The sequence below is a fragment of the Pseudophryne corroboree genome, chromosome 2, assembly GCF_028390025.1.
Source record: "Pseudophryne corroboree isolate aPseCor3 chromosome 2, aPseCor3.hap2, whole genome shotgun sequence".
NCBI lineage: Eukaryota > Metazoa > Chordata > Amphibia > Anura > Myobatrachidae > Pseudophryne > Pseudophryne corroboree.
The window spans coordinates 469,588,077-469,660,165 of NC_086445.1; positions in this window are offsets into that span (position 1 = coordinate 469,588,077).

Consider the following 72,089-nt stretch of genomic DNA (forward strand, 5'->3'; position numbering starts at 1 on the left):
TAGCTTTCTTTAATCTATTTCACATTAAAAAAATGCATATAACAGCCATTTAAGCCATTTTATTACACCAAATAGTGTTATTATGGCCACTGATAGACTTCTATAATATTTTCCTATATTAGTTTGGCTTCTTGGAGGGGTACAGGTAGATTTCCCCATTTCTCCTATACTTATCTCTGATTTTGCTGGCTAGAATTAGGCGGATCCTGTTATCACCATTTTGGAATAGGATAAGTGCTATAAACGGGAGCACACAGGCTGCAATAAGCTGATAGGTGATAGGTGCGATAACTTTAGCCGCTAATGCTATATAACCTCTAGCTCATCTTCCTACTCAGTGGTAATGAGTGGTAACCCCAGAGGTTAGTGCGGTGCACAGGGCAGTGGTGAGGAGATGGCACGCAGGTGAACGTATATGTTTGACATGTGAACAGAATGCCGACATTGTCATAATATCAACACTGAAAATGTAGACAGAATGTTAATAACCGATTTTAGGGTTAAATTTAGGCTGTAGTCAGGGTTATGGTTATTTCGATAACTCTATTGAAAATCATATTGTCAACATGCTAACTCACAATGTCGACATACTGGCTCTAACAACATTATGTCAGTGTCAACATTTGACTTGTCAACATCCCATCAATGTTGACAGTCTGACCATGTCAATTTTAAGGTTATAGAAGTGTCCTACAGTATAAAGTATACTTATTGTGTGTTAGTGTAAGACACCACCGCTGTTAGAAGGTGTCTCTGGAAGATGCCTGTCTCTTTAGTACTGAGCTAATAAGCAGGGAACAGTATTATTACCTATTCTGGAACCGCCTGCCTTGGATGGTACCTTTCTCTCCTCCGATGTCATCACCCTTCTTTTCTTATCACCTGATAAGTACAATGTAAATGTTATTCCATATTTGCTCCTACACACATAGGCGCTGATACAGAGCTGAAGTCTGTGCGCGGAGCATATGTTACATGTTATCACACTGTGCATGTTCCATGACAAAGTGTACACAGCTATGGACATTACAGAGCCATACCATCTCAGACACATCGCCACTTGTGTAGAGTTGGCGGCATTAGGCATTCTCCTATAGGCTCATAGAGGGCGTTACAATGCATTGCCGGCTATACAGAGCTGTGCACACACCTAAGTACACCTGTTGTCTGATGGATCTTTTGTACCAGGTATAGGACTGACTCATATGCAGACTGATAATGGAGCTGGCCATAGTACCACACGTATGGATAGGGGCAGGGCGGTCACAAAGATGTGTATAACTCTGCATATGGGATATTATTGGTATCAGTGGCCCAGTCTATGGTCAGTATACTGCTGTGATGCAGGTAGGCAACTATGAGCCAAAGGAAACTGTTGGCATACACCTTGCCACCGGCAGAGCCACCCAAAATATCCTAAGGATCCAGGTGACAGTGCATACGTGACCTGAGCTCACACATGCTACAACCACAGGACAGTCAGTGCTGAGGCATCAGAGGAATCAGACTGAATACCTATCTGCAATCTGCCACTCACATACTGTAGGAGGGAGCTGAGCTCTGAGGACCAACACCATCCCCATCAGGCCCATTATAATGAATGGGCCTATTACAAAAGACGTACAGAAACTGGAGTTTCCGCACATGTAACAGACCCATTACTGATAATAAATAGACAAAGATTCCAATCATCACAAAGATGTATCTGTAGCAGCTTATTGCAGAAAGTGTTTTCTTTTTCTGAAATCAAGCATTTTATACCATCCTCTAAGGCTCCAGATGTGCCCCTGACTGGTCTAACTCAGAGCTGGCCCTAACCAATATGATGCCCTAGGCAAGATTTTGGGTGGTGCCCCCTAGCACCACCGCTTGTTCTGCCTCTGACCCTGCACCCCTTTCCCAGCACCATCACCCCTCACCCATAGCAGCCCTCATTTTGGTGTTGCAAGCCCCTATATTTTAAATATGAACATTGTGCATTTAGCGCACAGTCCAAAAAGGGGTGCATTCTTTCTGGGAAGGGGCATGGCCACACAATAGCACCCCCAATTCAAATTATACCACACAGTAGTGCAACTATATTTACACACATAATGCCCCTTACACATATGCAGAACACTATTGCACAACCAACCCACTTGCACACATTACTCACATGGACGCTAAAACTGTGACCTGTGCCTCTGCTTGGATACAGATGTGTCCTCATACATCTTGCCTCAAGATGCTATGCAGCAGGAGATGCCTGACGTGAGTCAGCTGGCAGCTCTGCCAACGTTGGGTGCCTTTTTATGAAAATGTGTCTTATTTGCATTACTATGTGGCTAGAATGCACAAGCAGCTTCTGCTGATTAAAATGATATGTGGCATGTCTATATTCTGTGTGTGACTGTGACTGTATCTGCACACAAAATGCTACGTTACAGTGATTTCCAGGAATACACTGTAACGTAGCATTTCGTATGCAGATACATCCGCAGTCAGACCCAGAAAATAGGCATGCCACATATCATTTTAATCAGCAGAAGCTGCTTGTGCCCCTCGGCATACCAAATGCCTTAGGCATTTGCCTTGTTTGCCTATGCCTATGACCGGCTCTGGTCTAACTACATCTCTTACCTCACTTGTTACTCAATGATTTATGTCACATGTAGTAATCCCACTTTCTGACCCATTATAGTTCTGATCTGTCAAGCAAAACCTTATTTGTAAAAACATGAAAATAATACTTACAGGGACAGCCTGTCTTATCCCTGGAAATGCGTGGTCCAGCGTCCAGTTTTCTCTTCACTCCTGTCATTGCAGAATGGACATTGCATGTATTAAGTTAGAGATATTTCATTTTAGTACAGAAATGTAATCATATAATAGTGTAGTAATTTTTGTATGTACATGTAAATATTTATAAGGAGTCTATGCCCAGCATACCGGCGCTGGAATTCCGACCGCTGGAATGCCATCAGTGGGGTGAGTGCAAAAGAGCCCCTTGCGAGCTCACTGCGCTCGCCACACTGCAGACATGGTGGTGTTTTATATGCATGCCACGCTATTTATTCCTGCTCCAGGGGTGTTGTGGACCCCCCCGAGAGGGAGAATAGTTGTCAATATGCCAGTTGTTGGGATCCCGACAGCTGGAATATTAAATGCTTCCCATTTATATGTTTTCACTATCGGTTCATTGTTGTAGACTATGGGGGTACCCAATTAGCCACGATAATGAGGTTTTGCGATATTTTATTGCTTTTGCAATAACTTGGTATCCAGTTTGCTGCAAACAGTCATAGGCTAAAAGTCTCTAGGATTTATCACAAATTTCTATTCACCATCTCTGAGCAGGGGATACTTAGTGCAAAATCCCAATTTTTTAAGGTAAAATATCAGGATTTAGTTTAGAACTCCTGGGACACCCCCATGAATGACTAATTAGGCACTTAGATATTTTCAATTATTTTTAAATGGCCAATAATGACATTTTTTGTGTCAAAATTTTAAAGTTATGGAAATTGGGGTACAAGGTATGGGACAGGTATATTGGGGTGTTTTTAGACTTGCAGGTGGGAGTAATCGGTCTGTTTCAAAAATATTTTAAAGTCCTCTAAAATGACCCAAAATCATAATTATACCCATTTTTATGTACCCCAGTTTTAATGAGAACACTTATTTTGCTGAACAATAAAAAAATAGCTTTCTATAATTCTTACACATAAAAAATGCATATAACAGCCATTTGACCCATATGAAATAGTGTTATTATTAGAGATGAGCGCCGGAAATTTTTCGGGTTTTGTGTTTTGGTTTTGGGTTCGGTTCCGCGGCCGTGTTTTGGGTTCGACCGCGTTTTGGCAAAACCTCACCGAATTTTTTTTGTCGGATTCGGGTGTGTTTTGGATTCGGGTGTTTTTTTCCAAAAAACCTAAAAAACAGCTTAAATCATAGAATTTGGCGGTCATTTTGATCCCAAAGTATTATTAACCTCAAAAACCATAATTTCCACTCATTTTCAGTCTATTCTGAATACCTCACACCTCACAATATTATTTTTAGTCCTAAAATTTGCACCGAGGTCGCTGTGTGAGTAAGATAAGCGACCCTAGTGGCCGACACAAACACCGGGCCCATCTAGGAGTGGCACTGCAGTGTCACGCAGGATGGCCCTTCCAAAAAACCCTCCCCAAACAGCACATGACGCAAAGAAAAAAAGAGGCGCAATGAGGTAGCTGTGTGAGTAAGATTAGCGACCCTAGTGGCCGACACAAACACCGGGCCCATCTAGGAGTGGCACTGCAGTGTCACGCAGGATGTCCCTTCCAAAAAACCCTCCCCAAACAGCACATGACGCAAAGAAAAAAAGAGGCGCAATGAGGTAGCTGTGTGAGTAAGATAAGCGACCCTAGTGGCCGACACAAACACCGGGCCCATCTAGGAGTGTCACTGCAGTGTCACGCAGGATGTCCCTTCCAAAAAACCCTCCCCAAACAGCACATGACGCAAAGAAAAAAAGAGGCGCAATGAGGTAGCTGTGTGAGTAAGATAAGCGACCCTAGTGGCCGACACAAACACCGGGCCCATCTAGGAGTGGCACTGCAGTGTCACGCAGGATGTCCCTTCCAAAAAACCCTCCCCAAACAGCACATGACGCAAAGAAAAAAAGAGGCGCAATGAGGTAGCTGTGTGAGTAAGATAAGCGACCCTAGTGGCCGACACAAACACCGGGCCCATCTAGGAGTGGCACTGCAGTGTCACGCAGGATGTCCCTTCCAAAAAACCCTCCCCAAACAGCACATGACGCAAAGAAAAAGAAAAGAAAAAAGAGGTGCAAGATGGAATTGTCCTTGGGCCCTCCCACCCACCCTTATGTTGTATAAACAGGACATGCACACTTTAACCAACCCATCATTTCAGTGACAGGGTCTGCCACACGACTGTGACTGATATGACGGGTTGGTTTGGACCCCCACCAAAAAAGAAGCAATTAATCTCTCCTTGCACAAACTGGCTCTACAGAGGCAAGATGTCCACCTCATCATCATCCTCCGATATATCACCGTGTACATCCCCCTCCTCACAGATTATCAATTCGTCCCCACTGGAATCCACCATCTCAGCTCCCTGTGTACTTTGTGGAGGCAATTGCTGCTGGTCAATGTCTCCACGGAGGAATTGATTATAATTCATTTTAATGAACATCATCTTCTCCACATTTTCTGGATGTAACCTCGTACGCCGATTGCTGACAAGGTGAGCGGCGGCACTAAACACTCTTTCGGAGTACACACTTGTGGGAGGGCAACTTAGGTAGAATAAAGCCAGTTTGTGCAAGGGCCTCCAAATTGCCTCTTTTTCCTGCCAGTATAAGTACGGACTGTGTGACGTGCCTACTTGGATGCGGTCACTCATATAATCCTCCACCATTCTTTCAATGGGGAGAGAATCATATGCAGTGACAGTAGACGACATGTCCGTAATCGTTGTCAGGTCCTTCAGTCCGGACCAGATGTCAGCATCAGCAGTCGCTCCAGACTGCCCTGCATCACCGCCAGCGGGTGGGCTCGGAATTCTGAGCCTTTTCCTCGCACCCCCAGTTGCGGGAGAATGTGAAGGAGGAGATGTTGTTGACAGGTCGCGTTCCGCTTGACTTGACAATTTACTCACCAGCAGGTGTTTGAACCCCAGCAGACTTGTGTCTGCCGGAAAGAGAGATCCAAGGTAGGCTTTAAATCTAGGATCGAGCACGGTGGCCAAAATGTAGTGCTCTGATTTCAACAGATTGACCACCCGTGAATCCTTGCTAAGCGAATTAAGGGCTCCATCCACAAGTCCCACATGCCTAGCGGAATCGCTCCGTGTTAGCTCCTCCTTCAATGTCTCCAGCTTCTTCTGCAAAAGCCTGATGAGGGGAATGACCTGACTCAGGCTGGCAGTGTCTGAACTGACTTCACGTGTGGCAAGTTCAAAGGGCATCAGAACCTTGCACAACGTTGAAATCATTCTCCACTGCGCTTGAGACAGGTGCATCCCACCTCCTATATCGTGCTCAATTGTATAGGCTTGAATGGCCTTTTGCTGCTCCTCCAACCTCTGAAGCATATACAGGGTTGAATTCCACCTCGTTACCACTTCTTGCTTCAGATGATGGCAGGGCAGGTTCAGTAGTTTTTGGTGGTGCTCCAGTTTTCTGTACGTGGTGCCTGTACGCCGAAAGTGTCCCGCAATTCTTCTGGCCACCGACAGCATCTCTTGCACGCCCCTGTCGTTTTTTAAAAAATTCTGCACCACCAAATTCAAGGTATGTGCAAAACATGGGACGTGCTGGAATTGGCCCAGATTTAATGCACACACAATATTGCTGGCGTTGTCTGATGCCACAAATCCACAGGAGAGTCCAATTGGGGTAAGCCATTCCGCGATGATCTTCCTCAGTTGCCGTAAGAGGTTTTCAGCTGTGTGCGTATTCTGGAAACCGGTGATACAAAGCGTAGCCTGCCTAGGAAAGAGTTGGCGTTTGCGAGATGCTGCTACTGGTGCCGCCGCTGCTGTTCTTGCGGCGGGAGTCCATACATCTACCCAGTGGGCTGTCACAGTCATATAGTCCTGACCCTGCCCTGCTCCACTTGTCCACATGTCCGTGGTTAAGTGGACATTGGGTACAGCTGCATTTTTTAGGACACTGGTGACTCTTTTTCTGAGGTCTGTGTACATTTTCGGTATCGCCTGCCTAGAGAAATGGAACCTAGATGGTATTTGGTACCGGGGACACAGTACCTCCAACAAGTCTCTAGTTGGCTCTGCAGTAATGATGGATACCGGAACCACGTTTCTCACCACCCAGGATGTCAAGGCCTCAGTTATCCGCTTTGCAGTAGGATGACTGCTGTGATATTTCATCTTCCTCGCAAAGGACTGTTGGACAGTCAATTGCTTGGTGGAAGTAGTAAAAGTGGTCTTACGACTTCCCCTCTGGGATGACCATCGACTCCCAGCAGCAACAACAGCAGCGCCAGCAGCAGTAGGCGTTACACGCAAGGATGCATCGGAGGAATCCCAGGCAGGAGAGGAATCGTCAGAATTGCCAGTGACATGGCCTGCAGGACTATTGGCATTCCTGGGGAAGGAGGAAATTGACACTGAGGGAGTTGGTGGGGTGGTTTGCGTGAGCTTGGTTACAAGAGGAAGGGATTTACTGGTCAGTGGACTGCTTCCGCTGTCGGCCCAAGTTTTTGAACTTGTCACTGACTTATTATGAATGCGCTGCAGGTGACGTATAAGGGAGGATGTTCCGAGGTGGTTAACGTCCTTACCCCTACTTATTACAGCTTGACAAAGGGAACACACGGCTTGACACCTGTTGTCCGCATTTCTGGTGAAATACTTCCACACCGAAGAGCTGATTTTTTTGGTATTTTCACCAGGCATGTCAACGGCCATATTCCTACCACGGACAACAGGTGTCTCCCCGGGTGCCTGACTTAAACAAACCACCTCACCATCAGAATCCTCCTGGTCAATTTCCTCCCCAGCGCCAGCAACACCCATATCCTCCTCATCCTGGTGTACTTCAACACTGACATCTTCAATCTGACTATCAGGAACTGGACTGCGGGTGCTCCTTCCATCACTTGCAGGGGGCGTGCAAATGGTGGAAGGCGCATGCTCTTCACGTCCAGTGTTGGGAAGGTCAGGCATCGCAACCGACACAATTGGAGTCGGACTCTCCTTGTGGATTTGGGATTTCGAAGAACGCACAGTTCTTTGCGGTGCTACTGCTTTTGCCAGCTTTAGTCTTTTCATTTTTCTAGCGAGAGGCTGAGTGCTTCCATCCTCATGTGAAGCTGAACCACTAGCCATGAACATAGGCCAGGGCCTCAGCCGTTCCTTGCCACTCCGTGTGGTAAATGGCATATGTCACGATCCGGGTATCTGGACGCCATTACTTACCCTTCAGATGCCTCCTAAGGCTGGCTCAGCGTTCCAGGACCGGATTCCGCTGTTCCTGAGTTTCCACATGCAGAATGTCAGAGTGGTGATTTCATCAGCCGCAGCCTCCGCTGTGCCCGCGTGGTTAAATGTGCGCTTGTCAGTCTGGCGTCTCCTGTGGCCGGCGTCGCCATTACTGTTTCAATTCTCACATGGATTACAAACCAAACTTCCCTCCAAGTGTCTGCATGGGCGCAGCCATCTTGGATTTTGTCATCTGATTATTTCCACCAATCTGCTGTCTGTATTGTTGATTTGCATAATTGCCTAGCCAACCCCTTCCTTGCTGCAGGTATAAGTATGCTGTGCCTGAGCAAGGAAGGCGTCAGTGCTTTGGTTGTCTAACCTAGTTCCAGTTTGTCTCTCTCCTGTGGTTGTCTTCCAGGTTCCAGCTCCTGTCTCCAGACTTCTGCTATAGAGACCCGCACCAGCATTCCATCTGCGGTGTAGCCTGACTCTCCGATCCATTCTGGACTCACCTGTTTCCAGTTACAACAATCACCTGCTTCCAGCCCAGCTTCCAGCAGTGTACAGCTTCTCTTAAAGGGCCGGTGTCCTTTCTGCAGTTTACCACTCTCCACCGGTATTATTATTTCACCGCTCTCAAACAATCACCTGCTTCCAGCCCAGCTTCCAGCAGTGTATAGCTTCTCTTAAAGGGCCGGTGTCCTTTTCTACAGTTTACCACTCTCCACCGGTATTATTATTTCACCGCTCTCAAACTCCAAACTTCATTATTATTTCATCGCTCTCAAGTTCGTTTATTATTTAACTGGTTCCAGCCAGTATCCACTCCGTACCAACAACAGTCTGGTTCCAGCCAGTATCCACAGCAGCCGTTTTACCTTCAGCAGCCCAGCCTTTCCTGGAACATCAGCTGGTACGATCCTGGGTTCTCTCCATTGCTACAGTCAGGCCTGGTAAGGACTTTCCAACTAGAAGATTATAAGAACTGTCTCACACTACCAGTGCCTGTGGCCCTTGCCACCCTGTAGTACCCAGGAATAGTATTTGTCCTCTGTTGACTTTTATGTTTCCTTTTACTGCTGCTGTGTTACGGAGTTTGTCATAATAAACATCATTGACTTTTATCCTGGTTGTCGTGGTCACGCCTTCGGGCAGTTATTCTACATGTTACTTACATGTCTAGGGGTCTGATACAACCTCCCAGGTTCCGTTACATCTCAGCCCCTACAACTGAGGCTGCCTCCCGTCAGCTCAGGCCCTCAGTTGTGACAGTAAGCACTGACCTAATGAATCCAGCCGGAGACCAGGATCAAGCGGCCAGGCCGATGCAAGAACTGGCAGCCCGACTTGAACATCAGGAGGCTGCACAGGGCCACATCATCCGCTGTCTCCAGGATCTCTCTACACGGCTGGATGGGATTCAAACGACCCTCCGTGGACCTGGCACGTCCGGTGCGTCCACTATAGTGACACCAGCTGTAACCCCACCCACCTTACCCATTTCCAGTCCACATCTTCATCTTCCAACGCCAGCAAAATTTGATGGATCTCCAAGGTTCTGCAGGGGATTTCTCAACCAATGTGAAATCCACTTTGAGCTTCTACCTGGCAATTTCTTCAGTGACCGTACCAAAATTGCCTATATCATCTCCCTTCTCAGTGGCTCAGCCCTTGACTGGGCATCACCTTTATGGGAGAAGTCTGATCCCCTGCTATCCTCCTATACTGACTTTGTAGCTACATTCAGGCGCATCTTCGACGAGCCAGGCCGGATAACATCTGCTTCATCTGAGATTCTCCGTTTACGCCAGGGAACACGTACTGTGGGACAGTATCTTATACAGTTTAAAATCCTGGCATCCGAACTGGCATGGAACGACGAGGCCCTGTATGCTGCATTCTGGCATGGCTTATCAGAACGCATCAAGGATGAGTTAGCTACCAGAGACTTGCCCTCTAAGTTGGATGAGCTAATTTCTCTTTGCACGAAGGTTGATCTACGTTTCAGAGAGAGAGCAACCGAGCGAGGAAGATCATCTACTCCTAAATCTTCTGCTCCTCCTCCTCGTCAACCATCTCCATCCAAGGATGAGCCTATGCAAATTAGTCGTTCCCGTCTATCTCCCGCTGAGCGCCGAAGACGTCTCTCTGAGTCTCTCTGTCTCTACTGTGCAGCTCCGTCGCACACTATCAATGCCTGTCCCAAACGTCCGGGAAACTCCAGATCCTAGCTCGCCAAGGAGAGGGCCGGCTAGGAGTAATGATCTCCTCTCCATCTCCTCATGACTGTAACCTCCCAGTGTCGCTCCAAATTGCTCAACGTTACAGGAACGTCATTGCCCTCCTTGATTCCGGAGCAGCTGGGAATTTCATAACCGAAGCTTATGTTAAACGGTGGTCCCTACCCACCGAGAGACTGTCCTCGTCCATCTCTTTGACTGCCGTGGATGGCAGCAAGATTTTTGACGCAGTCATTTCCTTAAGGACTCTTCCAGTTCGTTTGAGAGTGGGAGTTCTTCATTCTGAGTATATTTCTTTTTTAGTGATTCCAAGAGCCACACATCCAGTGGTTTTAGGCCTTCCATGGCTCCGTCTCCACAACCCATCAATTGACTGGACGACTACGCAAATACTGGCATGGGGTCCCTCCTGTGCTGAGACTTGTTTAGCCAAAGTTCTTCCTGTTTGTTCTTCCTTCCCCAGGTCATCTGATGTTCCGCCTCCTCCATATCAAGACTTCACGGACGTGTTCAGTAAAGCCTCTGCTGATATCTTTCCTCCTCATAGAGAATGGGACTGCCCAATCGACCTCATTCCAGGGAAGGTTCCACCACGAGGTCGAACTTATCCATTGTCTCTGCCTGAGACACACTCCATGGAAGAGTACATCAAAGAGAACCTGGCGAAGGGTTTCATCCGACCATCTTCTTCTCCAGCCGGCGCAGGCTTCTTCTTCGTTAAGAAGAAAGACGGTGGTCTGCGTCCGTGCATCGATTACAGAGGTCTGAACGACATTACCGTCAAGAACCGATACCCTTTGCCCCTGATTACCGAGCTCTTTGATAGAGTTAGTGGTGCAACTATTTTCACAAAGCTGGACTTGAGGGGTGCCTACAATCTCATCCGAATCCGTGAGGGTGACGAGTGGAAGACCGCCTTTAACAGCCGTGACGGACATTATGAGTACCTCGTCATGCCCTTCGGATTGAGCAACGCTCCAGCAGTCTTCCAGCACTTCGTGAATGAGATTTTCAGGGACATCTTGTACCGCCATGTCGTGGTTTATCTAGACGACATCCTCATCTTTGCTAATAATCTCGAAGATCATCGTTTCTGGGTAAAAGAGGTTCTTTCCCGTCTCCGTGTCAATCACCTCTATTGTAAATTGGAGAAGTGTGTGTTTGAAGTTAAAACCATTCCGTTTCTAGGTTACATTGTGTCCGGTTCCGGACTAGAGATGGATCCTGAGAAACTCCATGCAATCCAGAATTGGCCTATACCCTTAAGCCTCAAAGGGGTCCAGAGGTTCTTAGGGTTCGCCAATTATTATAGAAAATTTATACGAGACTTTTCCACCATCGTGGCGCCTATCACTGCATTAACCAAGAAAGGTGCTAATCCGTCCAAGTGGTCCGAGGAAGCTACACAGGCCTTTCACCTTCTGAAGCAACGGTTCATCTCTGCACCAGTTCTGAAACAGCCCGACACCGACTCTCCTTTTATCTTAGAGGTAGATGCCTCCTCCGTTGGAGTAGGAGCGGTGTTATCCCAGAGGGCCAAAGATGGACATCTACATCCTTGCAGTTTCTTCTCCCGGAAGTTCTCCCCAGCTGAGCGCAACTATGCCATTGGCGATCAGGAGTTGCTAGCCATCAAGCTCGCTCTGGAGGAGTGGAGATACCTGTTGGAGGGAGCTTCCCACTCAATCACCATACTTACCGACCACAAAAATCTTTTATATCTCAAAGGCGCACAATGTCTGAATCCTCGTCAGGCCAGATGGGCACTTTTCTTTTCTAGGTTTGACTTTAAACTCCAGTTCTGTCCGGGTTCTCAGAATCGTAAGGCCGATGCCCTTTCCCGCTCATGGGAGCAAGAAAATGAGTCCGAGTCTGCAGACAAGCATCCTATTATTAATCCGTTGGCATTCTCCACGGTAGGGATGGACTCTACGCCTCCACCAGGGAAAAGTTTTGTTAAGCCAGTTCTAAGGAAGAAGCTCATGCATTGGGCCCATGCTTCCCGTTTTGCTGGACATACAGGCATTCAGAAAACCCTTGAATTTATTTCTAGGTCCTACTGGTGGCCAACTCTGAAGAAGGACGTTATGGAATTTATTGCCTCCTGCCCAAAGTGTGCCCAACACAAAGTCTCCCGCCAGTCGCCTGCGGGGCAACTGGTTCCATTATCTGTTCCCCGTCGACCTTGGACCCATTTGTCGATGGACTTTGTTTCCGATCTACCTATCTGCAACAAGTTTAATACCATCTGGGTGGTAGTTGACCGGTTCACCAAGATGGCACATTTCATCCCTCTCACCGGTCTTCCGTCAGCTTCCAAGTTGGCTCAAGTGTTTATACAAGAGATCTTCCGACTTCACGGTCTTCCTGAAGAGATCATCTCGGATCGTGGAGTACAATTTGTAGCCAAATTTTGGCGAAGTTTGTGTCAAGCCCTCCAAGTCAAGTTAAAGTTTTCCACGGCTTACCATCCTCAGACCAATGGTCAAACCGAGAGGGTGAATCAGGACTTGGAGGCCTTCCTCCGTATATATGTGTCTTCCTCTCAAGATGACTGGGTTCAACTCCTTCCTTGGGCCGAGTTCAGCCACAACAATCAATACCATTCCTCATCTTCTTCTACACCATTCTTCATTAATTATGGATTCCACCCTAAAGTCCCAGAATTCCAACCGCTTCCCGCAACTTCTGTTCCAGCAGTGGATGTCACCTTGCGTCAGTTTTCAAATAACTGGAGGAACGTCCGCGCAGCCCTGCTTAAAGCCTCATTCAGGTATAAGAAGTTTGCCGATAGGAAGCGTAGAGCGGTTCCTGCTCTCAAGGTGGGTGATCGTGTGTGGCTGTCCACGAAGAATTTGAGGTTGAGAGTTCCCAGCATGAAATTTGCACCTCGCTACATCGGACCCTTCAAGATTGAACAAGTCATCAATCCTGTTGCCTACAGGTTACAGTTACCATCCTTCTTGAAAATACCCAGGAGATTTCATGTTTCTTTGTTGAAACCGCTGATCCTGAATCGGTTTCATTCCGCACTTCCTCCAGCTCCCAAAGTTCAGACTCAACGGGGAGTCGAGTACGAGGTGGCCAAGATTTTAAACTCACGTTTCCGTTACGGTCAGTTACAATACCTCATTGACTGGAAGGGCTATGGTCCTGAAGAACGCTCTTGGACCAATGCCTCAGACGTCCATGCTCCTGCCTTGGTCCGAAATTTCCACGCAAAGTTTCCTTTAAAGCCTAAGAAGTGTCCTGGGGCCACTCCTAAAGGGGGGGGGTGCTGTCACGATCCGGGTATCTGGACGCCATTACTTACCCTTCAGATGCCTCCTAAGGCTGGCTCAGCGTTCCAGGACCGGATTCCGCTGTTCCTGAGTTTCCACATGCAGAATGTCAGAGTGGTGATTTCATCAGCCGCAGCCTCCGCTGTGCCCGCGTGGTTAAATGTGCGCTTGTCAGTCTGGCGTCTCCTGTGGCCGGCGTCGCCATTACTGTTTCAATTCTCACATGGATTACAAACCAAACTTCCCTCCAAGTGTCTGCATGGGCGCAGCCATCTTGGATTTTGTCATCTGATTATTTCCACCAATCTGCTGTCTGTATTGTTGATTTGCATAATTGCCTAGCCAACCCCTTCCTTGCTGCAGGTATAAGTATGCTGTGCCTGAGCAAGGAAGGCGTCAGTGCTTTGGTTGTCTAACCTAGTTCCAGTTTGTCTCTCTCCTGTGGTTGTCTTCCAGGTTCCAGCTCCTGTCTCCAGACTTCTGCTATAGAGACCCGCACCAGCATTCCATCTGCGGTGTAGCCTGACTCTCCGATCCATTCTGGACTCACCTGTTTCCAGTTACAACAATCACCTGCTTCCAGCCCAGCTTCCAGCAGTGTACAGCTTCTCTTAAAGGGCCGGTGTCCTTTCTGCAGTTTACCACTCTCCACCGGTATTATTATTTCACCGCTCTCAAACAATCACCTGCTTCCAGCCCAGCTTCCAGCAGTGTATAGCTTCTCTTAAAGGGCCGGTGTCCTTTTCTGCAGTTTACCACTCTCCACCGGTATTATTATTTCACCGCTCTCAAACTCCAAACTTCATTATTATTTCATCGCTCTCAAGTTCGTTTATTATTTAACTGGTTCCAGCCAGTATCCACTCCGTACCAACAACAGTCTGGTTCCAGCCAGTATCCACAGCAGCCGTTTTACCTTCAGCAGCCCAGCCTTTCCTGGAACATCAGCTGGTACGATCCTGGGTTCTCTCCATTGCTACAGTCAGGCCTGGTAAGGACTTTCCAACTAGAAGATTATAAGAACTGTCTCACACTACCAGTGCCTGTGGCCCTTGCCACCCTGTAGTACCCAGGAATAGTATTTGTCCTCTGTTGACTTTTATGTTTCCTTTTACTGCTGCTGTGTTACGGAGTTTGTCATAATAAACATCATTGACTTTTATCCTGGTTGTCGTGGTCACGCCTTCGGGCAGTTATTCTACATGTTACTTACATGTCTAGGGGTCTGATACAACCTCCCAGGTTCCGTTACATCTCAGCCCCTACAACTGAGGCTGCCTCCCGTCAGCTCAGGCCCTCAGTTGTGACAGCATATTGGCAAGTTTACGCTTCTCCTCCGACAATTTTATTTTAGGTTTTGGAGTCCTTTTTTTACTGATATTTGGTGTTTTGGATTTGACATGCTCTGTACTATGACATTGGGCATCGGCCTTGGCAGACGACGTTGCTGGCATTTCATCGTCTCGGCCATGACTAGTGGCAGCAGCTTCAGCACGAGGTGGAAGTGGATCTTGATCTTTCCCTAATTTTGGAACCTCAACATTTTTGTTCTCCATATTTTAATAGGCACAACTAAAAGGCACCTCAGGTAAACAATGGAGATGGATGGATTGGATACTAGTATACAATTATGGACGGGCTGCCGAGTGCCGACACAGAGGTAGCCACAGCCATGAACTACCGCACTGTACTGTGTCTGCTGCTAATATATAGACTGGTTGATAAAGAGATAGTATACTCGTAACTAGTATGTATGTATAAAGAAAGAAAAAAAAACCACGGTTAGGTGGTATATACAATTATGGACGGGCTGCCGAGTGCCGACACAGAGGTAGCCACAGCCGTGAACTACCGCACTGTACTGTGTCTGCTGCTAATATATAGACTGGTTGATAAAGAGATAGTATACTCGTAACTAGTATGTATGTATAAAGAAAGAAAAAAAACCACGGTTAGGTGGTATATACAATTATGGACGGGCTGCCGAGTGCCGACACAGAGGTAGCCACAGCCGTGAACTACCGCACTGTACTGTGTCTGCTGCTAATATAGACTGGTTGATAAAGAGATAGTATACTCGTAACTAGTATGTATGTATAAAGAAAGAAAAAAAAACCACGGTTAGGTGGTATATACAATTATGGACGGGCTGCCGAGTGCCGACACAGAGGTAGCCACAGCCGTGAACTACCGCACTGTACTGTGTCTGCTGCTAATATAGACTGGTTGATAAAGAGATAGTATACTCGTAACTAGTATGTATGTATAAAGAAAGAAAAAAAAACCACGGTTAGGTGGTATATACAATTATGGACGGGCTGCCGAGTGCCGACACAGAGGTAGCCACAGCCGTGAACTACCGCACTGTACTGTGTCTGCTGCTAATATAGACTGGTTGATAAAGAGATAGTATACTCGTAACTAGTATGACTATAAAGAAAGAAAAAAAAACCACGGTTAGGTGGTATATACAATTATGGACGGGCTGCCGAGTGCCGACACAGAGGTAGCCACAGCCGTGAACTACCGCACTGTACTGTGTCTGCTGCTAATATATAGACTGGTTGATAAAGAGATAGTATACTCGTAACTAGTATGTATGTATAAAGAAAGAAAAAAAAACCACGGTTAGGTGGTATATACAATTATGGACGGGCTGCCGAGTGCCGACACAGAGGTAGCCACAGCCGTGAACTACCGCACTGTACTGTGTCTGCTGCTAATATAGACTGGTTGATAAAGAGATAGTATACTCGTAACTAGTATGACTATAAAGAAAGAAAAAAAAACCACGGTTAGGTGGTATATACAATTATGGACGGGCTGCCGAGTGCCGACACAGAGGTAGCCACAGCCGTGAACTACCGCACTGTACTGTGTCTGCTGCTAATATAGACTGGTTGATAAAGAGATAGTATACTCGTAACTAGTATGTATGTATAAAGAAAGAAAAAAAAAAACCACGGTTAGGTGGTATATACAATTATGGACGGGCTGCCGAGTGCCGACACAGAGGTAGCCACAGCCGTGAACTACCGCACTGTACTGTGTCTGCTGCTAATATATAGACTGGTTGATAAAGAGATAGTATACTCGTAACTAGTATGTATGTATAAAGGAAAAAAAAAAAAACCACGGTTAGGTGGTATATACAATTATGGACGGGCTGCCGAGTGCCGACACAGAGGTAGCCACAGCCGTGAACTACCGCACTGTACTGTGTCTGCTGCTAATATATAGACTGGTTGATAAAGAGATAGTATACTCGTAACTAGTATGTATGTATAAAGAAAGAAAAAAAAACCACGGTTAGGTGGTATATACAATTATGGACGGGCTGCCGAGTGCCGACACAGAGGTAGCCACAGCCGTGAACTACCGCACTGTACTGTGTCTGCTGCTAATATATAGACTGGTTGATAAAGAGATAGTATACTCGTAACTAGTATGTATGTATAAAGAAAGAAAAAAAAAACCACGGTTAGGTGGTATATACAATTATGGACGGGCTGCCGAGTGCCGACACAGAGGTAGCCACAGCCGTGAACTACCGCACTGTACTGTGTCTGCTGCTAATATAGACTGGTTGATAAAGAGATAGTATACTCGTAACTAGTATGTATGTATAAAGAAAGAAAAAAAAACCACGGTTAGGTGGTATATACAATTATGGACGGGCTGCCGAGTGCCGACACAGAGGTAGCCACAGCCGTGAACTACCGCACTGTACTGTGTCTGCTGCTAATATAGACTGGTTGATAAAGAGATAGTATACTCGTAACTAGTATGACTATAAAGAAAGAAAAAAAAACCACGGTTAGGTGGTATATACAATTATGGACGGGCTGCCGAGTGCCGACACAGAGGTAGCCACAGCCGTGAACTACCGCACTGTACTGTGTCTGCTGCTAATATAGACTGGTTGATAAAGAGATAGTATACTACTAATATTATATATACTGGTGGTCAGGTCACTGGTCACTAGTCACACTGGCAGTGGCACTCCTGCAGCAAAAGTGTGCACTGTTTAATTTTAATATAATATTATGTACTCCTGGCTCCTGCTATAACCTATAACTGGCACTGCAGTGCTCCCCAGTCTCCCCCACAATTATAAGCTGTGTGAGCTGAGCACAGTCAGATATATATATACATTGATGCAGCACACTGGGCTGAGCAGTGCACACAGATATGGTATGTTAAACTCTAAAAACATATACCATATAAGAATATGTATATTACAAGGAAGCGCATATATATAATCTATTTGATTAAAAATTGTAAATATTTTTTATTTAGTATTCAATTTTCTTAATAATGCATGACATAATAAAACCTTAAAACACACCAAATCTGCAGTGCAAAGAAGTCCAGAAACTGTGACTATTACCGTCCAGATAACCATATACCGCTGGAGCTCCAATAAGGATTTTCTTTAAGCACACTAAGTGCTATTTTTGTAACTCCCCGGTGAAAAGCTGGTTATTTTAAAGTGATATCCGTTGTTACTTTGTATCCACTAGCCAGAACAATATATTTTGTAGGAACTGCAAATGTTCACAATGTGCCTGCCGCACAGCAGCTAGTGTCCCCTTTCTCACCCCACCGCCAATGATTATTGCTCACCACAGCCGTACGTTGAAGCCTCAGTGCGGCTAGATCTTAAATGGTTAGTACCGAAGTTCTCTGGCGGGAGCGGCGGTAACAGCAGCGTCCACGGGGGAAGGGTGCACACTTTCAAAGTTGGTTTTAAAAGATTCTTCCAAAGTGTTCTCTGGCATAGAGGGATTCTGGACAGCCTGCCGGTGTTTAAAATGGATCCTTAACGCGTTTCTCCGTGCTTCCAATCTCACGGTTTCATCAGAAGGTATTGAGGTGCATTAGATTGTCCGTATTTAAATACCAGGTACCCAATCAATGGAGAGCATTAATTAATTAAACTTTTACAGGTGTGTTGATCTTCTAAACCTGTGTTATCATCTCTCATTAGTTCACACATTAAAAACTATAATAAACTATAACATAAGGCAACAACCTACTTATATTCATTATACAAATATAGAGAACCATTTCGTTTATAGTATATATTCCGTATTATTCATTTATTTATTTGCACAAGAGACATAGGAGTTAATTTTCATTTTAAATCTTTTTAGATGATAACTATCCTTTCTTATAGCTCAAAATAATGTGCAGCCGTGTAATAGTCACAGTTTCTGGACTTCTTTGCACTGCAGATTTGGTGTGTTTTAAGGTTTTATTATGTCATGCATTATTAAGAAAATTGAATACTAAATAAAAAATATTTACAATTTTTAATCAAATAGATTATATATATGCGCTTCCTTGTAATATACATATTCTTATATGGTATATGTTTTTAGTGTTCAAGTTTGGAGTAAGGTAGAATACTCTATTGGGAGCTGCAAATATATCATTTAAAATTGGTACCCATCTAAGGAGTTAGTTTTAGTGCGCTTGATTGTTACACAGGTTTGACAGTTGAAATCATTAGTGGTTAGACAGTCAAAGCTGTGTGGTTTTGTTTTGGTGTTTTTTCTACTAAGTTTTGAGCAGCACTTGTTATTATGGCAACACGTAGAGACATAGGAGAGAGAAATACCAGACGTAACTTGATTTTGAATGAATTAATAAATAAAGAAAATGTGGGAGAGGATGATCAAATTAACCCCCTGGATATGCATCAATTATTCAGCAGATTAGAAAATCTACTAAAGGCCGAAACTCGGCACTGGTTAGATAAAATGCTATTGACGAGATATGTAAAAGAAAAGATGATACCCAGAGGGTTAAGGATATTCAAGTCATGCTCATTTAAAGAGGATGACAAATTAACCGAAAAATGGAATAATATACTTGATACATGTTCCTTTGCACTTATGGAGTTATTAATTTCATATAGAGATGACAAAGTTAAGGCCATCTCTATAGAAATCGAAAATATACAAAAATTATTGCAACCATTTGAAGTTAGAACTGACTTTAGGAACTTTGATCGTATCGTTAATGGTAAAGTCGAGGAGTTCGAACAGACTATTATTACAAATAAAAATAAAAAATTATCAAGGGATCAAGGAGACTACAAACAGGGCCAAGTGAGATCCTATAATAGGAGACATAGAATAAATTCGGAAAGTTTTAGATCTACCAGTAGATCGAGAAACAACAGACAACAAATTCCCTCTAGGGATAGAATTACATATAGAGAAAAAGAACGATTCCATCATAATACAGTTCCGCAGAAAGAACAAAGGAGAGAATATGTACGTGAGTCTGGACAAATATCTCAACAGTATAATAAACACAAAAGAAGTCCAGACAATAGGACAAGGGCATACACACAAGGAGCTAGACCAAAAACTACTCCTAGGAACACCGAACCACATATGGAAGATACTTCCACATCTTTTTTAGACCAGAGACTGTATCCAATATGGAAAAACAAGAACAGATATCAGGTCTTACAAACCAATTCTCCCAAAAGAAAAGAGCTAGATACAGAGGAAGAAGAGGAGGAAGAAGGGAATCTATCAAAAAGCGCAAGGAAAAACTAAGAAATAAAGGTCTATTTAATCTTTCTTCACGTGTACTTAGTGAAAGTGAAAAGGCACTAATTGCTAAGGGTCTTAAATTCGCACCATCACAAAAACCTGATTTATTCGGACTCTATATAGAGCTTAATCGATATACTCGAGATTTATGTAGAAAACGCTACTTCGCTACTAAATGTTTGAAAAAACAAGGCGAAGAGGGATATCCTATAATTTTGGATGATGCGGATTTATTGCCTTTAAATATTCTTATTGAATTAAAACAAGAAAACAACAGTCAGACTAGTGAGATACCTTTGTATGAGGCTGATAAGAATAAGAAAGGCCCCTTTAAAAAGAAATCAGAATTCTATCCCACTAATCAACTTAGTGGGGGAATTGAGACCTTTTTTAATATAACTTTAAATGACATGAGATCACTATGTCAAAATTCAAAGACATTAATGAAAAAGCGAGATAATTTACATTCCCAAGAGAGAAGGGCCATGAATAGTCTAACTAAAGATAAATCACTTACTATTAGGGTTGCAGATAAAGGCGGGGGGACGGTGGTACAAAACACTGAGGATTATTTGAAGGAGGCTTATAGACAATTGAATAGTACATTGTTCTATAAAACACTTGAATCTGACCCCACCTCCAGATATCAGAAAGAACTAAAAGAGTTCCTGGATGTGGCGCTAGATGAGGGGGCGATATCCAAGTCTGAGTATTTTTTCTTATTTATTACACACCCAGTTATTCCCACATATTATCACCTCCCAAAAATTCACAAGTCACTACATGCACCTCCTGGGCGTCCCATAATATCTGGTGTAGGGTCCCTCACTTCAAATTTATCTGCCTTTGTTGATTATTATTTACAGCCACATGTTATAAGTCTCAGATCATATATTAGAGATTCCACCCACTTTATTAATCTAATTAAAGATATAAAATGGAAAAATAGTTATCTATTTATGACTTGTGATGTGGAGTCATTGTACTCCAATATACCCCACAAATTGGGGCTTGAGGCACTTGAAATCACATTAAGCATGGATAAATCATTGGATATAGTCAAAAGACGGTTTATTTTGGAGGCGGTCAAATTTATTATGACTCACAATTATTTCACATTTAATACCAAATTTTACTTACAGATATTGGGTGTGGCAATGGGCACTAGGTTCGCCCCGAGTTTAGCTAACATCTATATGGGTCACCTAGAAGACAAGTATGTCTGGGGTGGTCCATTCGGGGCGAACCTGGTGCTATATGGAAGATATATTGATGACATGTTTTTTATCTGGGATGGGGATGTGCATCAGATAGAGGAATTCTTGACATATCTTAATAATAATGAATTTGGGTTATCCTTCACGAGCACAGTACACAAATCTTCAATAACTTTCTTGGATATCGCCCTCAGAATAGAAAATAATTATATCGATACCTCTACTTTTAAAAAAGAGGTTGATACTAATAATTTCTTAAATTATCATAGTTGTCACCACCGCCCCTGGCTCAATAATATACCAAAAAGCCAGTACCTTAGACTCCGTAGAAATTGTTCAACAATTGAACAATTTGAAATTCAAGCTTTAGAATTAACGCAAGCATTTAAAGAAAAGAATTACCCTTTAGATATCATAGAACATGCGTTTGATGAGGCTTTGAAATGCGATAGAGAGTCCCTTCTTACTTATAAAAAGAAAGAAGATGTAAAAGATTCCATTAATGATGGTCAACCTAGATTCATAACAAAATATAATGCTTGTTCAAAAGAGATCAAACGTATTATTCAGAAGAATTATCCTATTTTAAAAACTGATAAGATCCTATCAAAAGAATTAATAGATAAACCACAAGTTATCTTTAAAAAGGCTTCGAGTTTGAAAAACTTTTTGGCACCTAGTCACTATGAATCTATAAAAAATGGTCCTAATAACAAAAGTACATGGCTACAGAAGCTCCATACGGAAAAGGGGAACTATAGATGCAGAAAACTAGGATGCTCCACATGTAGCACTATGTTAGATAAAAGCACAACCATTACATCCTATTCAAATGGGACCACGTTTGATATACAACAACATATTAACTGCCGTACCACATATGTTATATATGTAATTACGTGTGTATGTGGCATACAATACGTAGGCCGTACGACTAGAATGTTACACATTAGATGCTTAGAACATAAAAACAATATAAGACGGGGGGTTAGTACACACAGTTTAGTGCGACATGTGAAGTATAAACATCATAGTAATGTTTCAGGGATCAGGATACAAGGAGTGGAACATGTTAAAAGTACAACAAGAGGGGGGGATAGATTCAATCTTCTATGTAAACGCGAAGCGTTTTGGATCTTCTCCCTGGGTACATTGTTTCCGAATGGTTTGAATGATTCAATTGAGATGAACAATATATAGGACATCCCAATGAGCAATATGACATATGACTGCATAATGTATAAAGAAAGAGACCCCTGGGGAACATTATTGGGTCTATACTCTCTGAAGGATTAAAAATAAAAATAACATTTAAGAGCATGAGAGAGAGAGTGCTATATATATATACACACACACAAAAAATGTGGGAAAGCTAAAATGAATATATGGTATGTGTATATATAGATCAAAATTATAAAGGGCTTACACTATAAATATCTGAGGGATTTATTAATCATATAAGACTATGTTATTGTATGATAAGCCTGATTCTCTTCCGAATAATATGTTTAGTGACAATTATGTTTATATAAAGATTTTTATATGTATTAATAAATCAAAATTATTACATCTATATGAGATACGAAATACAATCGTGTTAAGAAAGTGTGTATATATTCGAGATATTTCTTAGAATCAAGTTACGTCTGGTTTTGATAATTCTAGTAAGTATAATTAATATATAAAATAAATATCTAATGAATATGAAATAAATTGAAAATCTTTTTTCCTGTGCTCTGAGGGTGATTCGAACCCGGGTCTGCCCGGTTGCAGGTGGAGGCCTCAGCCTCTTGAGCCACACGGCTGCACATTATTTTGAGCTATAAGAAAGGATAGTTATCATCTAAAAAGATTTAAAATGAAAATTAACTCCTATGTCTCTTGTGCAAATAAATAAATGAATAATACGGAATATATACTATAAACGAAATGGTTCTCTATATTTGTATAATGAATATAAGTAGGTTGTTGCCTTATGTTATAGTTTATTATAGTTTTTAATGTGTGAACTAATGAGAGATGATAACACAGGTTTAGAAGATCAACACACCTGTAAAAGTTTAATTAATTAATGCTCTCCATTGATTGGGTACCTGGTATTTAAATACGGACAATCTAATGCACCTCAATACCTTCTGATGAAACCGTGAGATTGGAAGCACGGAGAAACGCGTTAAGGATCCATTTTAAACACCGGCAGGCTGTCCAGAATCCCTCTATGCCAGAGAACACTTTGGAAGAATCTTTTAAAACCAACTTTGAAAGTGTGCACCCTTCCCCCGTGGACGCTGCTGTTACCGCCGCTCCCGCCAGAGAACTTCGGTACTAACCATTTAAGATCTAGCCGCACTGAGGCTTCAACGTACGGCTGTGGTGAGCAATAATCATTGGCGGTGGGGTGAGAAAGGGGACACTAGCTGCTGTGCGGCAGGCACATTGTGAACATTTGCAGTTCCTACAAAATATATTGTTCTGGCTAGTGGATACAAAGTAACAACGGATATCACTTTAAAATAACCAGCTTTTCACCGGGGAGTTACAAAAATAGCACTTAGTGTGCTTAAAGAAAATCCTTATTGGAGCTCCAGCGGTATATGGTTATCTGGACGGTAATAGTCACAGTTTCTGGACTTCTTTGCACTGCAGATTTGGTGTGTTTTAAGGTTTTATTATGTCATGCATTATTAAGAAAATTGAATACTAAATAAAAAATATTTACAATTTTTAATCAAATAGATTATATATATGCGCTTCCTTGTAATATACATATTCTTATATGGTATATGTTTTTAGTGTTCAAGTTTGGAGTAAGGTAGAATACTCTATTGGGAGCTGCAAATATATCATTTAAAATTGGTACCCATCTAAGGAGTTAGTTTTAGTGCGCTTGATTGTTACACAGGTTTGACAGTTGAAATCATTAGTGGTTAGACAGTCAAAGCTGTGTGGTTTTGTTTTAGATATGGTATGTGACTGAGTCACTGTGTGTATCGTTTTTTTCAGGCAGAGAACGGATATATTAAATAAAACAAACAACTGCACTGTCTGGTGGTCACTGTGGTCGTCAGTCACTAAACTCTGCACTCTCTTCTACAGTATCACAGCCTCAGGTCAATCTCTCTCTCTCTCTCTCAACCCTAATCTAAATGGAGAGGACGCCAGCCACGTCCTCTCCCTATCAATCTCAATGCACGTGTGAAAATGGCGGCGACGCGCGGCTCCTTATATAGAATCCGAGTCTCGCGAGAATCCGACAGCGTCATGATGACGTTCGGGCGCGCTCGGGTTAACCGAGCAAGGCGGGAGGATCCGAGTCTGCTCGGACCCGTGAAAAAAACATGAAGTTCGTGCGGGTTCGGATTCAGAGAAACCGAACCCGCTCATCTCTAGTTATTATGGCCACTAATAGTGTTATTATTGCCACTAATAGACTTCTATAATAATTTCCTATATTAGTTTGGCTTTTTAGTAGAGATGAGCGGGTTCGGTTTCTCTGAATCCGAACCCGCACGAACTTCATGTTTTTTTTCACGGGTCCGAGCGACTCGGATCTTCCCGCCTTGCTCGGTTAACCCGAGCGCGCCCGAACGTCATCATGACGCTGTCGGATTCTCGCGAGACTCGGATTCTATATAAGGAGCCGCGCGTCGCCGCCATTTTCACACGTGCATTGAGATTGATAGGGAGAGGACGTGGCTGGCGTCCTCTCCATTTAGATTAGGAGAGAGAGAGAGAGATTGACCTGAGGCTGATACTGTAGAAGAGAGTGCAGAGTTTAGTGACTGACCACAGTGACCACCAGCAGTGCAGTTGTTTTATTTAATATATCCGTTCTCTGCCTGAAAAAAACGGTACACACAGTGACTCAGTCACATACCATATCTGTGTGCACTGCTCAGCCCAGTGTGCTGCATGCCTGCATCATCTATGTATATATTATATATCTGACTGTGCTCAGCTCACACAGCTTATAATTGTGGGGGAGACTGGGGAGCACTGCAGTGCCAGTTATAGGTTATAGCAGGAGCCAGGAGTACAAGACAGTCACATACCATATCTGTGTGCACTGCTCAGCCCAGTGTGCTGCATCATCTATGTATATATTATATATCTGACTGTGCTCAGCTCACACAGCTTATAATTGTGGGGGAGACTGGGGAGCACTGCAGTGCCAGTTATAGGTTATAGCAGGAGCCAGGAGTACATATTATATTAAAATTAAACAGTGCACACTTTTGCTGCAGGAGTGCCACTGCCAGTGTGACTGACCAGTGACCTGACCACACTGACCACCAGTATAGTTAGTAGTATACTATATTGTGATTGCCTGAAAAAGTTAAACACTCGTCGTGTGACTTCACTTGTGTGGTGTGTTTTTTTTTTATTCTATAAAAAACTCATTCTGCTGACAGACAGTGTCCAGCAGGTCCGTCATTATATAATATATATACCTGTCCGGCTGCAGTAGTGATATATATATATTTTTTATATCATTATTTATCATCCAGTCGCAGCAGACACAGTACGGTAGTTCACGGCTGTAGCTACCTCTGTGTCGGCACTCGGCAGTCCATCCATAATTGTATACCACCTACCCGTGGTTTTTTTTTCTTTCTTCTTTATACATACATACTACTACATCTCTTTATCAACCAGTCTATATTAGCAGCAGACACAGTACAGTACGGTAGTTCACGGCTGTGGCTACCTCTGTGTCGGCACTCGGCAGTCCGTCCATAATTGTATACCACCTAACCGTGGTTTTTTTTTCTTTCTTCTTTATACATACATACTACGACATCTCTTTATCAACCAGTCTATATTAGCAGCAGACACAGTACAGTACGGTAGTTCACGGCTGTGGCAACCTCTGTGTCGGCACTCGGCAGTCCGTCCATAATTGTATACCACCTAACCGTGGTTTTTTTTTCTTTCTTCTTCATACATACATACTACGACATCTCTTTATCAACCAGTCTATATTAGCAGCAGACACAGTACAGTACGGTAGTTCACGGCTGTGGCTACCTCTGTGTCGGCACTCGGCAGTCCGTCCATAATTGTATACCACCTAACCGTGGTTTTTTTTTCTTTCTTCTTTATACATACATACTACGACATCTCTTTATCAACCAGTCTATATTAGCAGCAGACACAGTACAGTACGGTAGTTCACGGCTGTGGCTACCTCTGTGTCGGCACTCGGCAGTCCGTCCATAATTGTATACCACCTAACCGTGGTTTTTTTTTCTTTCTTCTTCATACATACATACTACGACATCTCTTTATCAACCAGTCTATATTAGCAGCAGACACAGTACAGTACGGTAGTTCACGGCTGTGGCTACCTCTGTGTCGGCACTCGGCAGTCCGTCCATAATTGTATACCACCTACCCGTGGGTTTTTTTTCTTTCTTCTTTATACATACATACTACTACATCTCTTTATCAACCAGTCTATATTAGCAGCAGACACAGTACAGTACGGTAGTTCACGGCTGTGGCTACCTCTGTGTCGGCACTCGGCAGTCCGTCCATAATTGTATACCACCTACCCGTGGTTTTTTTTTCTTTCTTCTTCATACATACATACTACGACATCTCTTTATCAACCAGTCTATATTAGCAGCAGACACAGTACAGTACGGTAGTTCACGGCTGTGGCTACCTCTGTGTCGGCACTCGGCAGTCCGTCCATAATTGTATACCACCTAACCGTGTTTTTTTTTTCTTTCTTCTTCATACATACATACTACGACATCTCTTTATCAACCAGTCTATATTAGCAGCAGACACAGTACGGTAGTTCACGGCTGTAGCTACCTCTGTGTCGGCACTCGGCAGTCCGTCCATAATTGTATACTAGTATCCATCCATCTCCATTGTTTACCTGAGGTGCCTTTTAGTTGTGCCTATTAAAATATGGAGAACAAAAATGTTGAGGTTCCAAAATTAGGGAAAGATCAAGATCCACTTCCACCTCGTGCTGAAGCTGCTGCCACTAGTCATGGCCGAGACGATGAAATGCCAGCAACGTCGTCTGCCAAGGCCGATGCCCAATGTCATAGTACAGAGCATGTCAAATCCAAAACACCAAATATCAGTAAAAAAAGGACTCCAAAACCTAAAATAAAATTGTCGGAGGAGAAGCGTAAACTTGCCAATATGCCATTTACCACACGGAGTGGCAAGGAACGGCTGAGGCCCTGGCCTATGTTCATGGCTAGTGGTTCAGCTTCACATGAGGATGGAGGCACTCAGCCTCTCGCTAGAAAAATGAAAAGACTCAAGCTGGCAAAAGCAGTAGCACCGCAAAGAACTGTGCGTTCTTCGAAATCCCAAATCCACAAGGAGAGTCCAATTGTGTCGGTTGCGATGCCTGACCTTCCCAACACTGGACGTGAAGAGCATGCGCCTTCCACCATTTGCACGCCCCCTGCAAGTGCTGGAAGGAGCACCCGCAGTCCAGTTCCTGATAGTCAGATTGAAGATGTCAGTGTTGAAGTACACCAGGATGAGGAGGATATGGGTGTTGCTGGCGCTGGGGAGGAAATTGACCAGGAGGATTCTGATGGTGAGGTGGTTTGTTTAAGTCAGGCACCCGCGGAGACACCTGTTGTCCGTGGGAGGAATATGGCCGTTGACATGCCTGGTGAAAATACCAAAAAAATCAGCTCTTCGGTGTGGAACTATTTCAACAGAAATGCGGACAACAGGTGTCAAGCCGTGTGTTCCCTTTGTCAAGCTGTAATAAGTAGGGGTAAGGACGTTAACCACCTCGGAACATCCTCCCTTATACGTCACCTGCAGCGCATTCATAATAAGTCAGTGACAAGTTCAAAAACTTTGGGTGACAGTGGAAGCAGTCCACTGACCAGTAAATCCCTTCCTCTTGTAACCAAGCTCACGCAAACCACCCCACCAACTCCCTCAGTGTCAATTTCCTCCTTCCCCAGGAATGCCAATAGTCCTGCAGGCAATGTCACTGGCAATTCTGACGAGTCCTCTCCTGCCTGGCATTCCTCCGATGCATCCTTGCGTGTAACGCCTACTGCTGCTGGCGCTGCTGTTGTTGCTGCTGGGAGTCGATGGTCATCCCAGAGGGGAAGTCGTAAGCCCACTTGTACTACTTCCAGTAAGCAATTGACTGTTCAACAGTCCTTTGCGAGGAAGATGAAATATCACAGCAGTCATCCTGCTGCAAAGCGGATAACTGAGGCCTTGACAACTATGTTGGTGTTAGACGTGCGCCCGGTATCCGCCGTTAGTTCACAGGGAACTAGACAATTTATTGAGGCAGTGTGCCCCCGTTACCAAATACCATCTAGGTTCCACTTCTCTAGGCAGGCGATACCGAGAATGTACACGGACGTCAGAAAAAGACTCACCAGTGTCCTAAAAAATGCAGTTGTACCCAATGTCCACTTAACCACGGACATGTGGACAAGTGGAGCAGGGCAGGGTCAGGACTATATGACTGTGACAGCCCACTGGGTAGATGTATGGACTCCCGCCGCAAGAACAGCAGCGGCGGCACCAGTAGCAGCATCTCGCAAACGCCAACTCTTTCCTAGGCAGGCTACGCTTTGTATCACCGGTTTCCAGAATACGCACACAGCTGAAAACCTCTTACGGCAACTGAGGAAGATCATCGCGGAATGGCTTACCCCAATTGGACTCTCCTGTGGATTTGTGGCATCGGACAACGCCAGCAATATTGTGTGTGCATTAAATATGGGCAAATTCCAGCACGTCCCATGTTTTGCACATACCTTGAATTTGGTGGTGCAGAATTATTTAAAAAACGACAGGGGCGTGCAAGAGATGCTGTCGGTGGCCAGAAAAATTGCGGGACACTTTCGGCGTACAGGCACCACGTACAGAAGACTGGAGCACCACCAAAAACTACTGAACCTGCCCTGCCATCATCTGAAGCAAGAAGTGGTAACGAGGTGGAATTCAACCCTCTATATGCTTCAGAGGTTGGAGGAGCAGCAAAAGGCCATTCAAGCCTATACAATTGAGCACGATATAGGAGGTGGAATGCACCTGTCTCAAGCGCAGTGGAGAATGATTTCAACGTTGTGCAAGGTTCTGATGCCCTTTGAACTTGCCACACGTGAAGTCAGTTCAGACACTGCCAGCCTGAGTCAGGTCATTCCCCTCATCAGGCTTTTGCAGAAGAAGCTGGAGACATTGAAGGAGGAGCTAACACGGAGCGATTCCGCTAGGCATGTGGGACTTGTGGATGGAGCCCTTAATTCGCTTAACAAGGATTCACGGGTGGTCAATCTGTTGAAATCAGAGCACTACATTTTGGCCACCGTGCTCGATCCTAGATTTAAAGCCTACCTTGGATCTCTCTTTCCGGCAGACACAAGTCTGCTGGGGTTGAAAGACCTGCTGGTGAGAAAATTGTCAAGTCAAGCGGAACGCGACCTGTCAACATCTCCTCCTTCACATTCTCCCGCAACTGGGGGTGCGAGGAAAAGGCTCAGAATTCCGAGCCCACCCGCTGGCGGTGATGCAGGGCAGTCTGGAGCGACTGCTGATGCTGACATCTGGTCCGGACTGAAGGACCTGACAACGATTACGGACATGTCGTCTACTGTCACTGCATATGATTCCCTCACCATTGAAAGAATGGTGGAGGATTATATGAGTGACCGCATCCAAGTAGGCACGTCACACAGTCCATACTTATACTGGCAGGAAAAAGAGGCAATTTGGAGGCCATTGCACAAACTGGCTTTATTCTACCTAAGTTGCCCTCCCAAAAGTGTGTACTCCGAAAGAGTGTTTAGTGCCGCCGCTCACCTTGTCAGCAATCGGCGTACGAGGTTACATCCAGAAAATGTGGAGAAGATGATGTTCATTAAAATGAATTATAATCAATTCCTCCGCGGAGACATTGACCAGCAGCAATTGCCTCCACAAAGTACACAGGGAGCTGAGATGGTGGATTCCAGTGGGGACGAATTGATAATCTGTGAGGAGGGGGATGTACACGGTGATATATCGGAGGGTGATGATGAGGTGGACATCTTGCCTCTGTAGAGCCAGTTTGTGCAAGGAGAGATTAATTGCTTCTTTTTTGGGGGGGGTCCAAACCAACCCGTCATATCAGTCACAGTCGTGTGGCAGACCCTGTCACTGAAATGATGGGTTGGTTAAAGTGTGCATGTCCTGTTTTGTTTATACAACATAAGGGTGGGTGGGAGGGCCCAAGGACAATTCCATCTTGCACCTCTTTTTTCTTTTATTTTTCTTTGCGTCATGTGCTGTTTGGGGAGGGTTTTTTGGAAGGGACATCCTGCGTGACACTGCAGTGCCACTCCTAAATGGGCCCGGTGTTTGTGTCGGCCACTAGGGTCGCTAATCTTACTCACACAGTCAGCTACCTCATTGCGCCTCTTTTTTTCTTTGCGTCAGGTGCTGATTGGGGAGGGTTTTTTGGAAGGGACATCCTGCGTGACACTGCAGTGCCACTCCTAAATGGGCCCGGTGTTTGTGTCGGCCACTAGGGTCGCTAATCTTACTCACACAGTCAGCTACCTCATTGCGCCTCTTTTTTTCTTTGCGTCATGTGCTGATTGGGGAGGGTTTTTTGGAAGGGACATCCTGCGTGACACTGCAGTGCCACTCCTAAATGGGCCCGGTGTTTGTGTCGGCCACTAGGGTCGCTAATCTTACTCACACAGTCAGCTACCTCATTGCGCCTCTTTTTTTCTTTGCGTCATGTGCTGATTGGGGAGGGTTTTTTGGAAGGGACATCCTGCGTGACACTGCAGTGCCACTCCTAAATGGGCCCGGTGTTTGTGTCGGCCACTAGGGTCGCTAATCTTACTCACACAGTCAGCTACCTCATTGCGCCTCTTTTTTTCTTTGCGTCATGTGCTGATTGGGGAGGGTTTTTTGGAAGGGACATCCTGCGTGACACTGCAGTGCCACTCCTAAATGGGCCCGGTGTTTGTGTCGGCCACTAGGGTCGCTTATCTTACTCACACAGTCAGCTACCTCATTGCGCCTCTTTTTTTCTTTGCGTCATGTGCTGATTGGGGAGGGTTTTTTGGAAGGGACATCCTGCGTGACACTGCAGTGCCACTCCTAGATGGGCAAGGTGTTTGTGTCGGCCACTAGTGTCGCTTAGCTTAGTCATCCAGCGACCTTGGTGCAAATTTTAGGACTAAAAATAATATTGTGAGGTGTGAGGTATTCAGAATAGACTGAAAATGAGTGGAAATTATGGTTTTTGAGGTTAATAATAATATGGGATCAAAATGACCCCCAAATTCTATGATTTAAGCTGTTTTTTAGTGTTTTTTTAAAAAAACACCCGAATCCAAAACACACCCGAATCCGACAAAAAAAATTCGGTGAGGTTTTGCCAAAACGCGGTCGAACCCAAAACACGGCCGCGGAACCGAACCCAAAACCAAAACACAAAACCCGAAAAATTTCAGGCGCTCATCTCTACTTTTTAGGAGTACAGGCAGATTTTCTCATTTTCTCCTATGCTTATCCTTTGCCCTCTAGAATTATCGCACACATCCCATTATCTCCATTTTGGAATAGGATGGGTGAAAATGCTGATTTTTTGGTAGATAGGTGCGATAACCTTAGTCGCAAGTGCTATATAACCTCTAGCTCATCTTCCTACTCAGTGGTAATGAGACCCCCAGAGGTGAGTGGGGCGCACAGGGCAGTGGTGAGGAGATGGCACACAGGTAAAGGTATACGCTTGACATGTCAACACTGACAGAATGCCGACATTGTCAGAATATCAACACTGAAAATGTAGACAGAATGTTGACAACTGATTTTAGGGTTATGTGTAGGCTGCAGTCAGGGTTCAGGTCATTGGATAAGACCCCTTTCACACCGCCAATGCAGGATCCCACCCGGGAATTGGAAACGGGTCCTTCCTGGGTGGGATCTGGCATTGGACCCTAACGGCTGGCTTGGTTGCCATAGCAATGGGGGGGCGGACCCGGCAGTGGAGGCGGCACTGGGAGATGAGCTCATCTATGCTCAATGACCCGGGAACCTGTTCACGCAGCTACTAACCCGGTATTCAACCTGGGAATAACACTGCTTTGTTCCTGGGTTGAATTACTGGGTCAGGCGACCCGAGAATTCGACCATGGACCTTTCACATCGCACACCGACCCGCGTTGACCCAGCAATATGCCGGGTCGATACCGGGTTATTTGTGCAGTGTGAAAGGGGTATTACTCTATTGAAAACCAGATTGTCAACATGCTAACTCACAATGTCGACATACTGGCACTATCAACATTATGTCAGTGCCGACATTTGACTTTTCAAGATCCCAATCTGACCATGTCAATATTCAGATAACAGAAGTTTCCTACAGTATAAAGTATACTTATTGTGTGTTAGCGTAAGACACCACCGTTGTTAGAAGGTGCCTCTGGAAGATGCCTGTCTCTTTATTACTGAGCTAATAAGCAGGGAACAGTATTATTACCTCTTCTGGAAGGGCCCGCCACCACTGAAAGCTCCTTTTTCTCCTCCGGTGTTATGCGCCTTCTTTTGGCACCTGATAAGTACAATGAAAATGTTATTCTATATTTGCTCCTACACACATAGGGTCTGATGCAGAGCTAAAGTCTGTGCATGGAGCATATGTTGCTTGTTATCGCACTGCACATGTTCCATAACCAAGTCATACCATCTCAGACACATCGCCACATGTATAGAGTTGCGGCACTAGGAATTCTCCTGTAGGCTCATAGAGGGAGATATAGTGCACTGCAGGCTATACAGAGCTGTGCGCACACCTAAGTACACCTGTTGTCTGACAGATCTTATATACCAGGTATAGGGCTAGGTCACATGCAGACTGATAATGATACTGGTGTGCCAGGTATAGGGCTAGGTCACATGCAGACTGATGATGATACTGGTGTGCCAGGTATAGGGCTAGGTCACATGCAGACTGATGATGATACTGGTGTGCCAGGTATAGGGCTAGGTCACATGCAGACTGATGATGATGCTAGTGTGCCAGGTATAGGGCTAGGTCACATGCAGACTGATGATGATGATGATGATGCTGGTGTGCCAGGTATAGGGCTAGGTCACATGCAGACTGATGATGATGCTGGCGTGCCAGGTATAGGGCTAGGTCACATGCAGACTGATGATGATGCTGGTGTGCCAGGTATAGGGCTAGGTCACATGCAGACTGATGATGATACTGGTGTGCCAGGTATAGGGCTAGGTCACATGCAGACTGATGATGATGCTGGTGTGCCAGGTATAGGGCTAGGTCACATGCAGACTAATGATGATGCTGGTTTGCCAGGTATAGGGCTAGGTCACATGCAGACTGAGATGATGCTGGTGTACCAGGTATAGGGCTAGGTCACATGCAGACTGATGATGATGCTGGTGTGCCAGGTATAGGGCTAGGTCACATGCAGACTGATGATGATGCTGGTGTGCCAGGTATAGGGCTAGGTCACATGCAGACTGATGATGATACTGGTGTGTCAGGTATAGGGCTAGGTCACATGCAGACTGATGATGATACTGGTGTGCCAGGTATAGGGCTGGCTCATGTGCAGACTGATAATGATGCCAGTTGTGGACAGTGGTGCAGAGAGGGCGGGGAGCAGTTACTTTTTACCTGGGCCTTTTGGAGGGGCACTAAAGGGGTCCCTGGTCCAGCTGACCCCCCTCCCCCATTGCAGAGAGCCATCCAGGGAAAGAGAGAGCTTACTGCCGCTGCAGCAGAGCTGTGTGCTGAGCTGGGGAGAGAGGCACTGCAGCAGCAGTCAATACGCTTTGTGGCTGCACGGAGATTATATTTAAAAAAAAAATTAAGTAGATTATCTGGCTGTGCCCCCTCCTTTGCCCCCTTCTTGTACCAGGGCCTGGCAGACCTGTCGGTGCCCCTGGTTGTGGTACCAAGTGTATGGCTAGGGGAATTGTAGTCACTGATATGTGTGTAACTCTGCATATGAGATATCACTGGTATCAGTGATCCAGCCTATAGTCACCACACTGCTGTGACCCGGTCACTTACTGTTACTGGTAAGTGCACTTATAGCAGGGGGAGATTCTGACCTGTGAGACATCTGCAGCATCTGAGACAAGTAGTGGAGCGGATATGACTCAGGCTAAGGACAAGTGCACACATGCATTCATTATGGATTTAGTATAAGTTCTTTACATCTAATAATGGTGCTCTGATGCTGATCATCAGATAATGTAAATGAATGGACCTATATGCATGTTTTATGACAAGCATTCACTTTAATAAATGCTGATTTTGCCTGCAGCTTGTTCATAAGGGGCATATTAATCAATTATCAGGTTTTAGACCCAATAATTGTCATTTTTTATTGTTGCTATTTTATGGCAAGAAGACATTAAGTTGTACCCAGTAGTACTTATATACACATGCCGAATTTGTTATAACAGGAAAATTATACTTACAGGGAAGCTCCTCGTCTTTCCCCACGAAGTGCCCCTGGCATCGCTTCCTCTTCTCACCTGTCATTGCAGAATGGATATTGTATATTACAAGGTGGATTTATTTCATTTTATTCTTAGTACAGATATATAATTACAGGTTGAGTATCCCATATCCAAATATTCCGAAATACGGAATATTCCGAAATACGGACTTTTTTGAGTGAGAGTGAGATAGTGAAACCTTTGTTTTCTGATGACTCAATGTACACAAATTTTGTTTAATACACAAAGTTATTCAAAATATTGTATTAAATGACCTTCAGGCTGTGTGTATAAGGTGTATATGAAACATAAATGAATTGTGTGAATGTAGACACACTTTGTTTAATGCACAAAGTTATAAATAATATTGGCTAAAATTACCTTCAGGCTGTGTGTATAAGGTGTATATGTAACATAAATGGATTCTGTGCTTAGACTTAGGTCCCATCACCTTGATATCTCATTATGGTATGCAATTATTCCAAAATACGGAAAAATCCCATATCCAAAATACCTCTGGTCACAAGCATTTTGGATAAGGGATACTCAACCTGTATATAATAGCATAGTATTCATATTATGAACATTTAGGGATTTTTTTGTATGAACACGGTAAATAAATGTCTATTGGCGCTGTTGGTTCAGTGTTGTAGGCTAAGCCATGAATTATTGGCAAATCCTCCATAGATGAGGGAAGACAGTCCATCTCCTCACAACCTGATTGCTATATAACCTCTAGCTTCATCTTCCTACGCTGTGCTGACCTTGGAAATGAGACCCCCAGAGGTGAGTGGGGTCACTAAGGCAGCAGTGAGTAGATGGCACACATGTCCCAGTAGTGAGTGTGGTCTCTGGGGCAGTAGTGAGATGACAGACATGTCCAAGAGGTGAGTGAGGTGCCCTGGGCAGTGGTGAGGAGATTGCACACAGGTCCCAGTGGTGATTGGGGTCCCGGGGCAGCAGTGAGATGACACACAAGCCCCAGAGGTGAGTGGGGTCCCAGGGCAGCTGGGTGAAATGAGTACCCCCCCCCCCCCCCTCGCTCAGCACACATCGCGCTGTGCTGGGCGGGAGGAGAGATGTGTGCTGAGCAGTCTGTGACAGATCGCTCAGCACACATCTAAAGATGTGTACTGGCCTTAAGTGGTCTAACATTCGAGCCTCAGCTGGTGGTGGAAAGAGTTAAAAAGCATCTAAACTGAATTACACACTATCAAAATATCTGAAGTACCTGGAGACCTATATAGACCTCTGGCCCCCAGCTGCTTACTTAAAACATTAATTCCACAAGAGTGGATGTATGTGGTATTCATTCCCCCTACCCCCATCCCTGATAATCTGGTTAGTTCCTCTTCTGTTCTCAGAATGCCACAATGATAATAGGGTAATATGTTCAATCCCTTAAGGCCAGTACTGACGGGAGAGATGTGTGCTGAGCGATCTTAACAGAGACTGCTCAGCACACATATCTCCCCCCGCTCAGCATAGCACGATGTGCTGAGCGAGGGGGGCATGACAGGGGGCCGCTCACTTCTAGCAGCGCTGAAGTGAGCGACCCATTAAATTGTGCCTGCATGCAGGCCCAATCTAGCACCGGCGATAGCGATGTGCAGGGTCGCACATCGCTATCGCTGGGGACATACACACAACCGATCCGTGCTTAAAATCTAAGAAGTCTAGTCAGATTGCTTAGATTTTAAGCACAGATCTCTCCGTGTGTCCCTTTAGTCTCCGCTTCTGATCCAAACCTCCTGTGTCTCCATTTCTTATTCCACAGCCTAGGTTACCAAAATTGATCGGATATACAATATTGTTATTGAATGTACTCCCTCTCCTTTAAAATGCATGTGTGTGTGTGTGTGTGTGTGTGTGTGTGTGTGTGTGTGTGTGTGTGTGTGTGTGTGTGTGTGTGTGTGTGTGTGTGTTGTGTGTGTGCTACCAATCACGCAGCTTGTGGGAACCTGGGGTGTGGGGAGGGCCTTGGGATACAGGTGATAATGATAGAATGGTGGGGGAGCATATGTGACAAGGGGTGAGTGGGGAGGGCATATGGCACACCATTCTCACCTTGTCACAGATGATGGTGCTAAGGCCCAAGCACTTCTCATACACAGTTACACTACATTAACAAAACATCCATGCACCTCTAGCATAGAAGTGACCTAGAAAGTACAACTATGGATAGTCATTTTTTGTTATATCTAAACATACATACTGTGATAAACAGCATACTTACCCCTGGGGGGTGAAGAGGAGCCTGGATGACCTGAGGTCTTGTTCACCTTAAAATGAAAATATGGTCTTTATACAAGATCAAGTTACTATTCTCATTAAGACAGATCATTATAATAGATTTAAAAAAAATATTTTATAGTAGTCTGAATTGTTTTGCTTTGTATAGTAAGAAGTGAGGCTATACCTACTCCGTCTATACTAGTTCCGTCTGGGTGGCTGTGATGTACTTACTGATGTCATAGAATGCTGAGCAGCTAATCAGCAAGTAGTACTATAACAGATGCATAGACCACAAGGCCTAGAATACGGTACATTTTGTAACACCCATAGTACAGTGGTTCCCAAACTTTTTTGAATAACAGCACCCTAGAGTATAAGAATTATTTTCACGGTACCCCTAGACCAAAAGTTTCTTATTGAGAAATGTAAAAAAAATAAAAATATTAGACTCAATTATGCAGTGCCGGACAACTGCAGTTTTGACACATATTGTATGATTGTAAGCCACCAGTACTGGTTTTGTCTACTCATAAACCAAATAATTTGAATTGGTCCAGGACCACTAACCCAGGGCACCTCTGCAAGTGTCCTGAGGCACCCCAGCATGCCAGGGCACATAGTTTGGGAACCACTGCCATAGTATACAATATATCCAACATGTAGCATCCTAATAACACTCTTCATTACCTGTCCTTAGCTGTTGTCCTTACTGATACAGCTCACTGTAAACTGTTTAAAAAAGGCCTAAACGTATAAATGTCCCTTTATTTTGCTGCTTTTAAATTGTATTAATTTAGTAACAATTAATTTTAACAAATTATACTTTCCTAACATTTTTAAAATATTTGGCAAAACAATTTTGCTGTTATAATTATTATTAAAATTGATTTATACAATGTTCCTCTTCAATAAAAAATCTCAGTGCGAGCGCAATTGCAACAGTACTTTGACCAGTGTGCAGTGTGATCGTGGGACATGCGCAGTCTGCCACTAATCTCTCTATTACGTGAACATCCAAATTGCATATAAACTAGAGATGAGCGGGTTCGGTTCCTCGGAATCCGAACCCGCCCGAACTTCATGTTTTTTTTCACGGGTCCGAGCGACTCGGATCTTCCCGCCTTGCTCGGTTAACCCGAGCGCGCCCGAACGTCATCGTGACGCTGTCGGATTCTCGCGAGGCTCGGATTCTATCGCGAGACTCGGATTCTATATAAGGAGCCGCGCGTCGCCGCCATTTTCACTCGTGCATTGAGATTGATAGGGAGAGGACGTGTCTGGCGTCCTCTCCATTAGAATAGAGATAGATTAGATAGAGAGAGAGAGATTGTGCAGAGTCGCAGACAGAGTTAGTTTACCACAGTCAGTGACCAGTGCAGTTGCTAGTTAACTTTTATTTAATATAATATATCCGTTCACTTCTCTCTGCTATATCCGTTCTCTGCCTGAAAAAAAAAACGATACACAGCACAGTCAGTCACACAGTGTGACTCAGTCTGTGTGCACTCAGCTCAGCCCAGTGTGCTGCACAGTCATCAATGTATAAATTAAAAGCTTATAATTAATTGTGGGGGAGACTGGGGAGCACTGCAGGTTGTTAGCAGGAGCCAGGAGTACAATTATATTAATTAACAGTGCACACTTTTGCTGCAGGAGTGGTGACCAGTGCCTGACCACCAGTATAGTATTGTTGTATACTACTAATATCTCTTTAAATATCAACCAGTCTATATTAGCAGCAGACACAGTACAGTGCGGTAGTTCACGGCTGTGGCTACCTCTGTGTCGGCACACGGCAGGCAGTCCGTCCGACCAGAATTGTATTATTTATTATTATATACCTACCACCTAACCGTGGTTTTTTTTTCATTCTTTATACCGTCATAGTGTCATCCTAATTGTTACGAGTATACTACTATCTCTTTATCAACCAGTGTACAGTGCGGTAGTTCACGGCTGTGGCTACCTCTGTGTCGGCACACGGCAGGCAGTCCGTCCGACCAGAATTGTATTATTTATTATTATATACCTACCACCTAACCGTGGTTTTTTTTTTCATTCTTTATACCGTCATAGTGTCATCCTAATTGTTACGAGTATACTACTATCTCTTTATCAACCAGTGTACAGTGCGGTAGTTCACGGCTGTGGCTACCTCTGTGTCGGCACACGGCAGGCAGTCCGTCCGACCAGAATTGTATTATTTATTATTATATACCTACCACCTAACCGTGGTTTTTTTTTTCATTCTTTATACCGTCATAGTGTCATCCTAATTGTTACGAGTATACTACTATCTCTTTATCAACCAGTGTACAGTGCGGTAGTTCACGGCTGTGGCTACCTCTGTGTCGGCACACGGCAGGCAGTCCGTCCGACCAGAATTGTATTATTTATTATTATATACCTACCACCTAACCGTGGTTTTTTTTTCATTCTTTATACCGTCATAGTGTCATCCTAATTGTTACGAGTATACTACTATCTCTTTATCAACCAGTGTACAGTGCGGTAGTTCACGGCTGTGGCTACCTCTGTGTCGGCACACGGCAGGCAGTCCGTCCGACCAGAATTGTATTATTTATTATTATATACCTACCACCTAACCGTGGTTTTTTTTTTCATTCTTTATACCGTCATAGTGTCATCCTAATTGTTACGAGTATACTACTATCTCTTTATCAACCAGTGTACAGTGCGGTAGTTCACGGCTGTGGCTACCTCTGTGTCGGCACACGGCAGGCAGTCCGTCCGACCAGAATTGTATTATTTATTATTATATACCTACCACCTAACCGTGGTTTTTTTTTTCATTCTTTATACCGTCATAGTGTCATCCTAATTGTTACGAGTATACTACTATCTCTTTATCAACCAGTGTACAGTGCGGTAGTTCACGGCTGTGGCTACCTCTGTGTCGGCACACGGCAGGCAGTCCGTCCGACCAGAATTGTATTATTTATTATTATATACCTACCACCTAACCGTGGTTTTTTTTTTCATTCTTTATACCGTCATAGTGTCATCCTAATTGTTACGAGTATACTACTATCTCTTTATCAACCAGTGTACAGTGCGGTAGTTCACGGCTGTGGCTACCTCTGTGTCGGCACACGGCAGGCAGTCCGTCCGACCAGAATTGTATTATTTATTATTATATACCTACCACCTAACCGTGGTTTTTTTTTTCATTCTTTATACCGTCATAGTGTCATCCTAATTGTTACGAGTATACTACTATCTCTTTATCAACCAGTGTACAGTGCGGTAGTTCACGGCTGTGGCTACCTCTGTGTCGGCACACGGCAGGCAGTCCGTCCGACCAGAATTGTATTATTTATTATTATATACCTACCACCTAACCGTGGTTTTTTTTTTCATTCTTTATACCGTCATAGTGTCATCCTAATTGTTACGAGTATACTACTATCTCTTTATCAACCAGTGTACAGTGCGGTAGTTCACGGCTGTGGCTACCTCTGTGTCGGCAGTCGGCAGGCAGTCCGTCCATCCATAATTGTATTATTATTATAATATATACCACCTAACCGTGGTTTTTTTTTCATTCTTTATACCGTCGTCATAGTGTCATACTAGTTGTTACGAGTATACTACTATCTCTTTATCAACCAGTGTACAGTGCGGTAGTTCACGGCTGTGGCTACCTCTGTGTCGGCAGTCGGCAGGCAGTCCGTCCATCCATAATTGTATTATTATTATAATATATACCACCTAACCGTGGTTTTTTTTTCATTCTTTATACCGTCGTCATAGTGTCATACTAGTTGTTACGAGTATACTACTATCTCTTTATCAACCAGTGTACAGTGCGGTAGTTCACGGCTGTGGCTACCTCTGTGTCGGCAGTCGGCAGGCAGTCCGTCCATCCATAATTGTATTATTATTATAATATATACCACCTAACCGTGGTTTTTTTTCCATTCTTTATACCGTCGTCATAGTGTCATACTAGTTGTTACGAGTATACTACTATCTCTTTATCAACCAGTGTACAGTGCGGTAGTTCACGGCTGTGGCTACCTCTGTGTCGGCAGTCGGCAGGCAGTCCGTCCATCCATAATTGTATTATTATTATAATATATACCACCTAACCGTGGTTTTTTTATACCACCTAACCGTGGCAGTCCGTCCATAATTGTATACTAGTATCCAATCCATCCATCTCCATTGTTTACCTGAGGTGCCTTTTAGTTCTGCCTATAAAATATGGAGAACAAAAAAGTTGAGGTTCCAAAATTAGGGAAAGATCAAGATCCACTTCCACCTCGTGCTGAAGCTGCTGCCACTAGTCATGGCCGAGACGATGAAATGCCAGCAACGTCGTCTGCCAAGGCCGATGCCCAATGTCATAGTACAGAGCATGTCAAATCCAAAACACCAAATATCAGAAAAAAAAGGACTCCAAAACCTAAAATAAAATTGTCGGAGGAGAAGCGTAAACTTGCCAATATGCCATTTACCACACGGAGTGGCAAGGAACGGCTGAGGCCCTGGCCTATGTTCATGGCTAGTGGTTCAGCTTCACATGAGGATGGAAGCACTCAGCCTCTCGCTAGAAAACTGAAAAGACTCAAGCTGGCAAAAGCACCGCAAAGAACTGTGCGTTCTTTGAAATCCCAAATCCACAAGGAGAGTCCAATTGTGTCGTTTGCGATGCCTGACCTTCCCAACACTGGACGTGAAGAGCATGCGCCTTCCACTATTTGCATGCCCCCTGCAAGTGCTGGAAGGAGCACCCGCAGTCCAGTTCCTGATAGTCAGATTGAAGATGTCAGTGTTGAAGTACACCAGGATGAGGAGGATATGGGTGTTGCTGGCGCTGGGGAGGAAATTGACCAGGAGGATTCTGATGGTGAGGTGGTTTGTTTAAGTCAGGCACCCGGGGAGACACCTGTTGTCCGTGGGAGGAATATGGCCGTTGACATGCCAGGTGAAAATACCAAAAAAATCAGCTCTTCGGTGTGGAGGTATTTCACCAGAAATGCGGACAACAGGTGTCAAGCCGTGTGTTCCCTTTGTCAAGCTGTAATAAGTAGGGGTAAGGACGTTAACCACCTCGGAACATCCTCCCTTATACGTCACCTGCAGCGCATTCATAATAAGTCAGTGACAAGTTCAAAAACTTTGGGTGACAGCGGAAGCAGTCCACTGACCAGTAAATCCCTTCCTCTTGTAACCAAGCTCACGCAAACCACCCCACCAACTCCCTCAGTGTCAATTTCCTCCTTCCCCAGGAATGCCAATAGTCCTGCAGGCCATGTCACTGGCAAGTCTGACGAGTCCTTTCCTGCCTGGGATTCCTCCGATGCATCCTTGCGTGTAACGCCTACTGCTGCTGGCGCTGCTGTTGTTGCCGCTGGGAGTCGATGGTCATCCCAGAGGGGAAGTCGTAAGCCCACTTGTACTACTTCCAGTAAGCAATTGACTGTTCAACAGTCCTTTGCGAGGAAGATGAAATATCACAGCAGTCATCCTACTGCAAAGCGGATAACTGAGTCCTTGACAACTATGTTGGTGTTAGACGTGCGTCCGGTATCCGCCGTTAGTTCACAGGGAACTAGACAATTTATTGAGGCAGTGTGCCCCCGTTACCAAATACCATCTAGGTTCCACTTCTCTAGGCAGGCGATACCGAGAATGTACACGGACGTCAGAAAAAGACTCACCAGTGTCCTAAAAAATGCAGTTGTACCCAATGTCCACTTAACCACGGACATGTGGACAAGTGGAGCAGGGCAGGGTCAGGACTATATGACTGTGACAGCCCACTGGGTAGATGTATGGACTCCCGCCGCAAGAACAGCAGCGGCGGCACCAGTAGCAGCATCTCGCAAACGCCAACTCTTTCCTAGGCAGGCTACGCTTTGTATCACCGCTTTCCAGAATACGCACACAGCTGAAAACCTCTTACGGCAACTGAGGAAGATCATCGCGGAATGGCTTACCCCAATTGGACTCTCCTGTGGATTTGTGGCATCGGACAACGCCAGCAATATTGTGTGTGCATTAAATATGGGCAAATTCCAGCACGTCCCATGTTTTGCACATACCTTGAATTTGGTGGTGCAGAATTTTTTAAAAAACGACAGGGGCGTGCAAGAGATGCTGTCGGTGGCCAGAAAAATTGCGGGACACTTTCGGCGTACAGGCACCACGTACAGAAGACTGGAGCACCACCAAAAACTACTGAACCTGCCCTGCCATCATCTGAAGCAAGAAGTGGTAACGAGGTGGAATTCAACCCTCTATATGCTTCAGAGGTTGGAGGAGCAGCAAAAGGCCATTCAAGCCTATACAATTGAGCACGATATAGGAGATGGAATGCACCTGTCTCAAGTGCAGTGGAGAATGATTTCAACGTTGTGCAAGGTTCTGATGCCCTTTGAACTTGCCACACGTGAAGTCAGTTCAGACACTGCCAGCCTGAGTCAGGTCATTCCCCTCATCAGGCTTTTGCAGAAGAAGCTGGAGGCATTGAAGAAGGAGCTAACACGGAGCGATTCCGCTAGGCATGTGGGACTTGTGGATGCAGCCCTTAATTCGCTTAACAAGGATTCACGGGTGGTCAATCTGTTGAAATCAGAGCACTACATTTTGGCCACCGTGCTCGATCCTAGATTTAAAGCCTACCTTGGATCTCTCTTTCCGGCAGACACAGGTCTGCTGGGGTTGAAAGACCTGCTGGTGACAAAATTGTCAAGTCAAGCGGAACGCGACCTGTCAACATCTCCTCCTTCACATTCTCCCGCAACTGGGGGTGCGAGGAAAAGGCTCAGAATTCCGAGCCCACCCGCTGGCGGTGATGCAGGGCAGTCTGGAGCGACTGCTGATGCTGACATCTGGTCCGGACTGAAGGACCTGACAACGATTACGGACATGTCGTCTACTGTCACTGCATATGATTCTCTCAACATTGATAGAATGGTGGAGGATTATATGAGTGACCGCATCCAAGTAGGCACGTCACACAGTCCGTACTTATACTGGCAGGAAAAAGAGGCAATTTGGAGGCCCTTGCACAAACTGGCTTTATTCTACCTAAGTTGCCCTCCCACAAGTGTGTACTCCGAAAGAGTGTTTAGTGCCGCCGCTCACCTTGTCAGCAATCGGCGTACGAGGTTACATCCAGAAAATGTGGAGAAGATGATGTTCATTAAAATGAATTATAATCAATTCCTCCGCGGAGACATTGACCAGCAGCAATTGCCTCCACAAAGTACACAGGGAGCTGAGATGGTGGATTCCAGTGGGGACGAATTGATAATCTGTGAGGAGGGGGATGTACACGGTGATATATCGGAGGGTGAAGATGAGGTGGACATCTTGCCTCTGTAGAGCCAGTTTGTGCAAGGAGAGATTAATTGCTTCTTTTTTGGGGGGGGTCCAAACCAACCCGTCATATCAGTCACAGTCGTGTGGCAGACCCTGTCACTGAAATGATGGGTTGGTTAAAGTGTGCATGTCCTGTTTTGTTTATACAACATAAGGGTGGGTGGGAGGGCCCAAGGATAATTCCATCTTGCACCTCTTTTTTCTTTTCTTTTTCTTTGCATCATGTGCTGATTGGGGAGGGTTTTTTGGAAGGGACATCCTGCGTGACACTGCAGTGCCACTCCTAGATGGGCCCGGTGTTTGTGTCGGCCACTAGGGTCGCTAATCTTACTCACACAGTCAGCTACCTCATTGCGCCTCTTTTTTTCTTTGCGTCATGTGCTGTTTGGGGAGGGTTTTTTGGAAGGGACATCCTGCGTGACACTGCAGTGCCACTCCTAGATGGGCCCGGTGTTTGTGTCGGCCACTAGGGTCGCTAATCTTACTCACACAGTCAGCTACCTCATTGCGCCTCTTTTTTTCTTTGCGTCATGTGCTGTTTGGGGAGGGTTTTTTGGAAGGGACATCCTGCGTGACACTGCAGTGCCACTCCTAGATGTGCCCGGTGTTTGTGTCGGCCACTAGGGTCGCTAATCTTACTCACACAGTCAGCTACCTCATTGCGCCTCTTTTTTTCTTTGCGTCATGTGCTGTTTGGGGAGGGTTTTTTGGAAGGGCCATCCTGCGTGACACTGCAGTGCCACTCCTAGATGGGCCCGGTGTTTGTGTCGGCCACTAGGGTCGCTTATCTTACTCACACAGCGACCTCGGTGCAAATTTTAGGACTAAAAATAATATTGTGAGGTGTGATGTGTTCAGAATAGGCTGAAAATGAGTGTAAATTATGTTTTTTGAGGTTAATAATACTTTGGGATCAAAATTACCCCCAAATTCTATGATTTAAGCTGTTTTTTAGGGTTTTTTGAAAAAAACACCCGAATCCAAAACACACCCGAATCCGACAAAAAAAATTCGGTGAGGTTTTGCCAAAACGCGGTCGAACCCAAAACACGGCCGCGGAACCGAACCCAAAACCAAAACACAAAACCCGAAAAATTTCCGGCGCTCATCTCTAATATAAACATGAATTAGGCCCATAGCACGGCTATTGTACACACATAACACTAATAATAACTACCCAAAGGTAAGATGAAAGGCAGAATCTTGCTGCATACTTTTGTAGATGGAAAATGGTAGATATGGAGTTTATTTAATGGAGGGCAATTCATATAAATTCCTGATTATTTTTATGTGTGCCATCGGATTAAAGTTGTGTTTCCATAAAGGCAGAACTTGGCATTTTGGGTTGGTAACCACCAGCTCTTGCCTTTACAATAATAACTGCTTTACATCCTATAGCAAAATTATTAAATGTCAGTAATTATGACAAACTGCACATCGTCAGATTTACTAGCCAGAGAAGTACAATCCATGATTTATGTTCCATGGTGGGCACACTTATTAGTACAAATGTATTCCTAACTACACACGTTCCCACATTGTAATATATCTCTGGAAGAAACAAAGAGATAAGTTGGGTGGTGTTATATATGGTGTAGATATTAAAGAGCCTAATATACTGTACCATTTACCTAGATTGGAAAAGCCTTTATACTGTATATTTACTATGTAACTCTACTAATGAGCCATCAGGCGCAGGTTGCTTTACTAAACATTAGATAGCATAACTGCCATTTTGAAGACATAAGTCCTCTCCATGAGAAAATAATTTACTACTAGGAAAAGAAATCTCTCTGTATAATTCTACAGGTACAAGTACAGTACAGTATCTATACATGATACAGACCTTTATACAGTGATATAATCTAACACTTAACACCAGTGAGAGAAATTACCAATCTAAAAGGTAGATATTGCTGCATTTATACAGCTTGATAATAAGGAAAGAATATGACAAGTCTATACTCACATCCATGATTGGTGATTGGTGCCACCATATAATATGGGGCTTGATGTTAATGTTTTCTCACAAAGTCAGAAAATGTAGCAAAAATATGCTGCAAGACAAATCACAACCAGTAGTGTCCAAGAACAATCTACTCTGCCGTAATAACAAGTTCCACAGCACAGTTCCGTCTTGGTGTCTGTGACATACTTGGTGATGTCATAGAAAGCTGAGCACAGCAGCCAATCAGCTGTCTCAAGTGTTAAGTAGTACTATAATAGATGCATAGACTTTAAGGCCTAGTATACTTAATGCACATCATGTAATACCCATAGTATACATTATGGGGCTAATTCAGACTGGATCACTGCAGCGGCAGCAATCGCAGTCTGAATCCTTTTGTGGAGTGCGCATGCGCAGCAGCCGCACTGCACGAGTGTACCCCAGGAGCTCAATGAGATGCTAAAAGCAGCCCAGGGCTGTGATCTCCTTTGCCTGATTGACAGCAGAGGTGGTAGCGGGGCGGAAGGGGCTGGTTGGAATGACAATCTGGAAATGAATGAGCAGAAATGACAGTTGGACATTTGCTCCTAAATGCCATAAAACTGACAAAAATGGACGTGGATTTAACCAATTTGTCTGATTGACCATTTTTTGTCTGTTTTCCAGTGTTTGGGAGCAAATGGTCAATCGTCATTTGCTGTCATCCATTACCAGATTTTCATTCCGACCAGCCAGATCTGACAATAAATCTGTAGGTGTATGACGAGCTTAACCCAGACCCCTAAACTAACCCTAATGCATTAACCCTAAAGGTTATGACGAAGTGATAACCTCAAAACGCTGAAGCAGGAATAAACTGTTTTGTCATTTGAGCTGCAGTGCCGTGATGTATGAAGGTACATTCCAGCGGCCTCCGACGTGCGGTTCACCACCGCGAGTGCTGGGTGACACATTGTGATGGGGGAATACAGGTGAGTAACAATGAACACAGGTGTGGGGGAGCATACCATTTATAAGCACAGCACTATACACTTTGTTTGTGAAGCTCTTGAGGAAGGTGGGAGACCACCAAAACGGCTGTCGGGCTGATGAGGGATATCCTGCTCTCAGGTCCCGGTGAGGAAATGAGAAGTAACATGTGCTGGTCTCCTTTTCTCTGGCTGCTATTTGTGGACTGAAGAAAGGTTGTATATATATATATATATATATACACAATGCAAAACGACCCGGCACTCAGACGTCCTTGTAAATATAGCTTGCTACCGGTGCCCTCCCTCTAGGTAATGACCCAGAATCATAGAGCAACAGAAGGGCGGCACTCGGAGACTCGTTTTTAACAAATAAAGTGCAGTGACTTTATTGTGAACATCAACGTTTCGAGGTCTGCGCCCCGTCGTCAGGATAACAAAAAGTGTACATAACAGTGTTTAAATACCTTATCATACAGTGGTTTTCTCCCGCCAGCTCAGACGCCGCTGCCCGGTTTCCGGCCGCGTCCCCAGGTCCCACAGGAAATGACACACCGCCGGTCCGTCCAGCACGCGCGCCGCAGCTGTGGAAATAGTCACCATGGTAACATATCAACAAAACGTGTACGAACATCAGAGGAAGAGCAATAAACTTCCATTTCAGGCTAACTGTGTGCAATACTTGCTAGCAGCATAATAATAATAAAGTGCAACATGCCAAAATAAAATACATACAATCACAAACTTATATGGTGAATAAAACAATTCATAAGTGGTACACACACCTAATGCTGCAAAATGAATATTGTTAAAAACTCAGCTTCCTGCTGCATTAACCTTGGGTAGGTACCGATAATCTCTTACTAGTAATATAATGTAGGATACCTTTAGATCATGCTAATGTGTATCCCATAATCTAACAAATGGATTGACGTATCCACAGTAAAGTAACAAAGTATTGATGGAGTTATAAAAAGCATCTCAGATTGAGTGATTCATTTAATCCCTTAGGGTGGATGGTGTTCAATCTATGTATCCATCTGGCTTCCAACTGAAGCAACTTTTTAGACCTGTCCCCTCCCCTAAGTGACTTGGGAATATGGTCAATAATTTTATAGCGAAGGGTTGCTATGCTATGTTTAGCTGTTGCATAATGTCGGGCAACGGGTTGTTCGCTTCCTCCTGTTTTAATTGCTTCCCTAATGGCATACCGATGTTGTGCCATCCGTGTTTTGAAAGCACAGTCTGTTTTGCCCACATATACTAATCCACACGGACAATACAAAAGATATACTACGTATTTGGACTCGCATGATAAAGGGTACAGAATAGAATATGTTTTACCAGTATATGGATGTCTGAATTTATCTCCTGGAATGAGATAACTGCATGTGGTACAACCACTGCACTTATAACATCCAGGTTTTCTAGTCATGAAGTGTGCTTTCGGTTGTTCAAATTCAGAAATATCCGTTCTTACTACATAATCCCTAATATTGCGATTTCTGGCATGACTGATTAGAAGTTTAGATCCATATGCCTCACCCAGTTCTTTGTCTGAAGACACAATAGGCCAGTATTGTTTGATCTTCTTGGACAAATGACTACTTTTACTGTTAAATTGGGTAACCCAAGGGAATCTATTCGCAAGTGGCTTTTTATCTTTCACTCTAAGCAACTCATCACGGGTACATTTGAGCGCTTTATTTTTTGCTATTTGTAGTTCCCCTGCTGGGTATACTCGATCTAAAAACTTTTTAATCATATTGTCCAACTCTGTATCTCTTGTGTCTGTGTCGTCATTAATGCGGCACACCCGTAGAAATTGAGGATATGGCAAACTGTTAATGGTAGGTCTAGGGTGACAACTGTCATATTTGAGAAGATTATTCCTGTCTGTGGGTTTTACAAACATGGATGTACTGATCATACCACCCGTAATGGAAATTTTCATATCTAAATAATTGATGCTACTGGTATTCATCACAGATGTGAATTTAATGGGGCTGGTTGACGAGTCGTTAGTCTCAATAATGTTTTCTAACTGGGCCTGTGTCCCTGTCCAGAAGATAAGTACGTCATCTATATATCTTAAATACAACTCTAGATGACATGATACGGTGGTTTCTTGTAGAAATAAATCTTTTTCTACTTCCCACATGTAGGCGTTTGCGAACGCTGGAGCCACTGACGACCCCATCGCGCACCCGGTCAGTTGAATGAAATATCTCTTGTCAAAAAGGAAATAGTTGTGTGTTTATGTCAACTGTAGTAGACCCAGGAAAAATTCAATTTCTGGACCCTTATATGCTGGATTGTTGGTAATAAGGCATCTGACTGCTGCTATACCTGCTGTGTGTGGAATGCAAGTATATAGACTATTAACGTCAATAGAAGCCATTATAGTTTGGGGAGGCAATCTGCCAATGGTGTTCAATTTGTTAAGTAGCATGGTAGTATCCTTTAAATGCGTGCTGGTCTGTTGGATACAGGGCTGTAGGAATGTGTCACAGTATACCGCCAAAGGCTCACATAATGATCCCCAAGCCGAAATAATCGGTCTGCCCGGCGGATCAGTGGGATCCTTATGTATTTTCGGTATACTGTAAAAAACAGGGATAATTGGATGATCTGTAGCCAATACCTTAGAGAGAGACACAGAAATGATACCTTCGGATACTGCCTTTGATAATATACCATCAAGTTCACGCTTAAACAACTGAGTCTGATCACATTGCAACAACTTATACGTATTGGTGTCAGAGAGTGATCGTTCACATTCATTTCTGTATTTAATAGTGTCCTGCACCACTATGCCACCCCCCTTATCAGCGTTTCTAATTATGATGTCCCTCCTTTTACTCAATTGTTTAAGGGCAGCAAATTCATCACCGGACATATTAGGGAAAGACTTGTGGTGCTGTTCATTGTCCAATGATTCCATCATTCTGCTGAAGGTTCTGATGGATGGGTTAACTGAACTGGGTTCAAACGAGGACTTGGTCAGTTTATTCACCTGAGTCGGGATATCAGATGTGACCGACAGTCTTTGTCCTGGTGGTACCTTACTAAAGTGTTCCTTTAATTTTAATGCCCGCGTCAACTTATAAGTCTCTATTTTCCATTGCAAGGGATCCATAGACCTTGTTGGAACAAACGACAGTCCTTTGCTCAATACAGTGTGTACCATTGGCGACAGATCTTTTGTTGAAAGGTTGAAGATTATTTGCGCCCCCTCTTTGGCGGTTTGGAGTTTGCCTTGGGACCTTGCTTTCCTCCTCGTCTGGCCCCCTCTCCTCGTGGGCCTACTTGTCGTCCTGCAACTATAGCCCTGGTACGTACCCCTAAAGGGAGCTCTCCACTTAAAGGGGCATGTTCCGGATTGCCTTCATCGACCTCACTTGCTGAGGTACTTGAATATTGTTGGCGTTGGTCTCTCCGTCTGGTGTACTGCTGTCTTGTTGGAGGACGATTAACCGCGCTTGTCGTCAACCAAGGATAAACTCTGTGTTAAGCATAATCCTGTTGCACCCGTGTTAATTTTTGTTTTTTGAATTTAATCAGGTTTGTTTTGTACTGCTCCACTTCCCCTTCAAGCTTGGCTAGCCACTCAAGGGGGGTTTCTGAGATTCCATGTTCAGTGGAAAATGACTCAATCTTTTGTCTGGTACTGTTTATCTCTCGTGTCGCCTCTTCTATTACCAGAAGTAAGAGATCCATGGAGCACTTATTCAGCACGGATATCCATTTCCTGCAAAAGGTGACATCATAGCGTCCGATTGTGGGCATGTTGTGGATTCGAAATCCTCGCGGGATTTGTTTCACCCTGAAATAATCTGACAAAGTCATTCCATGATATTGGAAGTCAATCTCACGTTTCCGTAGTTTGAATAATTATTTAAAAAGCTTGTCACTTGTGTATCCAGTTTCTGTGTCAAACGCTGAAGTTTTGAACAAAATGTTCTCTGCCTCTGCTTCAGAGAAGCTGAGTGTATCTGAGTTGTCACATTGTATGAATACTGTAGCTCCATCCGTGGCTCCTTCGCCTGTACCAGCGATCGGTTAATGCAGTCAAGATGCAAGGTGCTGTGCTGTAAAAAAGTGATGCGTGCTTGGTGCTCTAAAGTGCTTCCGCAGTCCGTGGGTAAATTGCGGGTGAAAGTCCTCCTCTATAAATAACGGGAATGCTTGAGGTTCCTTGGTCTCAATTAGGTACCCCTGCCAGGATCCAAATGGAATATGCAATGCAAAACGACCCGGCACTCAGACGTCCTTGTAAATATAGCTTGCTACCGGTGCCCTCCCTCTAGGTAATGACCCAGAATCATAGAGCAACAGAAGGGCGGCACTCGGAGACTCGTTTTTAACAAATAAAGTGCAGTGACTTTATTGTGAACATCAACGTTTCGAGGTCTGCGCCCCGTCGTCAGGATAACAAAAAGTCGGTTTCCGGCCGTGTCCCCAGGTCCCACAGGAAATGACACACCACCGCACTTTATTATTATTATGCTGCTAGCAAGTATTGCACACAGTTTGACTGAAATGGAAGTTTATTGCTCTTCCTCTGATGTTCGTACACGTATTGTTGATATGTTACCATGGTGACTATTTCCACAGCTGCGGCACGCGTGCTGGACGGACCGCCGGTGTGTCATTGCCTGTGGGACCTGGGGACACGGCCGGAAACCGGGCAGCGGCGTCTGAGCTGGCGGGAGAAAGCCACTGTATGATAAGGTATTTAAACACTGTTATGTACACTTTTTGTTATCCTGACGACGGGGCGCAGACCTCGAAACTTTGATGTTCACAATAAAGTCACTGCACTTTATTTGTTAAAAATGAGTCTCCGAGTGCCGCCGTTCTGTTGCTCTATATATGTGTGTGTGTGTGTGTGTGTGTGTGTGTGTGTATATAATGTCCAAATGCCCGGCACTCCACTCTGGATAACGATTATACTTGCTGCGGTGCCTTCTTTGCCCTTAGTGAGCTATTTCTAAAAGAATCAGATAAGGGGCACTCACCAGTCTTTTTTCATGAATAAAAACATCCTTTTTTAAGATCTTACGTTTCGAGGACGGACTACCGGTTATGCTGTCCCTTACGACGTCCCCGAAACGTAGGATCTCAATAAAAGTTGTTTTTATTTATAAAAAAAGACTGGTGAGTGCCGCTTATCTGATTCTTTTAATTATGTATATATATACAATTCCAGTTCCAATTTTACACATTCCAGCAGGCAAAAGTCCCCATTTTACACATTACGGCAGCCAAGAGTCCCAATTTTACACATTCCGGAAGGCAAGAGTCCCTATTTTACACATTCCGGCGGGCAAGTGTCCCTATTTTACACATTCCAGTAGGCAAGAGTCCCCATTTTACACATTATGGCAGGCAAAAGTCCCCATTTTGCACATTACAACAGGCAAGTGTCTCCATTTTACACATTACGGCAGGCAAGAGTCACCATTTTAAACATTACAACAGGCAGAGTCCCCATTTTACACATTACGGCAGGCAAAAGTCCCCATTTTACACATTACGGCAGCCAAGAGTCCCAATTTTACACATTCCGGAAGGCAAAAGTCCCTATTCTACACATTACGGCGGGCAAGTGTCCCTATTTTACACATTCTGGCAGTCAAGAGTCCCTATTTTACACATTATGGCAGGCAAGAGTCCCTATTTTACACATTATGGCAGGCAAGTGTCCCTATTTTACACATTCCGACAGGCAAGAGTCCCCATTTTAAACATTACGGCAGGCAGAGTCCCTATTTTACACATTACGGCAGACAAGAGTCCCCATTTAAAACATTACGGCAGACAAGTGTCCCCATTTACATATTCCGGCAGGCAAGAGTCCCTATTTTACACATTATGGCAGGCAAGAGTCCCTATTTTACATGTTATGGCAGGCAAGAGTCCCTATTTTACACATTATGGCAGGCAAGAGTCCCTATTTTACACATTATGGCAGGCAAGAGTCCCTATTTTACACATTATGGCAGGCAAGTGTCCCTATTTTACACATTCCGACAGGCAAGAGTCCCCATTTTAAACATTACGGCAGGCAGAGTCCCTATTTTACACATTACGGTAGGCAAGGGTCCCTATTTTACACATTGCGGCATGCAAGAGTCCCTATTTTAAACGTTACAGCAGTCAAGAGTCCCTATTTTACACATTACAGCAGGCAAAATTCCCCATTTTACAAATTACTGCAGGCTAATGTCCTCATTTAACACATTACGGCATGCAAGAGTCCCTATTTTACACATTACGGCAGGCAAGAGTCCCTATTTTACACATTCCGGCAGGCAAGAGTCCCAATTTTAAACATTCCGTCAGGCAAGAGTCCCCATTTTGCACATTATGGCAGGCAAAAGTCCCCATTTTGCACATTACGGCAGGCAAGAGTCCCTATTTTACACATTCCGGCAGGCAAGACTCCCTATTTTACACATTCCGGCAGGCAAGAGTTCCTATTTTACACTTTCCTGCAGGCAAGAGTCCCCATTTTACACATTACAGCAGGCAAGAGTTCCCATTTTACACATTACGGCAGGTAAAAGTCACCATTTTACACATTACGGCAGGTAAAAGTCACCATTTTACACATTACGGCAGGCAAGAGTCATTATTTTACACATTATGGCAGACAAGGGTCCCTATTTTAAACATTACGGCAGGCAAGAGTCCCCATTTTACTCATTACGGCAGGCAAGAGTCACCATTTTAAACATTACGGCAGGCAGAGTCCCAATTTTACACATTCCGGCAGGCAAGAGTCCCTATTTTACACATTACGGCAGGCAAGATTCCCCATTTTACACATTACTACAGGCTATTGTCCCCATTTTACACATTACGGCAGTCAATAGTCCCTATTTTACACATTCCGGCAGTCAAGAGTCCCTTTTTTACACATTACCGCTGGCAAGGGTCCCTATTTTACACATTACGGCACGCAAGATTCCCCATTTTACACATTACTGCAGGCTAATGTCCCCCTTTTACACATTATCGCAGGCAAGAGTCCCTATTTTACAAATTACGGAAGGCAAGAGTACATATTTTACACATTATGGCAGGCATGTGTCCCTTTTTTACACATTCCAGCAGGCAAGAGTCCCCATTTTACACATTACGGCAGGCAGAGTCCCCATTTTACACATTACGGCAGGCAAGAGTCCCCATTTTAAACATTACGGCAGGCAGAGTCCCAATTTTACACATTCTGGCAGGCAAGAGTCCCTATTTTACACATTACGGCAGGCAAGATTCCCCATTTTACACATTACTTCAGGCTAGTGTCCCCATTTTACACATTCCGGCAGTCAAGAGTCCCTATTTTACACATTCCGGCAGTCAGGAGTCCCTTTTTTACACATTACGGCAGGCAAGGGTCCCTATTTTACACATTACGGCACGCAAGATTCCCCATTTTACACATTACTGCAGGCTAATGTCCCCCTTTTACACATTATCGCAGGCAAGAGTCCCTATTTTACAAATTACGGCAGGCAAGAGTCCCTATTTTACACATTACGGCAGGGAAGAGTCCCCATTTTACACATTACGGCAGGCAAGAGTCACCATTTTACACATTACGGCAGACAAGGGTCCCTATTTTACACATTACAGCAGGCAAGAATCCCCATTTTACACATTACGGCAGGCAAGAGTCACCATTTTAAACAATACAGCAAGCAGAGTCCCAATTTTACACATTCCGGCAGGCAAGAGTTCCCATTTTAAACATTACGGCAGGCAGAGTCCCTATTTTAAACACATTACGGTAGGCAAGGGTCCCTATTTTACACATTAAGGCATGCAAGAGTACCTATTTTACACATTACGGCAGTCAAGAGTCCCTATTTTACACATTACAGCAGGCAAAATTCCCCATTTTACAAATTACTGCAGGCTAGTGTCCTCATTTAACACATTACGGCATGCAAGAGTCCCTATTTTACACATTATGACAGTCAAGAGTCCCTATTTTACATATTCCGGCAGGCAAGAGTCCCAATTTTACACATTCCGGAAGGCAAGAGTCCCTAGTTTACACATTACGGTGGGCAAGTGTCGCTATTTTACACTTTCATGCAGGCAAGAGTTCCCATTTTACACATTACGGCAGGCAAGAATCCCCATTTTACACATTGCAGCAGGCAAGAGTCCCTATTTTACACATTACGGCAGACAAGGGTCCCCATTTTACACATTACGGCAGGCAAAAGTCCCCATTTTAAACATTATGGCAGGCAGAATTCCAATTTTACAAATTCTGGCAGGCAAGAGTCCCTATTTTACACATTACGGCAGGCAATATTCCCCATTTTACACATTACTGCAGGCTAGTATCCCCATTTTACACATTACGGCAGGCAAGAGTCCCTATTTTACACATTCTGGCAGGCAAGAGTCCCTTTTTTACACATTTTGGCAGGCAAGTGTCCCTATTTTACAAATTCCGGCAGGCAAGAGTACCCATTTTACACATTACAACAGGCAATTATCCCCATTTTACACATTACAACAGGCAAGTATCCCCATTTTACACATTACGGCAGGCAGGGTCCCCATTTTACACATTACAACAGGCAATTATCCCCATTTTACACATTACAACAGGCAAGTATCCCCATTTTACACATTACGGCAGGCAGGGTCCCCATTTTACACATTACGGAAGGCAAGAGTCACCATTTTAAACATTACAACAGGCAGAGTCCCCATTTTACACATTCCGGCAGGCAAAAGTCCCTATTTTACACATTACGGCAGGCAAGAGTCCCCATTTTACACATTACAGCAGGCAAGAGTCCCCATTTTAAATATTACGGCAGGCAGAGTCCCTATTTTACAGATTAAGGCAGGCAAGAGTCCCTATTTTACACATTACAACAGGCAACTGTCCCTATTTTACACATTCCGGCAGTCAAGAGTCCCGATTTTACACATTACGGCAGGCAAGAGTCCCCATTTTAAACATTACGGCAGGCAAGAGTCCCCATTTTACATATTCAGGCAGATAAGAGTCCCTATTTTACACATTATGGCAGGCAAAAGTCCCTATTTTACACATTACGGCAGGCAAGTGTCCCTATTTTACACATTCCAACAGGCAAGAGTCCCCATTTTAAACATTACGGCAGGCAGAGTCCTTATTTTAAACACATTACGGTAGGCAAGGGTCCCTATTTTACACATTACGGCATGCAAGAGTCCGTAATTTACACATTACGGCAGGCAAGAGTCCCCATTTTAAACATTACGGCAGGCAAGAGTCCCCGTTTTACATATTCAGGCAGGCAAGAGTCCCTATTTTACACATTATGGCAGGCAAGAGTCCCTATTTTACACATTACGGCAGGCAAGTGTCCCTATTTTACACATTCCGACAGGCAAGAGTCCCCATTTTAAACATTACGGCAGGCAGAGTCCCTATTTTAAACACATTACGGTAGGCAAGGGTCCCTATTTTACACATTACGGCATGCAAGAGTCCCTAATTTACACATTACGGCAGGCAAGAGTCCCCATTTTAAACATTACGGCAGGCAAGAGTCCCCGTTTTACATATTCAGGCAGGCAAGAGTCCCTATTTTACACATTATGGCAGGCAAGAGTCCCTATTTTACACATTACGGCAGGCAAGTGTCCCTATTTTACACATTACGACAGGCAAGAGTCCCCATTTTAAACATTACGGCAGGCAGAGTCCCTATTTTTAACACATTACGGTAGGCAAGGGTCCCTATTTTTACACATTACGGCAGTCAAGAGTCCCTATTTTACACATTACGGCAGTCAAGAGTCCCTATTTTACACATTACGGCAGTCAAGAGTCCCTATTTTACACATTACGGCAGTCAAGAGTCCCTATTTTACACATTACAGCAGGCAAAATTCCCCATTTTACAAATTACTGCAGGCTAGTGTCCTCATTTAACACATTACGGCATGTAAGAGTTCCTATTTTACACATTACGACAGTCAAGAGTCCCTATTTTACACATTCCGGCAGGCAACTGTCCCTATTTTACACATTCCGGCAGTCAAGAGTCCCGATTTTACACATTATGGCAGGCAAGAGTCCCCATTTTACACATTACGGCATGCAAGAGTCCCTATTTTACACATTACGGCAGTCAAGAGTCCCTATTTTACGCATTACGGCAGTCAAGAGTCCCTATTTTACACATTACAGCAGGCAAAATTCCCCATTTTACAAATTACTGCAGGCTAGTGTCCTCATTTAACACATTACGGCATGTAAGAGTTCCTATTTTACACATTACGACAGTCAAGAGTCCCTATTTTACACATTCCGGCAGGCAACTGTCCCTATTTTACACATTCCGGCAGTCAAGAGTCCCGATTTTACACATTATGGCAGGCAAGAGTCCCCATTTTACACATTCAGGCAGGCAAGAGTCCCTATTTTACACATTACGGCAGGCAAGTGTCCATATTTTACACATTATGGCAGTCAAGAGTCCCTATTTTACACATTACAGCAGGCAAAATTCCCCATTTTACAAATGACTGCAGGCTAGTGTCCTCAGTTAACACATTACGGCATGTAAGAGTCCCTATTTTACACATTATGACAGTCAAGAGTCCCTATTTTACACATTCCGGCAGGCAAGAGTCCCAATTTTACACATTCCGGTAGGCAAGAGTCCCTATTTTACACATTATGGCAGGCAAAAGTCCCCATTTTGCACATTACAACAGGCAAGTGTCCCCATTTTACACATTACGGCAGGCAGAGTCCCCATTTTACACATTACGGAAGGCAAGAGTCACCATTTTAAACATTACAACAGGCAGAGTCCCCATTTTACAGATTCCGGCAGGCAAAAGTCCCTATTTTACACATTACGGCAGGCAAGAGTCCCCATTTTACACATTACAGCAGGCAAGAGTCCCCATTTTAAATATTACGACAGGCAGAGTCCCTATTTTACACATTAAGGCAGGCAAGAGTCCCCATTTTACACATTACGGCATGCAAAAGTACCCATTTTACACATTACGGCAGGCAAGAGTCCCTATTTTACACATTTTGGCAGGCAAGGGTCCCTATTTTGCACAATACGGCAGGCAAGAGTCCCTATTTTACACATTTTGGCAGGCAAGAGTCCCTATTTTACACATTACAGCAGGCAAAATTCCCCATTTTACAAATTACTGCAGGCTAGTGTCCTCATTTAACACATTACGGCATGCAAGAGTCCCTATTTTACACATTATGGCAGGCAAGAGTCCCTTTTTTACACATTTTGGCAGGCAAGTGTCCCTATTTTACAAATTCCGGCAGGCAAGAGTCCCCATTTTACACATTACAACAGGCAAGTATCCCCATTTTACACATTACAACAGGCAAGTATCCCCATTTTACACATTACGGCAGGCAGGGTCCCCATTTTACACATTACGGAAGGCAAGAGTCACAATTTTAAACATTACAACAGGCAGAGTCCCCATTTTACACATTCCGGCAGGCAAAAGTCCCTATTTTACACATTACGGCAGGCAAGAGTCCCCATTTTACACATTACAGCAGGCAAGAGTCCCCATTTTAAATATTACGGCAGGCAGAGTCCCTATTTTACAGATTAAGGCAGGCAAGAGTCCCTATTTTACACATTACAACAGGCAACTGTCCCTATTTTACACATTCCGGCAGTCAAGAGTCCCGATTTTACACATTACGGCAGGCAAGAGTCCCCATTTTAAACATTACGGCAGGCAAGAGTCCCCATTTTACATATTCAGGCAGATAAGAGTCCCTATTTTACACATTATGGCAGGCAAAAGTCCCTATTTTACACATTATGGCAGGCAAGTGTCCCTATTTTACACATTCCAACAGGCAAGAGTCCCCATTTTAAACATTACGGCAGACAGAGTCCCTATTTTAAACACATTACGGTAGGCAAGGGTCCCTATTTTACACATTACGGCATGCAAGAGTCCCTAATTTACACATTACGGCAGGCAAGAGTCCCCATTTTAAACATTACGGCAGGCAAGAGTCCCCGTTTTACATATTCAGGCAGGCAAGAGTCCCTATTTTACACATTATGGCAGGCAAGAGTCCCTATTTTACACATTACGGCAGGCAAGTGTCCCTATTTTACATATTACGACAGGTAAGAGTCCCCATTTTAAACATTACGGCAGGCAGAGTCCCTATTTTAAACACATTACGGTAGGCAAGGGTCCCTATTTTACATATTACGGCATGCAAGAGTCCCTATTTTACACATTACGGCAGTCAAGAGTCCCTATTTTACACATTACAGCAGGCAAAATTCCCCATTTTACAAATTACTGCAGGCTAGTGTCCTCATTTAACACATTACGGCATGTAAGAGTCCCTATTTTACACATTACGACAGTCAATAGTCCCTATTTTACACATTCCGGCAGGCAACTGTCCCTATTTTACACATTCCGGCAGTCAAGAGTCCCGATTTTACACATTATGGCAGGCAAGAGTCCCCATTTTAAACATTACGGCAGGCAAGAGTCCCCGTTTTACATATTCAGGCAGGCAAGAGTCCCTATTTTACACATCATGGCAGGCAAGAGTCCCTATTTTACACATTACGGCAGGCCAGTGTCCCTATTTTACACATTACGGCAGTCAAGAGTCCCTATTTTACACATTACAGCAGGCAAAATTCCCCATTTTACAAATGACTGCAGGCTAGTGTCCTCATTTAACACATTACGGCATGCAAGTGTCCCTATTTTACACATTACGACAGTCAAGAGTCCCTATTTTACACATTCCGGCAGGCAAGAGTCCCAATTTTACACATTCCGGTAGGCAAGAGTCCCCATTTTACACATAATGGCAGGCAAAAGTCCCCATTTTGCACATTACAACAGGCAAGTGTCCCCATTTTTCACATTACGGCAGGCAGAGTCCCCATTTTACACATTACGGAAGGCAAGAGTCACCATTTTAAACATTACAACAGGCAGAGTCCCCATTTTACACATTCCGGCAGGCAAAAGTCCCTATTTTACACATTACGGCAGGCAAGAGTCTCCATTTTACACATTACAGCAGGCAAGAGTCCCCATTTTAAATATTACGGCAGGCAGAGTCCCTATTTTACACATTACAGCAGGCAAGAGTCCCCATTTTACACATTACGGCATGCAAAAGTACCCATTTTACACATTACGGCAGGCAAGAGTCCCTATTTTACACATTTTGGCAGGCAAGAGTCCCTATTTTACACATTACAGCAGGCAAAATTCCCCATTTTACAAATTACTGCAGGCTAGTGTCCTCATTTAACACATTACGACAGTCAAGAGTCCCTATTTTACACATTACGACAGTCAAGAGTCCCTATTTTACACATTCCGGCAGGCAAGAGTCACAATTTTACACATTCCGTCAGGCAAGAATCCCCATTTTACACATTATGGCAGGCAAAAGTCCCCATTTTGCACATTACAACAGGCATGTGTCCCCATTTTACACATTACGGCAGGCAGAGTCCCCATTTTACACATTACGGCAGGCAAGAGTCACGATTTTAAACATTACAACAGGCAGAGTCCCCATTTTACACATTCCGGCAGGCAAAAGTCCCTATTTTACACATTACGGCAGGCAAGAGTCCCTATTTTACACATTATGGCAGGCAAGAGTCCCCATTTTAAATATTACGACAGGCAGAGTCCCCATTTTACACATCCCGGCAGGCAAAAGTCCCTATTTTACACATTATGGCAGGCAAGAGTCCCCATTTACACATTACAGCAGGCAAGAGTCCCCATCTTAAATATTACAGCAGGCAGAGTCCCTATTTTACACATTAAGGCAGGCAAGAGTCCCCATTTTACACATTACGGCATGCAAAAGTACCCATTTTACACATTACGGCAGTCAAGAGTCCCTATTTTACACATTACGGCAGTCAAGAGTCCCTATTTTACACATTACGGCAGTCAAGAGTCCCTATTTTACACATTACAGCAGGCAAAATTCCCCATTTTACAAATTACTGCAGGCTAGTGTCCTCATTTAACACATTACGGCATGTAAGAGTTCCTATTTTACACATTACGACAGTCAAGAGTCCCTATTTTACACATTCCGGCAGGCAACTGTCCCTATTTTAAACATTCCGGCAGTCAAGAGTCCCGATTTTACACATTATGGCAGGCAAGAGTCCCCATTTTACACATTACGGCATGCAAGAGTCCCTATTTTACACATTACGGCAGTCAAGAGTCCCTATTTTACACATTACGGCAGTCAAGAGTCCCTATTTTACACATTACAGCAGGCAAAATTCCCCATTTTACAAATTACTGCAGGCTAGTGTCCTCATTTAACACATTACGGCATGTAAGTTCCTATTTTACACATTACGACAGTCAAGAGTCCCTATTTTACACATTCCGGCAGGCAACTGTCCCTATTTTACACATTCCGGCAGTCAAGAGTCCCGATTTTACACATTATGGCAGGCAAGAGTCCCCATTTTACACATTCAGGCAGGCAAGAGTCCCTATTTTACACATTACGGCAGGCAAGTGTCCATATTTTACACATTATGGCAGTCAAGAGTCCCTATTTTACACATTACAGCAGGCAAAATTCCCCATTTTACAAATGACTGCAGGCTAGTGTCCTCATTTAACACATTACGGCATGTAAGAGTCCCTATTTTACACATTATGACAGTCAAGAGTCCCTATTTTACACATTCCGGCAGGCAAGAGTCCCAATTTTACACATTCCGGTAGGCAAGAGTCCCCATTTTACACATTATGGCAGGCAAAAGTCCCCATTTTGCACATTACAACAGGCAAGTGTCCCCATTTTACACATTACGGCAGGCAGAGTCCCCATTTTACACATTACGGAAGGCAAGAGTCACCATTTTAAACATTACAACAGGCAGAGTCCCCATTTTACAGATTCCGGCAGGCAAAAGTCCCTATTTTACACATTACGGCAGGCAAGAGTCCCCATTTTACACATTACAGCAGGCAAGAGTCCCCATTTTAAATATTACGACAGGCAGAGTCCCTATTTTACACATTAAGGCAGGCAAGAGTCCCCGTTTTACACATTACGGAATGCAAAAGTACCCATTTTACACATTACGGCAGGCAAGAGTCCCTATTTTACACATTTTGGCAGGCAAGGGTCCCTATTTTACACATTACGGCAGGCAAGAGTCCCTATTTTATACATTTTGGCAGGCAAGAGTCCCTATTTTACACATTACAGCAGGCAAAATTCCCCATTTTACAAATGACTGCAGGCTAGTGTCCTCATTTAACACATTACGGCATGCAAGAGTCCCTATTTTACACATTATGGCAGGCAATATTCCCCATTTTACACATTACTGCAGGCTAGTATCCCCATTTTACACATAACGGCAGGCAAGAGTCCCTTTTTTACACATTTTGGCAGGCAAGTGTCCCTATTTTACAAATTCCGGCAGGCAAGAGTCCCCATTTTACACATTACAACAGGCAAGTATCCCCATTTTACACATTACAACAGGCAAGTATCCCCATTTTACACATTACGGCAGGCAGGGTCCCCATTTTACACATTACGGAAGGCAAGAGTCACAATTTTAAACATTACAACAGGCAGAGTCCCTATTTTACACATTCCGGCAGGCAAAAGTCCCTATTTTAAACATTACGGCAGGCAAGAGTCCCCATTTTACACATTACAGCAGGCAAGAGTCCCCATTTTAAATATTACGGCAGGCAGAGTCCCTATTTTACAGATTAAGGCAGGCAAGAGTCCCTATTTTACACATTACAACAGGCAACTGTCCCTATTTTACACATTCCGGCAGTCAAGAGTCCCGATTTTACACATTACGGCAGGCAAGAGTCCCCATTTTAAACATTACGGCAGGCAAGAGTCCCCATTTTACATATTCAGGCATGCAAAAGTACCCATTTTACACATTACGGCAGGCAAGAGTCCCTATTTTACACATTTTGGCAGGCAAGAGTCCCTATTTTACACATTACAGCAGGCAAAATTCCCCATTTTACAAATTACTGCAGGCTAGTGTCCTCATTTAACACATTACGACAGTCAAGAGTCCCTATTTTACACATTACGACAGTCAAGAGTCCCTATTTTACACATTCCGGCAGGCAAGAGTCACAATTTTACACATTCCGTCAGGCAAGAATCCCCATTTTACACATTATGGCAGGCAAAAGTCCCCATTTTGCACATTACAACAGGCATGTGTCCCCATTTTACACATTACGGCAGGCAGAGTCCCCATTTTACACATTACGGCAGGCAAGAGTCACGATTTTAAACATTACAACAGGCAGAGTCCCCATTTTACACATTCCGGCAGGCAAAAGTCCCTATTTTACACATTACGGCAGGCAAGAGTCCCTATTTTACACATTATGGCAGGCAAGAGTCCCCATTTTAAATATTACGACAGGCTGAGTCCCCATTTTACACATCCCGGCAGGCAAAAGTCCCTATTTTACACATTATGGCAGGCAAGAGTCCCCATTTACACATTACAGCAGGCAAGAGTCCCCATCTTAAATATTACAGCAGGCAGAGTCCCTATTTTACACATTAAGGCAGGCAAGAGTCCCCATTTTACACATTACGGCATGCAAAAGTACCCATTTTACACATTACGGCAGTCAAGAGTCCCTATTTTACACATTACGGCAGTCAAGAGTCCCTATTTTACACATTACAGCAGGCAAAATTCCCCATTTTACAAATTACTGCAGGCTAGTGTCCTCATTTAACACATTACGGCATGTAAGAGTTCCTATTTTACACATTACGACAGTCAAGAGTCCCTATTTTACACATTCCGGCAGGCAACTGTCCCTATTTTAAACATTCCGGCAGTCAAGAGTCCCGATTTTACACATTATGGCAGGCAAGAGTCCCCATTTTACACATTACGGCATGCAAGAGTCCCTATTTTACACATTACGGCAGTCAAGAGTCCCTATTTTACACATTACGGCAGTCAAGAGTCCCTATTTTACACATTACAGCAGGCAAAATTCCCCATTTTACAAATTACTGCAGGCTAGTGTCCTCATTTAACACATTACGGCATGTAAGTTCCTATTTTACACATTACGACAGTCAAGAGTCCCTATTTTACACATTCCGGCAGGCAACTGTCCCTATTTTACACATTCCGGCAGTCAAGAGTCCCGATTTTACAGATTATGGCAGGCAAGAGTCCCCATTTTACACATTCAGGCAGGCAAGAGTCCCTATTTTACACATTACGGCAGGCAAGTGTCCATATTTTACACATTATGGCAGTCAAGAGTCCCTATTTTACACATTACAGCAGGCAAAATTCCCCATTTTACAAATGACTGCAGGCTAGTGTCCTCATTTAACACATTACGGCATGTAAGAGTCCCTATTTTACACATTATGACAGTCAAGAGTCCCTATTTTACACATTCCGGCAGGCAAGAGTCCCAATTTTACACATTCCGGTAGGCAAGAGTCCCCATTTTACACATTATGGCAGGCAAAAGTCCCCATTTTGCACATTACAACAGGCAAGTGTCCCCATTTTACACATTACGGCAGGCAGAGTCCCCATTTTACACATTACGGAAGGCAAGAGTCACCATTTTAAACATTACAACAGGCAGAGTCCCCATTTTACAGATTCCGGCAGGCAAAAGTCCCTATTTTACACATTACGGCAGGCAAGAGTCCCCATTTTACACATTACAGCAGGCAAGAGTCCCCATTTTAAATATTACGACAGGCAGAGTCCCTATTTTACACATTAAGGCAGGCAAGAGTCCCCGTTTTACACATTACGGAATGCAAAAGTACCCATTTTACACATTACGGCAGGCAAGAGTCCCTATTTTACACATTTTGGCAGGCAAGGGTCCCTATTTTACACATTACGGCAGGCAAGAGTCCCTATTTTATACATTTTGGCAGGCAAGAGTCCCTATTTTACACATTACAGCAGGCAAAATTCCCCATTTTACAAATTACTGCAGGCTAGTGTCCTCATTTAACACATTACGGCATGCAAGAGTCCCTATTTTACACATTATGGCAGGCAATATTCCCCATTTTACACATTACTGCAGGCTAGTATCCCCATTTTACACATAACGGCAGGCAAGAGTCCCTTTTTTACACATTTTGGCAGGCAAGTGTCCCTATTTTACAAATTCCGGCAGGCAAGAGTCCCCATTTTACACATTACAACAGGCAAGTATCCCCATTTTACACATTACAACAGGCAAGTATCCCCATTTTACACATTACGGCAGGCAGGGTCCCCATTTTACACATTACGGAAGGCAAGAGTCACAATTTTAAACATTACAACAGGCAGAGTCCCTATTTTACACATTCCGGCAGGCAAAAGTCCCTATTTTAAACATTACGGCAGGCAAGAGTCCCCATTTTACACATTACAGCAGGCAAGAGTCCCCATTTTAAATATTACGGCAGGCAGAGTCCCTATTTTACAGATTAAGGCAGGCAAGAGTCCCTATTTTACACATTACAACAGGCAACTGTCCCTATTTTACACATTCCGGCAGTCAAGAGTCCCGATTTTACACATTACGGCAGGCAAGAGTCCCCATTTTAAACATTACGGCAGGCAAGAGTCCCCATTTTACATATTCAGGCAGATAAGAGTCCCTATTTTACACATTATGGCAGGCAAAAGTCCCTATTTTACACATTATGGCAGGCAAAAGTCCCTATTTTACACATTATGGCAGGCAAGTGTCCCTATTTTACACATTCCAACAGGCAAGAGTCCCCATTTTAAACATTACGGCAGACAGAGTCCCTATTTTAAACACATTACGGTAGGCAAGGGTCCCTATTTTACACATTACGGCATGCAAGAGTCCCTAATTTACACATTACGGCAGGCAAGAGTCCCCATTTTAAACATTACGGCAGGCAAGAGTCCCCGTTTTACATATTCAGGCAGGCAAGAGTCCCTATTTTACACATTATGGCAGGCAAGAGTCCCTATTTTACACATTACGGCAGGCAAGTGTCCCTATTTTACATATTACGACAGGTAAGAGTCCCCATTTTAAACATTACGGCAGGCAGAGTCCCTATTTTAAACACATTACGGTAGGCAAGGGTCCCTATTTTACACATTACGGCATGCAAGAGTCCCTATTTTACACATTACGGCAGTCAAGAGTCCCTATTTTACACATTACAGCAGGCAAAATTCCCCATTTTACAAATTACTGCAGGCTAGTGTCCTCATTTAACACATTACGGCATGTAAGAGTCCCTATTTTACACATTACGACAGTCAATAGTCCCTATTTTACACATTCCGGCAGGCAACTGTCCCTATTTTACACATTCCGGCAGTCAAGAGTCCCGATTTTACACATTATGGCAGGCAAGAGTCCCCATTTTAAACATTACGGCAGGCAAGAGTCCCCGTTTTACATATTCAGGCAGGCAAGAGTCCCTATTTTACACATCATGGCAGGCAAGAGTCCCTATTTTACACATTACGGCAGGCCAGTGTCCCTATTTTACACATTACGGCAGTCAAGAGTCCCTATTTTACACATTACAGCAGGCAAAATTCCCCATTTTACAAATGACTGCAGGCTAGTGTCCTCATTTAACACATTACGGCATGCAAGTGTCCCTATTTTACACATTACGACAGTCAAGAGTCCCTATTTTACACATTCCGGCAGGCAAGAGTCCCAATTTTACACATTCCGGTAGGCAAGAGTCCCCATTTTACACATAATGGCAGGCAAAAGTCCCCATTTTGCACATTACAACAGGCAAGTGTCCCCATTTTTCACATTACGGCAGGCAGAGTCCCCATTTTACACATTACGGAAGGCAAGAGTCACCATTTTAAACATTACAACAGGCAGAGTCCCCATTTTACACATTCCGGCAGGCAAAAGTCCCTATTTTACACATTACGGCAGGCAAGAGTCTCCATTTTACACATTACAGCAGGCAAGAGTCCCCATTTTAAATATTACGGCAGGCAGAGTCCCTATTTTACACATTACAGCAGGCAAGAGTCCCCATTTTACACATTACGGCATGCAAAAGTACCCATTTTACACATTACGGCAGGCAAGAGTCCCTATTTTACACATTTTGGCAGGCAAGAGTCCCTATTTTACACATTACAGCAGGCAAAATTCCCCATTTTACAAATTACTGCAGGCTAGTGTCCTCATTTAACACATTACGACAGTCAAGAGTCCCTATTTTACACATTACGACAGTCAAGAGTCCCTATTTTACACATTCCGGCAGGCAAGAGTCACAATTTTACACATTCCGTCAGGCAAGAATCCCCATTTTACACATTATGGCAGGCAAAAGTCCCCATTTTGCACATTACAACAGGCATGTGTCCCCATTTTACACATTACGGCAGGCAGAGTCCCCATTTTACACATTACGGCAGGCAAGAGTCACGATTTTAAACATTACAACAGGCAGAGTCCCCATTTTACACATTCCGGCAGGCAAAAGTCCCTATTTTACACATTACGGCAGGCAAGAGTCCCTATTTTACACATTATGGCAGGCAAGAGTCCCCATTTTAAATATTACGACAGGCAGAGTCCCCATTTTACACATCCCGGCAGGCAAAAGTCCCTATTTTACACATTATGGCAGGCAAGAGTCCCCATTTACACATTACAGCAGGCAAGAGTCCCCATCTTAAATATTACAGCAGGCAGAGTCCCTATTTTACACATTAAGGCAGGCAAGAGTCCCCATTTTACACATTACGGCATGCAAAAGTACCCATTTTACACATTACGGCAGTCAAGAGTCCCTATTTTACACATTACGGCAGTCAAGAGTCCCTATTTTACACATTACAGCAGGCAAAATTCCCCATTTTACAAATTACTGCAGGCTAGTGTCCTCATTTAACACATTACGGCATGTAAGAGTTCCTATTTTACACATTACGACAGTCAAGAGTCCCTATTTTACACATTCCGGCAGGCAACTGTCCCTATTTTAAACATTCCGGCAGTCAAGAGTCCCGATTTTACACATTATGGCAGGCAAGAGTCCCCATTTTACACATTACGGCATGCAAGAGTCCCTATTTTACACATTACGGCAGTCAAGAGTCCCTATTTTACACATTACGGCAGTCAAGAGTCCCTATTTTACACATTACAGCAGGCAAAATTCCCCATTTTACAAATTACTGCAGGCTAGTGTCCTCATTTAACACATTACGGCATGTAAGTTCCTATTTTACACATTACGACAGTCAAGAGTCCCTATTTTACACATTCCGGCAGGCAACTGTCCCTATTTTACACATTCCGGCAGTCAAGAGTCCCGATTTTACACATTATGGCAGGCAAGAGTCCCCATTTTACACATTCAGGCAGGCAAGAGTCCCTATTTTACACATTACGGCAGGCAAGTGTCCATATTTTACACATTATGGCAGTCAAGAGTCCCTATTTTACACATTACAGCAGGCAAAATTCCCCATTTTACAAATGACTGCAGGCTAGTGTCCTCATTTAACACATTACGGCATGTAAGAGTCCCTATTTTACACATTATGACAGTCAAGAGTCCCTATTTTACACATTCCGGCAGGCAAGAGTCCCAATTTTACACATTCCGGTAGGCAAGAGTCCCCATTTTACACATTATGGCAGGCAAAAGTCCCCATTTTGCACATTACAACAGGCAAGTGTCCCCATTTTACACATTACGGCAGGCAGAGTCCCCATTTTACACATTACGGAAGGCAAGAGTCACCATTTTAAACATTACAACAGGCAGAGTCCCCATTTTACAGATTCCGGCAGGCAAAAGTCCCTATTTTACACATTACGGCAGGCAAGAGTCCCCATTTTACACATTACAGCAGGCAAGAGTCCCCATTTTAAATATTACGACAGGCAGAGTCCCTATTTTACACATTAAGGCAGGCAAGAGTCCCCGTTTTACACATTACGGAATGCAAAAGTACCCATTTTACACATTACGGCAGGCAAGAGTCCCTATTTTACACATTTTGGCAGGCAAGGGTCCCTATTTTACACATTACGGCAGGCAAGAGTCCCTATTTTATACATTTTGGCAGGCAAGAGTCCCTATTTTACACATTACAGCAGGCAAAATTCCCCATTTTACAAATTACTGCAGGCTAGTGTCCTCATTTAACACATTACGGCATGCAAGAGTCCCTATTTTACACATTATGGCAGGCAATATTCCCCATTTTACACATTACTGCAGGCTAGTATCCCCATTTTACACATAACGGCAGGCAAGAGTCCCTTTTTTACACATTTTGGCAGGCAAGTGTCCCTATTTTACAAATTCCGGCAGGCAAGAGTCCCCATTTTACACATTACAACAGGCAAGTATCCCCATTTTACACATTACAACAGGCAAGTATCCCCATTTTACACATTACGGCAGGCAGGGTCCCCATTTTACACATTACGGAAGGCAAGAGTCACAATTTTAAACATTACAACAGGCAGAGTCCCTATTTTACACATTCCGGCAGGCAAAAGTCCCTATTTTAAACATTACGGCAGGCAAGAGTCCCCATTTTACACATTACAGCAGGCAAGAGTCCCCATTTTAAATATTACGGCAGGCAGAGTCCCTATTTTACAGATTAAGGCAGGCAAGAGTCCCTATTTTACACATTACAACAGGCAACTGTCCCTATTTTACACATTCCGGCAGTCAAGAGTCCCGATTTTACACATTACGGCAGGCAAGAGTCCCCATTTTAAACATTACGGCAGGCAAGAGTCCCCATTTTACATATTCAGGCAGATAAGAGTCCCTATTTTACACATTATGGCAGGCAAAAGTCCCTATTTTACACATTATGGCAGGCAAAAGTCCCTATTTTACACATTATGGCAGGCAAGTGTCCCTATTTTACACATTCCAACAGGCAAGAGTCCCCATTTTAAACATTACGGCAGACAGAGTCCCTATTTTAAACACATTACGGTAGGCAAGGGTCCCTATTTTACACATTACGGCATGCAAGAGTCCCTAATTTACACATTACGGCAGGCAAGAGTCCCCATTTTAAACATTACGGCAGGCAAGAGTCCCCGTTTTACATATTCAGGCAGGCAAGAGTCCCTATTTTACACATTATGGCAGGCAAGAGTCCCTATTTTACACATTACGGCAGGCAAGTGTCCCTATTTTACATATTACGACAGGTAAGAGTCCCCATTTTAAACATTACGGCAGGCAGAGTCCCTATTTTAAACACATTACGGTAGGCAAGGGTCCCTATTTTACACATTACGGCATGCAAGAGTCCCTATTTTACACATTACGGCAGTCAAGAGTCCCTATTTTACACATTACAGCAGGCAAAATTCCCCATTTTACAAATTACTGCAGGCTAGTGTCCTCATTTAACACATTACGGCATGTAAGAGTCCCTATTTTACACATTACGACAGTCAATAGTCCCTATTTTACACATTCCGGCAGGCAACTGTCCCTATTTTACACATTCCGGCAGTCAAGAGTCCCGATTTTACACATTATGGCAGGCAAGAGTCCCCATTTTAAACATTACGGCAGGCAAGAGTCCCCGTTTTACATATTCAGGCAGGCAAGAGTCCCTATTTTACACATCATGGCAGGCAAGAGTCCCTATTTTACACATTACGGCAGGCCAGTGTCCCTATTTTACACATTACGGCAGTCAAGAGTCCCTATTTTACACATTACAGCAGGCAAAATTCCCCATTTTACAAATGACTGCAGGCTAGTGTCCTCATTTAACACATTACGGCATGCAAGAGTCCCTATTTTACACATTACGACAGTCAAGAGTCCCTATTTTACACATTCCGGCAGGCAAGAGTCCCAATTTTACACATTCCGGTAGGCAAGAGTCCCCATTTTACACATTATGGCAGGCAAAAGTCCCCATTTTGCACATTACAACAGGCAAGTGTCCCCATTTTACACATTACGGCAGGCAGAGTCCCCATTTTACACATTACGGAAGGCAAGAGTCACCAATTTAAACATTACAACAGGCAGAGTCCCCATTTTACAGATTCCGGCAGGCAAAAGTCCCTATTTTACACATTACGGCAGGCAAGAGTCCCCATTTTACACATTACAGCAGGCAAGAGTCCCCATTTTAAATATTACGACAGGCAGAGTCCCTATTTTACACATTAAGGCAGGCAAGAGTCCCCATTTTACACATTACGGCATGCAAAAGTACCCATTTTACACATTACGGCAGGCAAGAGTCCCTATTTTACACATTTTGGCAGGCAAGAGTCCCTATTTTACACATTACGGCAGGCAAGAGTCCCTATTTTACACATTTTGGCAGGCAAGAGTCCCTATTTTACACATTACAGCAGGCAAAATTCCCCATTTTACAAATGACTGCAGGCTAGTGTCCTCATTTAACACATTACGGCATGCAAGTGTCCCTATTTTACACATTACGACATTCAAGAGTCCCTATTTTACACATTCTGGCAGGCAAGAGTCCCTATTTTACACATTCCGGCAGGCAAGAGTCCCAATTTTACACATTCCGGTAGGCAAGAGTCCCCATTTTACACATAATGGCAGGCAAAAGTCCCCATTTTGCACATTACAACAGGCAAGTGTCCCCATTTTACACATTACGGCAGGCAGAGTCCCCATTTTACACATTACGGAAGGCAAGAGTCACCATTTTAAACATTACAACTGGCAGAGTCCCCATTTTACACATTCCGGCAGGCAAAAGTCCCTAT